This window comes from Pelophylax lessonae (assembly GCF_965119305.1).
Source record: "Pelophylax lessonae genome assembly, chromosome: 11".
NCBI lineage: Eukaryota > Metazoa > Chordata > Amphibia > Anura > Ranidae > Pelophylax > Pelophylax lessonae.
The window spans coordinates 142,888,400-142,960,488 of NC_138778.1; positions in this window are offsets into that span (position 1 = coordinate 142,888,400).

The window sequence follows — 72,089 nt, forward strand, 5'->3', positions numbered from 1 at the left end:
CTGACTTCCTGTCACATACCCCCCCCTCTTGTTTCAACCCTAGGGTTGGGACACAGATTTCCAGGCACGCATGTGTCAAGCACTGCTGACTCACTGATAAGCCTCCTATTATCCTCAAGCTTCCGGATGAAACTGTTTTGTCATCTTCATTGACGGATTTCTCATAAATGCCACACAGTTTGTCTCTCATCTCATATACACATTCTTCAACTGCATTTTTGGCATCATTTTGCTCCTTCTCGTTTCTGTCATCTTCATTGACAGCTTTCTCATAAATGTCAGACAGCTTGTCCCTCATAACCGTCTGTCCAATCCACCATGGAGGACCGTGATCCATAGGCAACTCAATTGGGCTAGTCTTAATGTCTTCAACATTCTTAAGACGCCTCTCTCTGCAATCCATAAATGTTTTCCACAAAACTTTGAGAACCTTTGCTTCACTAAGCTTTGTTCCAAGTAGGGACTCTTGACATCCCTCTGTGACTTGAGTTGCCTCTCCATACAGCTGTACACAATCATTGACTTTTTGTTGTAAAAGGGAATGATCTTCCTTCTTGAGCTTTGCTTGCTCTAAGATGCTGTGCAGAGGATTTTCCAATTGAGACAACAGGCTGTCACACATTTCTTCAAAGTGACCCCTGTTCCTTTTCCCAGAGATATCAATATCATTCACCAAACATTTCATATTCATAGGCAGATCTGAAGCATTTGCACTCATCAACTTCTTAAACTTTTCGCCCTCCTGAGCGAGTCGCAGTAAAGGCCTACTATTTGATTTGATATTGAGTTTATATTTCTTGCCAAACTCTTCACAGAAGAAGCCAACCAGAACATCATCAACTTTCCTTCCACCAACATAGGGGTCAAAGGCAACAACATAGTTGAACCCAGCGATCTGGGTGGTATCCATTATAGACCTCCTCTCTGCATCAGTGAAGAAGCATGGAACTGCAACACATTCTTTTACAGGTTTCTTCAATGCACTTTCTGCTGAACTATTTGACCGCTCAAGGTCATCTAGTTCTTTTTCTCTATCTGAATTCCACATGGAATGCATCTCAAGATCACGATCAAACTTCTGCCACCCGTCTTTCACCAGTTCCATTTTGGAAACACTCCCTGAAAGGCACTTATTCATTTGCTTCACGTTTTCACCAACAGCCTTAGTTTTCCCCACTAGGTTTTCAGCCTGAACTGAGAAATCATCACATTTCTTACTCAGCTCCTTTGTTTGCTGAAGTTCTAATGATACATTTTCCAATGCTTGAAGTTTTTGAAGGAACGGTTTATTCCAAAGGGGTGATTCAAGCCACATGTCATCACATTTCTGAGGCTCACTCAGGACAGACCCCAAAACACTGATCCTTTTAAAAACTGCATCAGGCACACTATCCCCTCTTTGGGACAGATCCTCTGTTGCCTGGAATTCCTCTTCCAGTTCCTGCAACGGAATCTTCATCTCTTCTACTTGCTGTTCTAAGGCTCGCTTAGACTTTTCTAGCTCCTGAACGCTTTTCACAACATCATCCTTGGAGCTGACCAATTCTTCCATTTCTGTACGCAGCTGTTTAACACTTTCTAGTTCAGCCTTACACTCTAGAGCTTCCTCCAAAGAGCGAGCCAAGAACAGGGCTTTGCTCTCGTTATCACGCACCTCCGTTTCTGCACGTGCGCGTTCTTCTGCATATTTTGCAGACACAGTCTTCTCTTCACCAAGCATCTGATCAAACTTCTTTTTCACATCTTCAACACACTGTAATGAACCAACGCTTTCTTCCATGCGTTTTTTCATATCCGCTATCTGAGCTTGCAATGTTGCGACTTGCTCTGATAGGTTTTTCTTTGCTTCCGCCTCCTCTTTTAATTGTTCCAGGAAGCCATTTTTCTCATCTTCCATTTGTTTGAGCTTTGTGCTAAAACTCAGCCTTTGACACCTCTCTTCCTGTAAGAGTTCCTGCGTGTCTTGCAGCTGCGATTCCAAGATAGAAAAATCTTCCGCAATTTCTCTAGATTTGCTGTCTGCTTGAGAAAGCCGATTTGTGACACTGTCCAACTCAACCTGCAATCGGTTTGCCTTCTCTAACAGCTTAGCACACAATCGGTCACCTTCTGACACCTTGACTTGCGATTCCAGAAGCTGTGCCTCTACTTTTTCCCTCTTATGTTCACAATCTCCTTTTCCCTGCATAAGAGCCTTCACCTCATTGGCTAGTTTCTGGGAATGAGACTGTAATTCTGCCACACAGGCTTCTTTCTCCTTTAACTGCTGCTGGAAACGTTGGGCTTCACCTTTCCAACTTTCACAGTCTGCACGTAATTCATCTACCACATTGCTCAAAGTGGTGTGCTCATACACAGTACTCAGTAATTTAGCCTCTCTTTCACTTTTCTCTTTGTCGCTGAGAGACAATGTCGCTTTCAGAGCAACATTCTGTTCCTGCGACTCCTGCAGGTCTATTTTTGTAGCTCCCAAAGACTGAAGACTTTTTTCCAGCTGATTACGCAACTCCAACATTTCACACATGCTTTGCTTCTGCAAAGTCTGAATTTCAATTTCCTTTTCCATGAGGATGGTATCTTTCTCCTTTATAGTGTCTTGACATTTTTGCAACTCGACCAAAAGAAGAGCAGTGGTTTCTTCCCACTGTAACACATGAGACTTGAGTAGTTCATTCGTTTCCTGCAAGTTTCTATGCTCCATCTTAAGCAATTCCACGGCTTGTTCCTTTTCTTCCATTTTCCGTTGCAAGGCATCCAACTCAGCCCTGCACATATACTCGGTTTCTTCCAAACCGATGGCCTCCATTGGCTGCTGGCGTCTCTGTTTCCAGCCTGCCATGCTCTCTTGGTGATCCTTTTGTTGAGCTGCAAAGCTCCGTTGTTTCAGCATCTCCCCCATTTTGGGTTTACTTTTCATCTGAGAACCCTGCGTCTCCAAAGCAGTTTCATTTGCCCCAGTGTTGCTAGGGACAACAACTTTTCTCTTTAGCCGATTCCGTTCAGGCATGGATGGGGCTGGTTCAAATGGTAGCATCCCCTCCATCCATAGAATTCGGTCTCTCATTTCATCTATCTTTGCATTTTTCAGGCGTTTGGATCGCCCCATCTTCAATAACTCCACAAATTTTTCACAGTCCAGCAAAAAGAAATTTCAGACCACTGTCTCTTTAACACATGTAGTTTTTCTCTCTCTTGCAAGATCTCTTTTCCTGCGCACACAGTTTGTGCAGTCACTTGCACCAGACACAACAAAGTTCATCAAAAAATTTTGAGACCCCTGTCTCTTTAAAACACGTTTTTTTTTTTTTTTTCTGTCAGGATCTTCTCTCCTGCACACATAGATTGTGCAATCCCATGCACCAGACAAAGTTCATCAAACATTTGCACTTCCTTGCAGGGATCTTCACTTCTGCCCACTGCATACCTCCACCATATGTAAGGGATTAGCTCGGTGGTAGGTGTAGATGACTCCTTGGGGGGTGCGTTTTCACAGAGAAATAGCCCAAAAGTGCTTGCAAACAACAGGTTTATGGTTTATTCTTCCAATTTCTTCAAACAAGTGCATGCAGCAAAACAACAAAATAAAATAAAACACAAAATAAATCCTGGCCGCTGTGGGCGTCTACTTTCTCACAGCTGGAACCTACCTAAGAAGTCTTCCCAACCTACTGTTGGGCCGACACTGCTGATCCTACAGCAGACACTCAAATGTCCATTTGTTTGCTTTTCACACAGCACAAACATTGTCCATTGAACATGTCCCTTTGTTTTCTTTCACACAGAAACACTTCGTCTTCTCACCTTTGAGACGTCTTCACTCGTTTTTACCCTCCTGAGCGCACACCGCTTCAGGAGGTCTTCCCCATGCTCACAGCTTTCAGGGGGCACACAGGACTGTCCTCTACCCACATGGCGTCAGGATGCAGCACTCAATAGATTTTCTCTGGACAAATTATAGAGGCCTTGATCTCCTCATTCTGAACAGGTGAAGGCCTTTCAACTTCCTGCTGGCTCTCTCTGCAGCCAACACCCTATAGTATCAGTGAACTTTCTAAATCAGGTGGAAATGTATCTCCTTCCTGTGACTACATTCCCAGACTTACCTGACTTCCTGTCACACAGTATAGATCCTAACACATTACCCAGTTCATACCAGTATAGACCCTAACACATTACCCAGTCCATACCAGTATAGATCCTAACACATTACCCAGTCCATATCAGTATAGATCCTAACACATTACGCAGTCCATACCAGTATAGATCCTAACACATTACCCAGTCCATATCAGTATAGATCCTAACACATTACCCAGACCATACCAGTATAGATCCTAACACATTACCCAGTCAATACCAGTATAGATCCTAACACATTATCGAGTCCATACCAGTATAGATCCTAACACATTACCCAGTCCATATCAGTATAGAACCCAACACATTACCCAGTTCATACCAGTATAGATTCTAACACATTACCCAGTCCATACCAGTATAGATTCTAACACATTATCCAGTCCATATCAGTATAGATCCTAACACATTACCCAGTCCATACCAGTATAGATCCTAACACATTACCCAGTCCATACCAGTATAGATCCTAACACATTACCCAGTCCATACCAGTATAGATCCTAACATCCTAACACATTACCTATTCCATACCAGTATAGATCCTAACACATTACCCAGTCCATACCAGTATAGACCCTAACACATTACCCAGTCCATACCAGTATAGATCCTAACACATTACCACATTACCCAGTCCATATCAGTATAGATCCTAACACATTACCCAGTCCATACCAGTATAGATATCTAACACATTACCCAGTCCATACCAGTATAGATCCTAACACATTACCCAGTCCATACCAGTATAGATCCTAACACATTACCCAGTCCATATCAGTATAGATCCTAACACATTACCCAGTCCATACCAGTATAGATCCTAACACATTACCCAGTCCATACCAGTATAGATCCTAACACATTACCCGGTCCATACCAGTATAGATCCTAACACATTGCCCGGTCCATACCAGTATAGATCCTAACACATTACCCGGTCCATACCAGTATAGATCCTAACACATTACCCAGTCCATAACAGTATAGATCCTAACACATTGCCCAGTCCATAGCAGTATAGATCCTAACACATTACCCAGTCCATACCAGTATAGATCCTAACACATTACCCAGTCCATACCAGTATAGATCCTAACACATTACCCAGTCCATATCAGTATAGATCCTAACACATTACCCAGTCCATACCAGTATAGATCCTAACATATTACCCAGTCCATACCAGTATAGATCCTAACACATTACCCAGTCCATACCAGTATAGATCCTAACACATTACCCAGTCCATACCAGTATAGATCCTAACACATTACCCAGTCCATACCAGTATAGATCCTAACACATTACCCAGTCCATACCAATATAGATCCTAACACATTACCCAGTCCATACCAGTATAGATCCTAACACATTACCCAGTCCATACCAATATAGATCCTAACACATTACCCAGTCCATACCAGTATAGATCCTAACACATTACCCAGGCCATACCAGTATAGATCCTAACACATTACCCAGTCCATACCAGTATAGATCCTAACACATTACCCAGTCCATACCAATATAGATCCTAACACATTACCCAGTCCATACCAGTATAGATCCTAACACATTACCCAGTCCATACCAGTATAGATCCTAACACATTGCCTAGTCCATACCAGTATAGATCCTAACACATTACCCGGTCCATACCAGTATAGATCCTAACACATTACCCAGTCCATACCAGTATAGATCCTAACACATTACCCAGGCCATACCAGTATAGATCCTAACACATTACCCAGTCCATACCAGTATAGATCCTAACACATTACCCAGTCCATACCAGTATAGATCCTAACACATTACCCAGGCCATACCAGTATAGATCCTAACACATTACCCAGTCCATACCAGTATAGATCCTAACACATTACCCAGTCCATACCAGTATAGATCCTAACACATTACCCAGACCATACCAGTATAGATCCTAACACATTACCCAGTCCATACCAGAATAGACCCCAACACATTACCCAGTCTATACCAGTATAGATCCTAACACATTGCCCAGTCCATACCAGTATAGATCCTAACACATTACCCGGTCCATACCAGTATAGATCCTAACACATTACCCAGTCCATACCAGTATAGATCCTAACACATTACCTATTCCTTACCAGTATAGATCCTAAACACATTACCCAGTCCATACCAGTATGGATCCTAACACATTACCCAGTCCATACCAGTATAGATCCTAACACATTGCCCAGTCCATACCAGTATAGATCCTAACACATTACCCAGTCCATACCAGTATAGATCCTAACACATTACCCAGTCCATACCAATATAGATCCTAACACATTACCCAGTCCATACCAGTATAGATCCTAACACATTGCCCAGTCCATACCAGTATAGATCCTAACACATTACCCGGTCCATACCAGTATAGATCCTAACACATTACCCAGTCCATACCAGTATAGATCCTAACACATTACCCAGTCCATACCAGTATAGATCCTAACACATTACCCAGACCATACCAGTATAGATCCTAACACATTACCCAGACCATACCAGTATAGATCCGTACACATTACCCAGTCCATACCAGTATAGATCCTAACACATTACCCAGTCCATACCAGTATAGATCCTAACACATTACCCAGTCCATACCAGTATAGATCCTAACACATTACCCAGTCCATATCAGTATAGATCCTAACACATTACCCAGTGCATACCAGTATAGATCCTAACACATTACCCAGACCATACCAGTATAGATCCTAACACATTACCCAGTCCATACCAGAATAGATCCTAACACATTACCCAGTTCATACCAGTATAGACCCTAACACATTACCCAGTCCATACCAGTATAGATCCTAACACATTACCCAGTCCATATCAGTATAGATCCTAACACATTACGCAGTCCATACCAGTATAGATCCTAACACATTACCCAGTCCATATCAGTATAGATCCTAACACATTACCCAGACCATACCAGTATAGATCCTAACACATTACCCAGTCAATACCAGTATAGATCCTAACACATTACCGAGTCCATACCAGTATAGATCCTAACACATTACCCAGTCCATATCAGTATAGAACCCAACACATTACCCAGTTCATACCAGTATAGATTCTAACACATTACCCAGTCCATACCAGTATAGATTCTAACACATTATCCAGTCCATATCAGTATAGATCCTAACACATTACCTATTCCATACCAGTATAGATCCTAACACATTACCCAGTCCATACCAGTATAGATCCTAACACATTACCCAGTCCATACCAGTATAGATCCTAACACATTACCCAGTCCATACCAGTATAGATCCTAACACATTACCCAGTCCATACCAGTATAGATCCTAACACATTACCCAGTCCATATCAGTATAGATCCTAACACATTACCCAGTCCATACCAGTATAGATATCTAACACATTACCCAGTCCATACCAGTATAGATCCTAACACATTACCCAGTCCATACCAGTATAGATCCTAACACATTACCCAGTCCATATCAGTATAGATCCTAACACATTACCCAGTCCATACCAGTATAGATCCTAACACATTACCCGGTCCATACCAGTATAGATCCTAACACATTACCCAGTCCATAACAGTATAGAACCTAACACATTGCCCAGTCCATAGCAGTATAGATCCTTACACATTACCCAGTCCATACCAGTATAGATCCTAACACATTACCCAGTCCATACCAGTATAGATCCTAACACATTACCCAGTTCATACCAGTATAGACCCTAACACATTACCCAGTCCATACCAGTATAGATCCTAACACATTACCCAGTCCATATCAGTATAGATCCTAACACATTACGCAGTCCATACCAATATAGATCCTAACACATTACCCAGTCCATATCAGTATACATCCTAACACATTACCCAGACCATACCAGTATAGATCCTAACACATTACCCAGTCAATACCAGTATAGATCCTAACACATTATCGAGTCCATACCAGTATAGATCCTAACACATTACCCAGTCCATATCAGTATAGAACCCAACACATTACCCAGTTCATACCAGTATAGATTCTAACACATTACCCAGTCCATACCAGTATAGATTCTAACACATTATCCAGTCCATATCAGTATAGATCCTAACACATTACCCAGTCCATACCAGTATAGATCCTAACACATTACCCAGTCCATACCAGTATAGATCCTAACACATTACCCAGTCCATACCAGTATAGATCCTAACATCCTAACACATTACCTATTCCATACCAGTATAGATCCTAACACATTACCCAGTCCATACCAGTATAGACCCTAACACATTACCCAGTCCATACCAGTATAGATCCTAACACATTACCACATTACCCAGTCCATATCAGTATAGATCCTAACACATTACCCAGTCCATACCAGTATAGATATCTAACACATTACCCAGTCCATACCAGTATAGATCCTAACACATTACCCAGTCCATACCAGTATAGATCCTAACACATTACCCAGTCCATATCAGTATAGATCCTAACACATTACCCAGTCCATACCAGTATAGATATCTAACACATTACCCAGTCCATACCAGTATAGATCCTAACACATTACCCGGTCCATACCAGTATAGATCCTAACACATTGCCCGGTCCATACCAGTATAGATCCTAACACATTACCCGGTCCATACCAGTATAGATCCTAACACATTACCCAGTCCATAACAGTATAGATCCTAACACATTGCCCAGTCCATAGCAGTATAGATCCTTACACATTACCCAGTCCATACCAGTATAGATCCTAACACATTACCCAGTCCATACCAGTATAGATCCTAACACATTACCCAGTTCATACCAGTATAGACCCTAACACATTACCCAGTCCATACCAGTATAGATCCTAACACATTACCCAGTCCATATCAGTATAGATCCTAACACATTACGCAGTCCATACCAGTATAGATCCTAACACATTACCCAGTCCATATCAGTATAGATCCTAACACATTACCCAGACCATACCAGTATAGATCCTAACACATTACCCAGTCAATACCAGTATAGATCCTAACACATTACCGAGTCCATACCAGTATAGATCCTAACACATTACCCAGTCCATATCAGTATAGAACCCAACACATTACCCAGTTCATACCAGTATAGATTCTAACACATTACCCAGTCCATACCAGTATAGATTCTAACACATTATCCAGTCCATATCAGTATAGATCCTAACACATTACCCAGTCCATACCAGTATAGATCCTAACACATTACCCAGTCCATACCAGTATAGATCCTAACACATTACCCAGTCCATACCAGTATAGATCCTAACATCCTAACACATTACCTATTCCATACCAGTATAGATCCTAACACATTACCCAGTCCATACCAGTATAGACCCTAACACATTACCCAGTCCATACCAGTAAAGATCCTAACACATTACCACATTACCCAGTCCATATCAGTATAGATCCTAACACATTACCCAGTCCATACCAGTATAGATCCTAACACATTACCCAGTCCATACCAGTATAGATCCTAACACATTACCCAGTCCATATCAGTATAGATCCTAACACATTACCCAGTCCATACCAGTATAGATCCTAACACATTACCCAGTCCATACCAGTATAGATCCTAACACATTACCCAGTCCATACCAGTATAGATCCTAACACATTACCCAGTCCATACCAGTATAGATCCTAACACATTACCCAGTCCATACCAGTATAGATCCTAACACATTACCCAGTCCATACCAATATAGATCCTAACACATTACCCAGTCCATACCAGTATAGATCCTAACACATTACCCAGTCCATACCAATATAGATCCTAACACATTACCCAGTCCATACCAGTATAGATCCTAACACATTACCCAGGCCATACCAGTATAGATCCTAACACATTACCCAGTCCATACCAGTATAGATCCTAACACATTACCCAGTCCATACCAATATAGATCCTAACACATTACCCAGTCCATACCAGTATAGATCCTAACACATTACCCAGTCCATACCAGTATAGATCCTAACACATTGCCTAGTCCATACCAGTATAGATCCTAACACATTACCCGGTCCATACCAGTATAGATCCTAACACATTACCCAGTCCATACCAGTATAGATCCTAACACATTACCCAGGCCATACCAGTATAGATCCTAACACATTACCCAGTCCATACCAGTATAGATCCTAACACATTACCCAGTCCATACCAGTATAGATCCTAACACATTACCCAGGCCATACCAGTATAGATCCTAACACATTACCCAGTCCATACCAGTATAGATCCTAACACATTACCCAGTCCATACCAATATAGATCCTAACACATTACCCAGTCCATACCAATATAGACCCTAACACATTACCCAGTCCATACCAGTATAGATCCTAACACATTACCCAGTCCATACCAGTATAGATCCTAACACATTACCCAGTCCATACCAATATAGATCCTAACACATTACCCAATCCATACCAGTATAGATCCTAACACATTACCCAGTCCATACCAGTATAGATCCTAACACATTGCCCGGTCCATACCAGTATATATCCTAACACATTGCCCGGTCCATACCAGTATAGATCCTAACACATTGCCCGGTCCATACCAGTATAGATCCTAACACATTACCCAGTCCATACCAGTATAGATCCTAACACATTACCCAGTCCATACCAGTATAGATCCTAACACATTACCCAGGCCATACCAGTATAGATCCTAACACATTACCCAGTCCATACCAGTATAGATCCTAACACATTGCCCAGTCCATACCAGTATAGATCCTAACACATTACCCGGTCCATACCAGTATAGATCCTAACACATTACCCAGTCCATACCAGTATAGATCCTAACACATTGCCCAGTCCATACCAGTATAGATCCTAACACATTACCCGGTCCATACCAGTATAGATCCTAACACATTACCCAGTCCATACCAGTATAGATCCTAACACATTACCCAGGCCATACCAGTATAGATCCTAACACATTACCCAGTCCATACCAGTATAGATCCTAACACATTACCCAGTCCATACCAGTATAGATCCTAACACATTACCCAGGCCATACCAGTATAGATCCTAACACATTACCCAGTCCATACCAGTATAGATCCTAACACATTGCCCAGTCCATACCAGTATAGATCCTAACACATTACCCGGTCCATACCAGTATAGATCCTAACACATTACCCAGTCCATACCAGTATAGATCCTAACACATTACCCAGGCCATACCAGTATAGATCCTAACACATTACCCAGTCCATACCAGTATAGATCCTAACACATTACCCAGTCCATACCAGTATAGATCCTAACACATTACCCAGGCCATACCAGTATAGATCCTAACACATTACCCAGTCCATACCAGTATAGATCCTAACACATTGCCCAGTCCATACCAGTATAGATCCTAACACATTACCCGGTCCATACCAGTATAGATCCTAACACATTACCCAGTCCATACCAGTATAGATCCTAACACATTGCCCAGTCCATACCAGTATAGATCCTAACACATTACCCGGTCCATACCAGTATAGATCCTAACACATTACCCAGTCCATACCAGTATAGATCCTAACACATTACCCAGGCCATACCAGTATAGATCCTAACACATTACCCAGTCCATACCAGTATAGATCCTAACACATTGCCCAGTCCATACCAGTATAGATCCTAACACATTACCCGGTCCATACCAGTATAGATCCTAACACATTACCCAGTCCATACCAGTATAGATCCTAACACATTACCCAGGCCATACCAGTATAGATCCTAACACATTACCCAGTCCATACCAGTATAGATCCTAACACATTACCCAGTCCATACCAGTATAGATCCTAACACATTACCCAGGCCATACCAGTATAGATCCTAACACATTACCCAGTCCATACCAGTATAGATCCTAACACATTACCCAGTCCATACCAATATAGATCCTAACACATTACCCAGTCCATACCAGTATAGATCCTAACACATTACCCAGGCCATACCAGTATAGATCCTAACACATTACCCAGTCCATACCAGTATAGATCCTAACACATTACCCAGTCCATACCAATATAGATCCTAACACATTACCCAGTCCATACCAGTATAGATCCTAACACATTACCCAGTCCATACCAGTATAGATCCTAACACATTGCCTAGTCCATACCAGTATAGATCCTAACACATTACCCGGTCCATACCAGTATAGATCCTAACACATTACCCAGTCCATACCAGTATAGATCCTAACACATTACCCAGTCCATATCAGTATAGATCCTAACACATTACCCAGACCATACCAGTATAGATCCTAACACATTACCCAGTCCATACCAGTATAGATCCTAACACATTACCCAGTCCATATCAGTATAGATCCTAACACATTACGCAGTCCATACCAGTATAGATCCTAACACATTACCCAGTCCATATCAGTATAGATCCTAACACATTACCCAGACCATACCAGTATAGATCCTAACACATTACCCAGTCAATACCAGTATAGATCCTAACACATTACCGAGTCCATACCAGTATAGATCCTAACACATTACCCAGTCCATATCAGTATAGAACCCAACACATTACCCAGTTCATACCAGTATAGATTCTAACACATTACCCAGTCCATACCAGTATAGATTCTAACACATTATCCAGTCCATATCAGTATAGATCCTAACACATTACCCAGTCCATACCAGTATAGATCCTAACACATTACCCAGTCCATACCAGTATAGATCCTAACACATTACCCAGTCCATACCAGTATAGATCCTAACATCCTAACACATTACCTATTCCATACCAGTATAGATCCTAACACATTACCCAGTCCATACCAGTATAGACCCTAACACATTACCCAGTCCATACCAGTATAGATCCTAACACATTACCACATTACCCAGTCCATATCAGTATAGATCCTAACACATTACCCAGTCCATACCAGTATAGATATCTAACACATTACCCAGTCCATACCAGTATAGATCCTAACACATTACCCAGTCCATACCAGTATAGATCCTAACACATTACCCAGTCCATATCAGTATAGATCCTAACACATTACCCAGTCCATACCAGTATAGATCCTAACACATTACCCAGTCCATACCAGTATAGATCCTAACACATTACCCGGTCCATACCAGTATAGATCCTAACACATTGCCCGGTCCATACCAGTATAGATCCCAACACATTACCCGGTCCATACCAGTATAGATCCTAACACATTACCCAGTCCATAACAGTATAGATCCTAACACATTGCCCAGTCCATAGCAGTATAGATCCTTACACATTACCCAGTCCATACCAGTATAGATCCTAACACATTACCACATTACCCAGTCCATATCAGTATAGATCCTAACACATTACCCAGTCCATACCAGTATAGATATCTAACACATTACCCAGTCCATACCAGTATAGATCCTAACATCCTAACACATTACCTATTCCATACCAGTATAGATCCTAACACATTACCCAGTCCATACCAGTATAGACCCTAACACATTACCCAGTCCATACCAGTATAGATCCTAACACATTACCACATTACCCAGTCCATATCAGTATAGATCCTAACACATTACCCAGTCCATACCAGTATAGATATCTAACACATTACCCAGTCCATACCAGTATAGATCCTAACACATTACCCAGTCCATATCAGTATAGATCCTAACACATTACCCAGTCCATACCAGTATAGATCCTAACACATTACCCAGTCCATACCAGTATAGATCCTAACACATTACCCGGTCCATACCAGTATAGATCCTAACACATTGCCTGGTCCATACCAGTATAGATCCTAACACATTACCCGGTCCATACCAGTATAGATCCTAACACATTACCCAGTCCATAACAGTATAGATCCTAACACATTGCCCAGTCCATAGCAGTATAGATCCTTACACATTACCCAGTCCATACCAGTATAGATCCTAACACATTACCCAGTCCATACCAGTATAGATCCTAACACATTACCCAGTTCATACCAGTATAGACCCTAACACATTACCCAGTCCATACCAGTATAGATCCTAACACATTACCCAGTCCATATCAGTATAGATCCTAACACATTACGCAGTCCATACCAGTATAGATCCTAACACATTACCCAGTCCATATCAGTATAGATCCTAACACATTACCCAGACCATACCAGTATAGATCCTAACACATTACCCAGTCAATACCAGTATAGATCCTAACACATTACCGAGTCCATACCAGTATAGATCCTAACACATTACCCAGTCCATATCAGTATAGAACCCAACACATTACCCAGTTCATACCAGTATAGATTCTAACACATTACCCAGTCCATACCAGTATAGATTCTAACACATTATCCAGTCCATATCAGTATAGATCCTAACACATTACCCAGTCCATACCAGTATAGATCCTAACACATTACCCAGTCCATACCAGTATAGATCCTAACACATTACCCAGTCCATACCAGTATAGATCCTAACATCCTAACACATTACCTATTCCATACCAGTATAGATCCTAACACATTACCCAGTCCATACCAGTATAGATCCTAACACATTACCCAGTCCATACCAGTATAGATCCTAACACATTGCCCAGTCCATACCAGTATAGATCCTAACACATTACCCGGTCCATACCAGTATAGATCCTAACACATTACCCAGTCCATACCAGTATAGATCCTAACACATTACCCAGGCCATACCAGTATAGATCCTAACACATTACCCAGTCCATACCAGTATAGATCCTAACACATTGCCCAGTCCATACCAGTATAGATCCTAACACATTACCCGGTCCATACCAGTATAGATCCTAACACATTACCCAGTCCATACCAGTATAGATCCTAACACATTACCCAGGCCATACCAGTATAGATCCTAACACATTACCCAGTCCATACCAGTATAGATCCTAACACATTACCCAGTCCATACCAGTATAGATCCTAACACATTACCCAGGCCATACCAGTATAGATCCTAACACATTACCCAGTCCATACCAGTATAGATCCTAACACATTACCCAGTCCATACCAATATAGATCCTAACACATTACCCAGTCCATACCAGTATAGATCCTAACACATTACCCAGGCCATACCAGTATAGATCCTAACACATTACCCAGTCCATACCAGTATAGATCCTAACACATTACCCAGTCCATACCAATATAGATCCTAACACATTACCCAGTCCATACCAGTATAGATCCTAACACATTACCCAGTCCATACCAGTATAGATCCTAACACATTGCCTAGTCCATACCAGTATAGATCCTAACACATTATCCGGTCCATACCAGTATAGATCCTAACACATTACCCAGTCCATACCAGTATAGATCCTAACACATTACCCAGTCCATATCAGTATAGATCCTAACACATTACCCAGACCATACCAGTATAGATCCTAACACATTACCCAGTCCATACCAGTATAGATCCTAACACATTACCCAGTCCATATCAGTATAGATCCTAACACATTACGCAGTCCATACCAGTATAGATCCTAACACATTACCCAGTCCATATCAGTATAGATCCTAACACATTACCCAGACCATACCAGTATAGATCCTAACACATTACCCAGTCAATACCAGTATAGATCCTAACACATTACCGAGTCCATACCAGTATAGATCCTAACACATTACCCAGTCCATATCAGTATAGAACCCAACACATTACCCAGTTCATACCAGTATAGATTCTAACACATTACCCAGTCCATACCAGTATAGATTCTAACACATTATCCAGTCCATATCAGTATAGATCCTAACACATTACCCAGTCCATACCAGTATAGATCCTAACACATTACCCAGTCCATACCAGTATAGATCCTAACACATTACCCAGTCCATACCAGTATAGATCCTAACATCCTAACACATTACCTATTCCATACCAGTATAGATCCTAACACATTACCCAGTCCATACCAGTATAGACCCTAATACATTACCCAGTCCATACCAGTATAGATCCTAACACATTACCACATTACCCAGTCCATATCAGTATAGATCCTAACACATTACCCAGTCCATACCAGTATAGATATCTAACACATTACCCAGTCCATACCAGTATAGATCCTAACACATTACCCAGTCCATACCAGTATAGATCCTAACACATTACCCAGTCCATATCAGTATAGATCCTAACACATTACCCAGTCCATACCAGTATAGATCCTAACACATTACCCAGTCCATACCAGTATAGATCCTAACACATTACCCGGTCCATACCAGTATAGATCCTAACACATTGCCCGGTCCATACCAGTATAGATCCCAACACATTACCCGGTCCATACCAGTATAGATCCTAACACATTACCCAGTCCATAACAGTATAGATCCTAACACATTGCCCAGTCCATAGCAGTATAGATCCTTACACATTACCCAGTCCATACCAGTATAGATCCTAACACATTACCACATTACCCAGTCCATATCAGTATAGATCCTAACACATTACCCAGTCCATACCAGTATAGATATCTAACACATTACCCAGTCCATACCAGTATAGATCCTAACATCCTAACACATTACCTATTCCATACCAGTATAGATCCTAACACATTACCCAGTCCATACCAGTATAGACCCTAACACATTACCCAGTCCATACCAGTATAGATCCTAACACATTACCACATTACCCAGTCCATATCAGTATAGATCCTAACACATTACCCAGTCCATACCAGTATAGATATCTAACACATTACCCAGTCCATACCAGTATAGATCCTAACACATTACCCAGTCCATATCAGTATAGATCCTAACACATTACCCAGTCCATACCAGTATAGATCCTAACACATTACCCAGTCCATACCAGTATAGATCCTAACACATTACCCGGTCCATACCAGTATAGATCCTAACACATTGCCCGGTCCATACCAGTATAGATCCTAACACATTACCCGGTCCATACCAGTATAGATCCTAACACATTACCCAGTCCATAACAGTATAGATCCTAACACATTGCCCAGTCCATAGCAGTATAGATCCTTACACATTACCCAGTCCATACCAGTATAGATCCTAACACATTACCCAGTCCATACCAGTATAGATCCTAACACATTACCCAGTTCATACCAGTATAGACCCTAACACATTACCCAGTCCATACCAGTATAGATCCTAACACATTACCCAGTCCATATCAGTATAGATCCTAACACATTACGCAGTCCATACCAGTATAGATCCTAACACATTACCCAGTCCATATCAGTATAGATCCTAACACATTACCCAGACCATACCAGTATAGATCCTAACACATTACCCAGTCAATACCAGTATAGATCCTAACACATTACCGAGTCCATACCAGTATAGATCCTAACACATTACCCAGTCCATATCAGTATAGAACCCAACACATTACACAGTTCATACCAGTATAGATTCTAACACATTACCCAGTCCATACCAGTATAGATTCTAACACATTATCCAGTCCATATCAGTATAGATCCTAACACATTACCCAGTCCATACCAGTATAGATCCTAACACATTACCCAGTCCATACCAGTATAGATCCTAACACATTACCCAGTCCATACCAGTATAGATCCTAACATCCTAACACATTACCTATTCCATACCAGTATAGATCCTAACACATTACCCAGTCCATACCAGTATAGACCCTAACACATTACCCAGTCCATACCAGTATAGATCCTAACACATTACCACATTACCCAGTCCATATCAGTATAGATCCTAACACATTACCCAGTCCATACCAGTATAGATCCTAACACATTACCCAGTCCATACCAGTATAGATCCTAGCACATTACCCAGTCCATATCAGTATAGATCCTAACACATTACCCAGTCCATACCAGTATAGATCCTAACACATTACCCAGTCCATACCAGTATAGATCCTAACACATTACCCAGTCCATACCAGTATAGATCCTAACACATTACCCAGTCCATACCAGTATAGATCCTAACACATTACCCAGTCCATACCAGTATAGATCCTAACACATTACCCAGTCCATACCAATATAGATCCTAACACATTACCCAGTCCATACCAGTATAGATCCTAACACATTACCCAGTCCATACCAATATAGATCCAAACACATTACCCAGTCCATACCAGTATAGATCCTAACACATTACCCAGGCCATACCAGTATAGATCCTAACACATTACCCAGTCCATACCAGTATAGATCCTAACACATTACCCAGTCCATACCAATATAGATCCTAACACATTACCCAGTCCATACCAGTATAGATCCTAACACATTACCCAGTCCATACCAGTATAGATCCTAACACATTGCCTAGTCCATACCAGTATAGATCCTAACACATTACCCGGTCCATACCAGTATAGATCCTAACACATTACCCAGTCCATACCAGTATAGATCCTAACACATTACCCAGGCCATACCAGTATAGATCCTAACACATTACCCAGTCCATACCAGTATAGATCCTAACACATTACCCAGTCCATACCAGTATAGATCCTAACACATTACCCAGGCCATACCAGTATAGATCCTAACACATTACCCAGTCCATACCAGTATAGATCCTAACACATTACCCAGTCCATACCAATATAGATCCTAACACATTACCCAGTCCATACCAATATAGACCCTAACACATTACCCAGTCCATACCAGTATAGATCCTAACACATTACCCAGTCCATACCAGTATAGATCCTAACACATTACCCAGTCCATACCAATATAGATCCTAACACATTACCCAATCCATACCAGTATAGATCCTAACACATTACCCAGTCCATACCAGTATAGATCCTAACACATTGCCCGGTCCATACCAGTATATATCCTAACACATTGCCCGGTCCATACCAGTATAGATCCTAACACATTGCCCGGTCCATACCAGTATAGATCCTAACACATTACCCAGTCCATACCAGTATAGATCCTAACACATTACCCAGTCCATACCAGTATAGATCCTAACACATTACCCAGGCCATACCAGTATAGATCCTAACACATTACCCAGTCCATACCAGTATAGATCCTAACACATTGCCCAGTCCATACCAGTATAGATCCTAACACATTACCCGGTCCATACCAGTATAGATCCTAACACATTACCCAGTCCATACCAGTATAGATCCTAACACATTAACCAGTCCATACCAGTATAGATCCTAACACATTACCCGGTCCATACCAGTATAGATCCTAACACATTACCCAGTCCATACCAGTATAGATCCTAACACATTACCCAGGCCATACCAGTATAGATCCTAACACATTACCCAGTCCATACCAGTATAGATCCTAACACATTACCCAGTCCATACCAGTATAGATCCTAACACATTACCCAGGCCATACCAGTATAGATCCTAACACATTACCCAGTCCATACCAGTATAGATCCTAACACATTGCCCAGTCCATACCAGTATAGATCCTAACACATTACCCGGTCCATACCAGTATAGATCCTAACACATTACCTAGTCCATACCAGTATAGATCCTAACACATTACCCAGGCCATACCAGTATAGATCCTAACACATTACCCAGTCCATACCAGTATAGATCCTAACACATTACCCAGTCCATACCAGTATAGATCCTAACACATTACCCAGGCCATACCAGTATAGATCCTAACACATTACCCAGTCCATACCAGTATAGATCCTAACACATTGCCCAGTCCATACCAGTATAGATCCTAACACATTACCCGGTCCATACCAGTATAGATCCTAACACATTACCCAGTCCATACCAGTATAGATCCTAACACATTGCCCAGTCCATACCAGTATAGATCCTAACACATTACCCGGTCCATACCAGTATAGATCCTAACACATTACCCAGTCCATACCAGTATAGATCCTAACACATTACCCAGGCCATACCAGTATAGATCCTAACACATTACCCAGTCCATACCAGTATAGATCCTAACACATTACCCAGTCCATACCAGTATAGATCCTAACACATTGCCCAGTCCATACCAGTATAGATCCTAACACATTACCCGGTCCATACCAGTATAGATCCTAACACATTACCCAGTCCATACCAGTATAGATCCTAACACATTACCCAGGCCATACCAGTATAGATCCTAACACATTACCCAGTCCATACCAGTATAGATCCTAACACATTACCCAGTCCATACCAGTATAGATCCTAACACATTACCCAGGCCATACCAGTATAGATCCTAACACATTACCCAGTCCATACCAGTATAGATCCTAACACATTACCCAGTCCATACCAATATAGATCCTAACACATTACCCAGTCCATACCAGTATAGATCCTAACACATTACCCAGTCCATACCAGTATAGATCCTAACACATTGCCTAGTCCATACCAGTATAGATCCTAACACATTACCCGGTCCATACCAGTATAGATCCTAACACATTACCCAGTCCATACCAGTATAGATCCTAACACATTACCCAGTCCATATCAGTATAGATCCTAACACATTACCCAGACCATACCAGTATAGATCCTAACACATTACCCAGTCCATACCAGTATAGATCCTAACACATTACCCAGTCCATATCAGTATAGATCCTAACACATTACGCAGTCCATACCAGTATAGATCCTAACACATTACCCAGTCCATACCAGTATAGATCCTAACACATTACCCAGTCCATACCAGTATAGATCCTAACACATTACCCAGTCCATACCAGTATAGATCCTAACATCCTAACACATTACCTATTCCATACCAGTATAGATCCTAACACATTACCCAGTCCATACCAGTATAGATCCTAACACATTACCCAGTCCATACCAGTATAGATCCTAACACATTGCCCAGTCCATACCAGTATAGATCCTAACACATTACCCGGTCCATACCAGTATAGATCCTAACACATTACCCAGTCCATACCAGTATAGATCCTAACACATTACCCAGGCCATACCAGTATAGATCCTAACACATTACCCAGTCCATACCAGTATAGATCCTAACACATTGCCCAGTCCATACCAGTATAGATCCTAACACATTACCCGGTCCATACCAGTATAGATCCTAACACATTACCCAGTCCATACCAGTATAGATCCTAACACATTACCCAGGCCATACCAGTATAGATCCTAACACATTACCCAGTCCATACCAGTATAGATCCTAACACATTACCCAGTCCATACCAGTATAGATCCTAACACATTACCCAGGCCATACCAGTATAGATCCTAACACATTACCCAGTCCATACCAGTATAGATCCTAACACATTACCCAGTCCATACCAATATAGATCCTAACACATTACCCAGTCCATACCAGTATAGATCCTAACACATTACCCAGGCCATACCAGTATAGATCCTAACACATTACCCAGTCCATACCAGTATAGATCCTAACACATTACCCAGTCCATACCAATATAGATCCTAACACATTACCCAGTCCATACCAGTATAGATCCTAACACATTACCCAGTCCATACCAGTATAGATCCTAACACATTGCCTAGTCCATACCAGTATAGATCCTAACACATTACCCGGTCCATACCAGTATAGATCCTAACACATTACCCAGTCCATACCAGTATAGATCCTAACACATTACCCAGTCCATATCAGTATAGATCCTAACACATTACCCAGACCATACCAGTATAGATCCTAACACATTACCCAGTCCATACCAGTATAGATCCTAACACATTACCCAGTCCATATCAGTATAGATCCTAACACATTACGCAGTCCATACCAGTATAGATCCTAACACATTACCCAGTCCATATCAGTATAGATCCTAACACATTACCCAGACCATACCAGTATAGATCCTAACACATTACCCAGTCAATACCAGTATAGATCCTAACACATTACCGAGTCCATACCAGTATAGATCCTAACACATTACCCAGTCCATATCAGTATAGAACCCAACACATTACCCAGTTCATACCAGTATAGATTCTAACACATTACCCAGTCCATACCAGTATAGATTCTAACACATTATCCAGTCCATATCAGTATAGATCCTAACACATTACCCAGTCCATACCAGTATAGATCCTAACACATTACCCAGTCCATACCAGTATAGATCCTAACACATTACCCAGTCCATACCAGTATAGATCCTAACATCCTAACACATTACCTATTCCATACCAGTATAGATCCTAACACATTACCCAGTCCATACCAGTATAGACCCTAACACATTACCCAGTCCATACCAGTATAGATCCTAACACATTACCACATTACCCAGTCCATATCAGTATAGATCCTAACACATTACCCAGTCCATACCAGTATAGATATCTAACACATTACCCAGTCCATACCAGTATAGATCCTAACACATTACCCAGTCCATACCAGTATAGATCCTAACACATTACCCAGTCCATATCAGTATAGATCCTAACACATTACCCAGTCCATACCAGTATAGATCCTAACACATTACCCAGTCCATACCAGTATAGATCCTAACACATTACCCGGTCCATACCAGTATAGATCCTAACACATTGCCCGGTCCATACCAGTATAGATCCCAACACATTACCCGGTCCATACCAGTATAGATCCTAACACATTACCCAGTCCATAACAGTATAGATCCTAACACATTGCCCAGTCCATAGCAGTATAGATCCTTACACATTACCCAGTCCATACCAGTATAGATCCTAACACATTACCACATTACACAGTCCATATCAGTATAGATCCTAACACATTACCCAGTCCATACCAGTATAGATATCTAACACATTACCCAGTCCATACCAGTATAGATCCTAACATCCTAACACATTACCTATTCCATACCAGTATAGATCCTAACACATTACCCAGTCCATACCAGTATAGACCCTAACACATTACCCAGTCCATACCAGTATAGATCCTAACACATTACCACATTACCCAGTCCATATCAGTATAGATCCTAACACATTACCCAGTCCATACCAGTATAGATATCTAACACATTACCCAGTCCATACCAGTATAGATCCTAACACATTACCCAGTCCATATCAGTATAGATCCTAACACATTACCCAGTCCATACCAGTATAGATCCTAACACATTACCCAGTCCATACCAGTATAGATCCTAACACATTACCCGGTCCATACCAGTATAGATCCTAACACATTGCCCGGTCCATACCAGTATAGATCCTAACACATTACCCGGTCCATACCAGTATAGATCCTAACACATTACCCAGTCCATAACAGTATAGATCCTAACACATTGCCCAGTCCATAGCAGTATAGATCCTTACACATTACCCAGTCCATACCAGTATAGATCCTAACACATTACCCAGTCCATACCAGTATAGATCCTAACACATTACCCAGTTCATACCAGTATAGACCCTAACACATTACCCAGTCCATACCAGTATAGATCCTAACACATTACCCAGTCCATATCAGTATAGATCCTAACACATTACGCAGTCCATACCAGTATAGATCCTAACACATTACCCAGTCCATATCAGTATAGATCCTAACACATTACCCAGACCATACCAGTATAGATCCTAACACATTACCCAGTCAATACCAGTATAGATCCTAACACATTACCGAGTCCATACCAGTATAGATCCTAACACATTACCCAGTCCATATCAGTATAGAACCCAACACATTACCCAGTTCATACCAGTATAGATTCTAACACATTACCCAGTCCATACCAGTATAGATTCTAACACATTATCCAGTCCATATCAGTATAGATCCTAACACATTACCCAGTCCATACCAGTATAGATCCTAACACATTACCCAGTCCATACCAGTATAGATCCTAACACATTACCCAGTCCATACCAGTATAGATCCTAACACATTACCTATTCCATACCAGTATAGATCCTAACACATTACCCAGTCCATACCAGTATAGACCCTAACACATTACCCAGTCCATACCAGTATAGATCCTAACACATTACCACATTACCCAGTCCATATCAGTATAGATCCTAACACATTACCCAGTCCATACCAGTATAGATCCTAACACATTACCCAGTCCATACCAGTATAGATCCTAGCACATTACCCAGTCCATATCAGTATAGATCCTAACACATTACCCAGTCCATACCAGTATAGATCCTAACACATTACCCAGTCCATACCAGTATAGATCCTAACACATTACCCAGTCCATACCAGTATAGATCCTAACACATTACCCAGTCCATACCAGTATAGATCCTAACACATTACCCAGTCCATACCAGTATAGATCCTAACACATTACCCAGTCCATACCAATATAGATCCTAACACATTACCCAGTCCATACCAGTATAGATCCTAACACATTACCCAGTCCATACCAATATAGATCCTAACACATTACCCAGTCCATACCAGTATAGATCCTAACACATTACCCAGGCCATACCAGTATAGATCCTAACACATTACCCAGTCCATACCAGTATAGATCCTAACACATTACCCAGTCCATACCAATATAGATCCTAACACATTACCCAGTCCATACCAGTATAGATCCTAACACATTACCCAGTCCATACCAGTATAGATCCTAACACATTGCCTAGTCCATACCAGTATAGATCCTAACACATTACCCGGTCCATACCAGTATAGATCCTAACACATTACCCAGTCCATACCAGTATAGATCCTAACACATTACCCAGGCCATACCAGTATAGATCCTAACACATTACCCAGTCCATACCAGTATAGATCCTAACACATTACCCAGTCCATACCAGTATAGATCCTAACACATTACCCAGGCCATACCAGTATAGATCCTAACACATTACCCAGTCCATACCAGTATAGATCCTAACACATTACCCAGTCCATACCAATATAGATCCTAACACATTACCCAGTCCATACCAATATAGACCCTAACACATTACCCAGTCCATACCAGTATAGATCCTAACACATTACCCAGTCCATACCAGTATAGATCCTAACACATTACCCAGTCCATACCAATATAGATCCTAACACATTACCCAATCCATACCAGTATAGATCCTAACACATTACCCAGTCCATACCAGTATAGATCCTAACACATTGCCCGGTCCATACCAGTATATATCCTAACACATTGCCCGGTCCATACCAGTATAGATCCTAACACATTGCCCGGTCCATACCAGTATAGATCCTAACACATTACCCAGTCCATACCAGTATAGATCCTAACACATTACCCAGTCCATACCAGTATAGATCCTAACACATTACCCAGGCCATACCAGTATAGATCCTAACACATTACCCAGTCCATACCAGTATAGATCCTAACACATTGCCCAGTCCATACCAGTATAGATCCTAACACATTACCCGGTCCATACCAGTATAGATCCTAACACATTACCCAGTCCATACCAGTATAGATCCTAACACATTGCCCAGTCCATACCAGTATAGATCCTAACACATTACCCGGTCCATACCAGTATAGATCCTAACACATTACCCAGTCCATACCAGTATAGATCCTAACACATTACCCAGGCCATACCAGTATAGATCCTAACACATTACCCAGTCCATACCAGTATAGATCCTAACACATTACCCAGTCCATACCAGTATAGATCCTAACACATTACCCAGGCCATACCAGTATAGATCCTAACACATTACCCAGTCCATACCAGTATAGATCCTAACACATTGCCCAGTCCATACCAGTATAGATCCTAACACATTACCCGGTCCATACCAGTATAGATCCTAACACATTACCTAGTCCATACCAGTATAGATCCTAACACATTACCCAGGCCATACCAGTATAGATCCTAACACATTACCCAGTCCATACCAGTATAGATCCTAACACATTACCCAGTCCATACCAGTATAGATCCTAACACATTACCCAGGCCATACCAGTATAGATCCTAACACATTACCCAGTCCATACCAGTATAGATCCTAACACATTGCCCAGTCCATACCAGTATAGATCCTAACACATTACCCGGTCCATACCAGTATAGATCCTAACACATTACCCAGTCCATACCAGTATAGATCCTAACACATTGCCCAGTCCATACCAGTATAGATCCTAACACATTACCCGGTCCATACCAGTATAGATCCTAACACATTACCCAGTCCATACCAGTATAGATCCTAACACATTACCCAGGCCATACCAGTATAGATCCTAACACATTACCCAGTCCATACCAGTATAGATCCTAACACATTACCCAGTCCATACCAGTATAGATCCTAACACATTGCCCAGTCCATACCAGTATAGATCCTAACACATTACCCGGTCCATACCAGTATAGATCCTAACACATTACCCAGTCCATACCAGTATAGATCCTAACACATTACCCAGGCCATACCAGTATAGATCCTAACACATTACCCAGTCCATACCAGTATAGATCCTAACACATTACCCAGTCCATACCAGTATAGATCCTAACACATTACCCAGGCCATACCAGTATAGATCCTAACACATTACCCAGTCCATACCAGTATAGATCCTAACACATTACCCAGTCCATACCAATATAGATCCTAACACATTACCCAGTCCATACCAGTATAGATCCTAACACATTACCCAGTCCATACCAGTATAGATCCTAACACATTGCCTAGTCCATACCAGTATAGATCCTAACACATTACCCGGTCCATACCAGTATAGATCCTAACACATTACCCAGTCCATACCAGTATAGATCCTAACACATTACCCAGTCCATATCAGTATAGATCCTAACACATTACCCAGACCATACCAGTATAGATCCTAACACATTACCCAGTCCATACCAGTATAGATCCTAACACATTACCCAGTCCATATCAGTATAGATCCTAACACATTACGCAGTCCATACCAGTATAGATCCTAACACATTACCCAGTCCATATCAGTATAGATCCTAACACATTACCCAGACCATACCAGTATAGATCCTAACACATTACCCAGTCAATACCAGTATAGATCCTAACACATTACCGAGTCCATACCAGTATAGATCCTAACACATTACCCAGTCCATATCAGTATAGAACAAAACACATTACCCAGTTCATACCAGTATAGATTCTAACACATTACCCAGTCCATACCAGTATAGATTCTAACACATTATCCAGTCCATATCAGTATAGATCCTAACACATTACCCAGTCCATACCAGTATAGATCCTAACACATTACCCAGTCCATACCAGTATAGATCCTAACACATTACCCAGTCCATACCAGTATAGATCCTAACATCCTAACACATTACCTATTCCATACCAGTATAGATCCTAACACATTACCCAGTCCATACCAGTATAGACCCTAACACATTACCCAGTCCATACCAGTATAGATCCTAACACATTACCACATTACCCAGTCCATATCAGTATAGATCCTAACACATTACCCAGTCCATACCAGTATAGATATCTAACACATTACCCAGTCCATACCAGTATAGATCCTAACACATTACCCAGTCCATACCAGTATAGATCCTAACACATTACCCAGTCCATATCAGTATAGATCCTAACACATTACCCAGTCCATACCAGTATAGATCCTAACACATTACCCAGTCCATACCAGTATAGATCCTAACACATTACCCGGTCCATACCAGTATAGATCCTAACACATTGCCCGGTCCATACCAGTATAGATCCTAACACATTACCCGGTCCATACCAGTATAGATCCTAACACATTACCCAGTCCATAACAGTATAGATCCTAACACATTGCCCAGTCCATAGCAGTATAGATCCTTACACATTACCCAGTCCATACCAGTATAGATCCTAACACATTACCCAGTCCATACCAGTATAGATCCTAACACATTACCCAGTTCATACCAGTATAGACCCTAACACATTACCCAGTCCATACCAGTATAGATCCTAACACATTACCCAGTCCATATCAGTATAGATCCTAACACATTACGCAGTCCATACCAGTATAGATCCTAACACATTACCCAGTCCATATCAGTATAGATCCTAACACATTACCCAGACCATACCAGTATAGATCCTAACACATTACCCAGTCAATACCAGTATAGATCCTAACACATTACCCAGTCCATACCAGTATAGATCCTAACACATTACCCAGTCCATACCAATATAGATCCTAACACATTACCCAGTCCATACCAGTATAGATCCTAACACATTACCCAGTCCATACCAGTATAGATCCTAACACATTGCCTAGTCCATACCAGTATAGATCCTAACACATTACCCGGTCCATACCAGTATAGATCCTAACACATTACCCAGTCCATACCAGTATAGATCCTAACACATTACCCAGGCCATACCAGTATAGATCCTAACACATTACCCAGGCCATACCAGTATAGATCCTAACACATTACCCAGTCCATACCAGTATAGATCCTAACACATTACCCAGGCCATACCAGTATAGATCCTAACACATTACCCAGTCCATACCAGTATAGATCCTAACACATTACCCAGTCCATACCAATATAGATCCTAACACATTACCCAGTCCATACCAATATAGACCCTAACACATTACCCAGTCCATACCAGTATAGATCCTAACACATTACCCAGTCCATACCAGTATAGATCCTAACACATTACCCAGTCCATACCAGTATAGATCCTAACACATTACCCAGTCCATACCAATATAGATCCTAACACATTACCCAATCCATACCAGTATAGATCCTAACACATTACCCGGTCCATACCAGTATAGATCCTAACACATTGCCCGGTCCATACCAGTATAGATCCTAACACATTGCCCGGTCCATACCAGTATAGATCCTAACACATTACCCAGTCCATACCAGTATAGATCCTAACACATTACCCAGTCCATACCAGTATAGATCCTAACACATTACCCAGGCCATACCAGTATAGATCCTAACACATTACCCAGTCCATACCAGTATAGATCCTAACACATTGCCCAGTCCATACCAGTATAGATCCTAACACATTACCCGGTCCATACCAGTATAGATCCTAACACATTACCCAGTCCATACCAGTATAGATCCTAACACATTGCCCAGTCCATACCAGTATAGATCCTAACACATTACCCGGTCCATACCAGTATAGATCCTAACACATTACCCAGTCCATACCAGTATAGATCCTAACACATTACCCAGGCCATACCAGTATAGATCCTAACACATTACCCAGTCCATACCAGTATAGATCCTAACACATTACCCAGTCCATACCAGTATAGATCCTAACACATTACCCAGGCCATACCAGTATAGATCCTAACACATTACCCAGTCCATACCAGTATAGATCCTAACACATTGCCCAGTCCATACCAGTATAGATCCTAACACATTACCCGGTCCATACCAGTATAGATCCTAACACATTACCTAGTCCATACCAGTATAGATCCTAACACATTACCCAGGCCATACCAGTATAGATCCTAACACATTACCCAGTCCATACCAGTATAGATCCTAACACATTACCCAGTCCATACCAGTATAGATCCTAACACATTACCCAGGCCATACCAGTATAGATCCTAACACATTACCCAGTCCATACCAGTATAGATCCTAACACATTGCCCAGTCCATACCAGTATAGATCCTAACACATTACCCGGTCCATACCAGTATAGATCCTAACACATTACCCAGTCCATACCAGTATAGATCCTAACACATTGCCCAGTCCATACCAGTATAGATCCTAACACATTACCCGGTCCATACCAGTATAGATCCTAACACATTACCCAGTCCATACCAGTATAGATCCTAACACATTACCCAGGCCATACCAGTATAGATCCTAACACATTACCCAGTCCATACCAGTATAGATCCTAACACATTACCCAGTCCATACCAGTATAGATCCTAACACATTGCCCAGTCCATACCAGTATAGATCCTAACACATTACCCGGTCCATACCAGTATAGATCCTAACACATTACCCGGTCCATACCAGTATAGATCCTAACACATTACCCAGGCCCTACCAGTATAGATCCTAACACATTACCCAGTCCATACCAGTATAGATCCTAACACATTACCCAGTCCATACCAGTATAGATCCTAACACATTACCCAGGCCATACCCGTATAGATCCTAACACATTACCCAGTCCATACCAGTATAGATCCTAACACATTACCCAGTCCATACCAATATAGATCCTAACACATTACCCAGTCCATACCAGTATAGATCCTAACACATTACCCAGTCCATACCAGTATAGATCCTAACACATTGCCTAGTCCATACCAGTATAGATCCTAACACATTACCCGGTCCATACCAGTATAGATCCTAACACATTACCCAGTCCATACCAGTATAGATCCTAACACATTACCCAGTCCATATCAGTATAGATCCTAACACATTACCCAGACCATACCAGTATAGATCCTAACACATTACCCAGTCCATACCAGTATAGATCCTAACACATTACCCAGTCCATATCAGTATAGATCCTAACACATTACGCAGTCCATACCAGTATAGATCCTAACACATTACCCAGTCCATATCAGTATAGATCCTAACACATTACCCAGACCATACCAGTATAGATCCTAACACATTACCCAGTCAATACCAGTATAGATCCTAACACATTACCGAGTCCATACCAGTATAGATCCTAACACATTACCCAGTCCATATCAGTATAGAACCCAACACATTACCCAGTTCATACCAGTATAGATTCTAACACATTACCCAGTCCATACCAGTATAGATTCTAACACATTATCCAGTCCATATCAGTATAGATCCTAACACATTACCCAGTCCATACCAGTATAGATCCTAACACATTACCCAGTCCATACCAGTATAGATCCTAACACATTACCCAGTCCATACCAGTATAGATCCTAACATCCTAACACATTACCTATTCCATACCAGTATAGATCCTAACACATTACCCAGTCCATACCAGTATAGACCCTAACACATTACCCAGTCCATACCAGTATAGATCCTAACACATTACCACATTACCCAGTCCATATCAGTATAGATCCTAACACATTACCCAGTCCATACCAGTATAGATATCTAACACATTACCCAGTCCATACCAGTATAGATCCTAACACATTACCCAGTCCATACCAGTATAGATCCTAACACATTACCCAGTCCATACCAGTATAGATCCTAACACATTACCCAGGCCATACCAGTATAGATCCTAACACATTACCCAGTCCATACCAGTATAGATCCTAACACATTACCCAGTCCATACCAGTATAGATCCTAACACATTGCCCAGTCCATACCAGTATAGATCCTAACACATTACCCGGTCCATACCAGTATAGATCCTAACACATTACCCAGTCCATACCAGTATAGATCCTAACACATTACCCAGGCCATACCAGTATAGATCCTAACACATTACCCAGTCCATACCAGTATAGATCCTAACACATTACCCAGTCCATACCAGTATAGATCCTAACACATTACCCAGGCCATACCAGTATAGATCCTAACACATTACCCAGTCCATACCAGTATAGATCCTAACACATTACCCAGTCCATACCAATATAGATCCTAACACATTACCCAGTCCATACCAGTATAGATCCTAACACATTACCCAGTCCATACCAGTATAGATCCTAACACATTGCCTAGTCCATACCAGTATAGATCCTAACACATTACCCGGTCCATACCAGTATAGATCCTAACACATTACCCAGTCCATACCAGTATAGATCCTAACACATTACCCAGTCCATATCAGTATAGATCCTAACACATTACCCAGACCATACCAGTATAGATCCTAACACATTACCCAGTCCATACCAGTATAGATCCTAACACATTACCCAGTCCATATCAGTATAGATCCTAACACATTACGCAGTCCATACCAGTATAGATCCTAACACATTACCCAGTCCATATCAGTATAGATCCTAACACATTACCCAGACCATACCAGTATAGATCCTAACACATTACCCAGTCAATACCAGTATAGATCCTAACACATTACCGAGTCCATACCAGTAGAGATTCTAACACATTACCTAGTCCATATCAGTATAGAACCCAACACATTACCCAGTTCATACCAGTATAGATTCTAACACATTACCCAGTCCATACCAGTATAGATTCTAACACATTATCCAGTCCATATCAGTATAGATCCTAACACATTACCCAGTCCATACCAGTATAGATCCTAACACATTACCCAGTCCATACCAGTATAGATCCTAACACATTACCCAGTCCATACCAGTATAGATCCTAACATCCTAACACATTACCTATTCCATACCAGTATAGATCCTAACACATTACCCAGTCCATACCAGTATAGACCCTAACACATTACCCAGTCCATACCAGTATAGATCCTAACACATTACCACATTACCCAGTCCATATCAGTATAGATCCTAACACATTACCCAGTCCATACCAGTATAGATATCTAACACATTACCCAGTCCATACCAGTATAGATCCTAACACATTACCCAGTCCATACCAGTATAGATCCTAACACATTACCCAGTCCATATCAGTATAGATCCTAACACATTACCCAGTCCATACCAGTATAGATCCTAACACATTACCCAGTCCATACCAGTATAGATCCTAACACATTACCCGGTCCATACCAGTATAGATCCTAACACATTGCCCGGTCCATACCAGTATAGATCCTAACACATTACCCGGTCCATACCAGTATAGATCCTAACACATTACCCAGTCCATAACAGTATAGATCCTAACACATTGCCCAGTCCATAGCAGTATAGATCCTTACACATTACCCAGTCCATACCAGTATAGATCCTAACACATTACCCAGTCCATACCAGTATAGATCCTAACACATTACCCAGTTCATACCAGTATAGACCCTAACACATTACCCAGTCCATACCAGTATAGATCCTAACACATTACCCAGTCCATATCAGTATAGATCCTAACACATTACGCAGTCCATACCAGTATAGATCCTAACACATTACCCAGTCCATATCAGTATAGATCCTAACACATTACCCAGACCATACCAGTATAGATCCTAACACATTACCCAGTCAATACCAGTATAGATCCTAACACATTACCGAGTCCATACCAGTATAGATCCTAACACATTACCCAGTCCATATCAGTATAGAACCCAACACATTACCCAGTTCATACCAGTATAGATTCTAACACATTACCCAGTCCATACCAGTATAGATTCTAACACATTATCCAGTCCATATCAGTATAGATCCTAACACATTACCCAGTCCATACCAGTATAGATCCTAACACATTACCCAGTCCATACCAGTATAGATCCTAACACATTACCCAGTCCATACCAGTATAGATCCTAACATCCTAACACATTACCTATTCCATACCAGTATAGATCCTAACACATTACCCAGTCCATACCAGTATAGACCCTAACACATTACCCAGTCCATACCAGTATAGATCCTAACACATTACCACATTACCCAGTCCATATCAGTATAGATCCTAACACATTACCCAGTCCATACCAGTATAGATCCTAACACATTACCCAGTCCATACCAGTATAGATCCTAACACATTACCCAGTCCATATCAGTATAGATCCTAACACATTACCCAGTCCATACCAGTATAGATCCTAACATATTACCCAGTCCATACCAGTATAGATCCTAACACATTACCCAGTCCATACCAGTATAGATCCTAACACATTACCCAGTCCATACCAGTATAGATCCTAACACATTACCCAGTCCATACCAGTATAGATCCTAACACATTACCCAGTCCATACCAATATAGATCCTAACACATTACCCAGTCCATACCAGTATAGATCCTAACACATTACCCAGTCCATACCAATATAGATCCTAACACATTACCCAGTCCATACCAGTATAGATCCTAACACATTACCCAGGCCATACCAGTATAGATCCTAACACATTACCCAGTCCATACCAGTATAGATCCTAACACATTACCCAGTCCATACCAATATAGATCCTAACACATTACCCAGTCCATACCAGTATAGATCCTAACACATTACCCAGTCCATACCAGTATAGATCCTAACACATTGCCTAGTCCATACCAGTATAGATCCTAACACATTACCCGGTCCATACCAGTATAGATCCTAACACATTACCCAGTCCATACCAGTATAGATCCTAACACATTACCCAGGCCATACCAGTATAGATCCTAACACATTACCCAGTCCATACCAGTATAGATCCTAACACATTACCCAGTCCATACCAGTATAGATCCTAACACATTACCCAGGCCATACCAGTATAGATCCTAACACATTACCCAGTCCATACCAGTATAGATCCTAACACATTACCCAGTCCATACCAGTATAGATCCTAACACATTACCCAGACCATACCAGTATAGATCCTAACACATTACCCAGTCCATACCAGAATAGACCCCAACACATTACCCAGTCTATACCAGTATAGATCCTAACACATTGCCCAGTCCATACCAGTATAGATCCTAACACATTACCCGGTCCATACCAGTATAGATCCTAACACATTACCCAGTCCATACCAGTATAGATCCTAACACATTACCTATTCCTTACCAGTATAGATCCTAAACACATTACCCAGTCCATACCAGTATGGATCCTAACACATTACCCAGTCCATACCAGTATAGATCCTAACACATTGCCCAGTCCATACCAGTATAGATCCTAACACATTACCCAGTCCATACCAGTATAGATCCTAACACATTACCCAGTCCATACCAATATAGATCCTAACACATTACCCAGTCCATACCAGTATAGATCCTAACACATTGCCCAGTCCATACCAGTATAGATCCTAACACATTACCCGGTCCATACCAGTATAGATCCTAACACATTACCCAGTCCATACCAGTATAGATCCTAACACATTACCCAGTCCATACCAGTATAGATCCTAACACATTACCCAGACCATACCAGTATAGATCCTAACACATTACCCAGACCATACCAGTATAGATCCGTACACATTACCCAGTCCATACCAGTATAGATCCTAACACATTACCCAGTCCATACCAGTATAGATCCTAACACATTACCCAGTCCATACCAGTATAGATCCTAACACATTACCCAGTCCATATCAGTATAGATCCTAACACATTACCCAGTGCATACCAGTATAGATCCTAACACATTACCCAGACCATACCAGTATAGATCCTAACACATTACCCAGTCCATACCAGAATAGATCCTAACACATTACCCAGTTCATACCAGTATAGACCCTAACACATTACCCAGTCCATACCAGTATAGATCCTAACACATTACCCAGTCCATATCAGTATAGATCCTAACACATTACGCAGTCCATACCAGTATAGATCCTAACACATTTCCCAGTCCATATCAGTATAGATCCTAACACATTACCCAGACCATACCAGTATAGATCCTAACACATTACCCAGTCAATACCAGTATAGATCCTAACACATTACCGAGTCCATACCAGTATAGATCCTAACACATTACCCAGTCCATATCAGTATAGAACCCAACACATTACCCAGTTCATACCAGTATAGATTCTAACACATTACCCAGTCCATACCAGTATAGATTCTAACACATTATCCAGTCCATATCAGTATAGATCCTAACACATTACCTATTCCATACCAGTATAGATCCTAACACATTACCCAGTCCATACCAGTATAGATCCTAACACATTACCCAGTCCATACCAGTATAGATCCTAACACATTACCACATTACCCAGTCCATATCAGTATAGATCCTAACACATTACCCAGTCCATACCAGTATAGATATCTAACACATTACCCAGTCCATACCAGTATAGATCCTAACACATTACCCAGTCCATACCAGTATAGATCCTAACACATTACCCAGTCCATATCAGTATAGATCCTAACACATTACCCAGTCCATACCAGTATAGATCCTAACACATTACCCGGTCCATACCAGTATAGATCCTAACACATTACCCAGTCCATAACAGTATAGAACCTAACACATTGCCCAGTCCATAGCAGTATAGATCCTTACACATTACCCAGTCCATACTAGTATAGATCCTAACACATTACCCAGTCCATACCAGTATAGATCCTAACACATTACCCAGTTCATACCAGTATAGACCCTAACACATTACCCAGTCCATACCAGTATAGATCCTAACACATTACCCAGTCCATATCAGTATAGATCCTAACACATTACGCAGTCCATACCAGTATAGATCCTAACACATTACCCAGTCCATATCAGTATAGATCCTAACACATTACCCAGACCATACCAGTATAGATCCTAACACATTACCCAGTCAATACCAGTATAGATCCTAACACATTATCGAGTCCATACCAGTATAGATCCTAACACATTACCCAGTCCATATCAGTATAGAACCCAACACATTACCCAGTTCATACCAGTATAGATTCTAACACATTACCCAGTCCATACCAGTATAGATTCTAACACATTATCCAGTCCATATCAGTATAGATCCTAACACATTACCCAGTCCATACCAGTATAGATCCTAACACATTACCCAGTCCATACCAGTATAGATCCTAACACATTACCCAGTCCATACCAGTATAGATCCTAACATCCTAACACATTACCTATTCCATACCAGTATAGATCCTAACACATTACCCAGTCCATACCAGTATAGACCCTAACACATTACCCAGTCCATACCAGTATAGATCCTAACACATTACCACATTACCCAGTCCATATCAGTATAGATCCTAACACATTACCCAGTCCATACCAGTATAGATATCTAACACATTACCCAGTCCATACCAGTATAGATCCTAACACATTACCCAGTCCATACCAGTATAGATCCTAACATATTACCCAGTCCATATCAGTATAGATCCTAACACATTACCCAGTCCATACCAGTATAGATCCTAACACATTACCCAGTCCATACCAGTATAGATCCTAACACATTACCCGGTCCATACCAGTATAGATCCTAACACATTGCCCGGTCCATACCAGTATAGATCCTAACACATTACCCGGTCCATACCAGTATAGATCCTAACACATTACCCAGTCCATAACAGTATAGATCCTAACACATTGCCCAGTCCATAGCAGTATAGATCCTTACACATTACCCAGTCCATACCAGTATAGATCCTAACACATTACCCAGTCCATACCAGTATAGATCCTAACACATTACCCAGTTCATACCAGTATAGACCCTAACACATTACCCAGTCCATACCAGTATAGATCCTAACACATTACCCAGTCCATATCAGTATAGATCCTAACACATTACGCAGTCCATACCAGTATAGATCCTAACACATTACCCAGTCCATATCAGTATAGATCCTAACACATTACCCAGACCATACCAGTATAGATCCTAACACATTACCCAGTCAATACCAGTATAGATCCTAACACATTACCGAGTCCATACCAGTATAGATCCTAACACATTACCCAGTCCATATCAGTATAGAACCCAACACATTACCCAGTTCATACCAGTATAGATTCTAACACATTACCCAGTCCATACCAGTATAGATTCTAACACATTATCCAGTCCATATCAGTATAGATCCTAACACATTACCCAGTCCATACCAGTATAGATCCTAACACATTACCCAGTCCATACCAGTATAGATCCTAACACATTACCCAGTCCATACCAGTATAGATCCTAACATCCTAACACATTACCTATTCCATACCAGTATAGATCCTAACACATTACCCAGTCCATACCAGTATAGACCCTAACACATTACCCAGTCCATACCAGTATAGATCCTAACACATTACCACATTACCCAGTCCATATCAGTATAGATCCTAACACATTACCCAGTCCATACCAGTATAGATCCTAACACATTACCCAGTCCATACCAGTATAGATCCTAACACATTACCCAGTCCATATCAGTATAGATCCTAACACATTACCCAGTCCATACCAGTATAGATCCTAACACATTACCCAGTCCATACCAGTATAGATCCTAACACATTACCCAGTCCATACCAGTATAGATCCTAACACATTACCCAGTCCATACCAGTATAGATCCTAACACATTACCCAGTCCATACCAGTATAGATCCTAACACATTACCCAGTCCATACCAATATAGATCCTAACACATTACCCAGTCCATACCAGTATAGATCCTAACACATTACCCAGTCCATACCAATATAGATCCTAACACATTACCCAGTCCATACCAGTATAGATCCTAACACATTACCCAGGCCATACCAGTATAGATCCTAACACATTACCCAGTCCATACCAGTATAGATCCTAACACATTACCCAGTCCATACCAATATAGATCCTAACACATTACCCAGTCCATACCAGTATAGATCCTAACACATTACCCAGTCCATACCAGTATAGATCCTAACACATTGCCTAGTCCATACCAGTATAGATCCTAACACATTACCCGGTCCATACCAGTATAGATCCTAACACATTACCCAGTCCATACCAGTATAGATCCTAACACATTACCCAGGCCATACCAGTATAGATCCTAACACATTACCCAGTCCATACCAGTATAGATCCTAACACATTACCCAGTCCATACCAGTATAGATCCTAACACATTACCCAACCCATACCAGTATAGATCCTAACACATTACCCAGTCCATACCAGTATAGATCCTAACACATTACCCAGTCCATACCAATATAGATCCTAACACATTGCCTAGTCCATACCAATATAGATCCTAACACATTACCCAATCCATACCAGTATAGATCCTAACACATTACCCAGTCCATACCAGTATAGATCCTAACACATTGCCCGGTCCATACCAGTATATATCCTAACACATTGCCCGGTCCATACCAGTATAGATCCTAACACATTGCCCGGTCCATACCAGTATAGATCCTAACACATTACCCAGTCCATACCAGTATAGATCCTAACACATTGCCCAGTCCATACCAGTATAGATCCTAACACATTACCCGGTCCATACCAGTATAGATCCTAACACATTACCCAGTCCATACCAGTATAGATCCTAACACATTACCCAGGCCATACCAGTATAGATCCTAACACATTACCCAGTCCATACCAGTATAGATCCTAACACATTACCCAGTCCATATCAGTATAGATCCTAACACATTACCCAGACCATACCAGTATAGATCCTAACACATTACCCAGTCAATACCAGTATAGATCCTAACACATTACCGAGTCCATACCAGTATAGATCCTAACACATTACCCGGTCCATACCAGTATAGATCCTAACACATTACCCAGTCCATATCAGTATAGATCCTAACACATTACCCAGTCCATACCAGTATAGATCCTAACACATTACCCAGTCCATACCAGTATAGATCCTAACACATTACCCAGTCCATACCAGTATAGATCCTAACATCCTAACACATTACCTATTCCATACCAGTATAGATCCTAACACATTACCCAGTCCATACCAGTATAGACCCTAACACATTACCCAGTCCATACCAGTATAGATCCTAACACATTACCACATTACCCAGTCCATATCAGTATAGATCCTAACACATTACCCAGTCCATACCAGTATAGATCCTAACACATTACCCAGTCCATACCAGTATAGATCCTAACACATTACCCAGTCCATATCAGTATAGATCCTAACACATTACCCAGTCCATACCAGTATAGATCCTAACACATTACCCAGTCCATACCAGTATAGATCCTAACACATTACCCAGTCCATACCAGTATAGATCCTAACACATTACCCAGTCCATACCAGTATAGATCCTAACACATTACCCAGTCCATACCAGTATAGATCCTAACACATTACCCAGGCCATACCAGTATAGATCCTAACACATTACCCAGTCCATACCAGTATAGATCCTAACACATTGCCCAGTCCATACCAGTATAGATCCTAACACATTACCCAGTCCATACCAGTATAGATCCTAACACATTACCCAGTCCATACCAGTATAGATCCTAACACATTACCCAGTCCATACCAGTATAGATCCTAACACATTACCCAGTCCATACCAGTATAGATCCTAACACATTACCCAGTCCATACCAATATAGATCCTAACACATTACCCAGTCCATACCAGTATAGATCCTAACACATTACCCAGTCCATACCAATATAGATCCTAACACATTACCCAGTCCATACCAGTATAGATCCTAACACATTACCCAGGCCATACCAGTATAGATCCTAACACATTACCCAGTCCATACCAGTATAGATCCTAACACATTACCCAGTCCATACCAATATAGATCCTAACACATTACCCAGTCCATACCAGTATAGATCCTAACACATTACCCAGTCCATACCAGTATAGATCCTAACACATTGCCTAGTCCATACCAGTATAGATCCTAACACATTACCCGGTCCATACCAGTATAGATCCTAACACATTACCCAGTCCATACCAGTATAGATCCTAACACATTACCCAGGCCATACCAGTATAGATCCTAACACATTACCCAGTCCATACCAGTATAGATCCTAACACATTACCCAGTCCATACCAGTATAGATCCTAACACATTACCCAGGCCATACCAGTATAGATCCTAACACATTACCCAGTCCATACCAGTATAGATCCTAACACATTACCCAGTCCATACCAATATAGATCCTAACACATTACCCAGTCCATACCAATATAGACCCTAACACATTACCCAGTCCATACCAGTATAGATCCTAACACATTACCCAGTCCATACCAGTATAGATCCTAACACATTACCCAGTCCATACCAATATAGATCCTAACACATTACCCAATCCATACCAGTATAGATCCTAACACATTACCCAGTCCATACCAGTATAGATCCTAACACATTGCCCGGTCCATACCAGTATATATCCTAACACATTGCCCGGTCCATACCAGTATAGATCCTAACACATTGCCCGGTCCATACCAGTATAGATCCTAACACATTACCCAGTCCATACCAGTATAGATCCTAACACATTACCCAGTCCATACCAGTATAGATCCTAACACATTACCCAGGCCATACCAGTATAGATCCTAACACATTACCCAGTCCATACCAGTATAGATCCTAACACATTGCCCAGTCCATACCAGTATAGATCCTAACACATTACCCGGTCCATACCAGTATAGATCCTAACACATTACCCAGTCCATACCAGTATAGATCCTAACACATTGCCCAGTCCATACCAGTATAGATCCTAACACATTACCCGGTCCATACCAGTATAGATCCTAACACATTACCCAGTCCATACCAGTATAGATCCTAACACATTACCCAGGCCATACCAGTATAGATCCTAACACATTACCCGGTCCATACCAGTATAGATCCTAACACATTACCCAGTCCATACCAGTATAGATCCTAACACATTACCCAGGCCATACCAGTATAGATCCTAACACATTACCCAGTCCATACCAGTATAGATCCTAACACATTGCCCAGTCCATACCAGTATAGATCCTAACACATTACCCGGTCCATACCAGTATAGATCCTAACACATTACCTAGTCCATACCAGTATAGATCCTAACACATTACCCAGGCCATACCAGTATAGATCCTAACACATTACCCAGTCCATACCAGTATAGATCCTAACACATTACCCAGTCCATACCAGTATAGATCCTAACACATTACCCAGGCCATACCAGTATAGATCCTAACACATTACCCAGTCCATACCAGTATAGATCCTAACACATTGCCCAGTCCATACCAGTATAGATCCTAACACATTACCCGGTCCATACCAGTATAGATCCTAACACATTACCCAGTCCATACCAGTATAGATCCTAACACATTGCCCAGTCCATACCAGTATAGATCCTAACACATTACCCGGTCCATACCAGTATAGATCCTAACACATTACCCAGTCCATACCAGTATAGATCCTAACACATTACCCAGGCCATACCAGTATAGATCCTAACACATTACCCAGTCCATACCAGTATAGATCCTAACACATTACCCAGTCCATACCAGTATAGATCCTAACACATTGCCCAGTCCATACCAGTATAGATCCTAACACATTACCCGGTCCATACCAGTATAGATCCTAACACATTACCCAGTCCATACCAGTATAGATCCTAACACATTACCCAGGCCATACCAGTATAGATCCTAACACATTACCCAGTCCATACCAGTATAGATCCTAACACATTACCCAGTCCATACCAGTATAGATCCTAACACATTACCCAGGCCATACCAGTATAGATCCTAACACATTACCCAGTCCATACCAGTATAGATCCTAACACATTACCCAGTCCATACCAATATAGATCCTAACACATTACCCGGTCCATACCAGTATAGATCCTAACACATTACCCAGTCCATACCAGTATAGATCCTAACACATTGCCTAGTCCATACCAGTATAGATCCTAACACATTACCCGGTCCATACCAGTATAGATCCTAACACATTACCCAGTCCATACCAGTATAGATCCTAACACATTACCCAGTCCATATCAGTATAGATCCTAACACATTACCCAGACCATACCAGTATAGATCCTAACACATTACCCAGTCCATACCAGTATAGATCCTAACACATTACCCAGTCCATATCAGTATAGATCCTAACACATTACGCAGTCCATACCAGTATAGATCCTAACACATTACCCAGTCCATATCAGTATAGATCCTAACACATTACCCAGACCATACCAGTATAGATCCTAACACATTACCCAGTCAATACCAGTATAGATCCTAACACATTACCGAGTCCATACCAGTATAGATCCTAACACATTACCCAGTCCATATCAGTATAGAACCCAACACATTACCCAGTTCATACCAGTATAGATTCTAACACATTACCCAGTCCATACCAGTATAGATTCTAACACATTATCCAGTCCATATCAGTATAGATCCTAACACATTACCCAGTCCATACCAGTATAGATCCTAACACATTACCCAGTCCATACCAGTATAGATCCTAACACATTACCCAGTCCATACCAGTATAGATCCTAACATCCTAACACATTACCTATTCCATACCAGTATAGATCCTAACACATTACCCAGTCCATACCAGTATAGACCCTAACACATTACCCAGTCCATACCAGTATAGATCCTAACACATTACCACATTACCCAGTCCATATCAGTATAGATCCTAACACATTACCCAGTCCATACCAGTATAGATATCTAACACATTACCCAGTCCATACCAGTATAGATCCTAACACATTACCCAGTCCATACCAGTATAGATCCTAACACATTACCCAGTCCATATCAGTATAGATCCTAACACATTACCCAGTCCATACCAGTATAGATCCTAACACATTACCCAGTCCATACCAGTATAGATCCTAACACATTACCCGGTCCATACCAGTATAGATCCTAACACATTGCCCGGTCCATACCAGTATAGATCCTAACACATTACCCGGTCCATACCAGTATAGATCCTAACACATTACCCAGTCCATAACAGTATAGATCCTAACACATTGCCCAGTCCATAGCAGTATAGATCCTTACACATTACCCAGTCCATACCAGTATAGATCCTAACACATTACCCAGTCCATACCAGTATAGATCCTAACACATTACCCAGTTCATACCAGTATAGACCCTAACACATTACCCAGTCCATACCAGTATAGATCCTAACACATTACCCAGTCCATATCAGTATAGATCCTAACACATTACGCAGTCCATACCAGTATAGATCCTAACACATTACCCAGTCCATATCAGTATAGATCCTAACACATTACCCAGACCATACCAGTATAGATCCTAACACATTACCCAGTCAATACCAGTATAGATCCTAACACATTACCCAGTCCATACCAGTATAGATCCTAACACATTACCCAGTCCATACCAATATAGATCCTAACACATTACCCAGTCCATACCAGTATAGATCCTAACACATTACCCAGTCCATACCAGTATAGATCCTAACACATTGCCTAGTCCATACCAGTATAGATCCTAACACATTACCCGGTCCATACCAGTATAGATCCTAACACATTACCCAGTCCATACCAGTATAGATCCTAACACATTACCCAGGCCATACCAGTATAGATCCTAACACATTACCCAGGCCATACCAGTATAGATCCTAACACATTACCCAGTCCATACCAGTATAGATCCTAACACATTACCCAGGCCATACCAGTATAGATCCTAACACATTACCCAGTCCATACCAGTATAGATCCTAACACATTACCCAGTCCATACCAATATAGATCCTAACACATTACCCAGTCCATACCAATATAGACCCTAACACATTACCCAGTCCATACCAGTATAGATCCTAACACATTACCCAGTCCATACCAGTATAGATCCTAACACATTACCCAGTCCATACCAGTATAGATCCTAACACATTACCCAGTCCATACCAATATAGATCCTAACACATTACCCAATCCATACCAGTATAGATCCTAACACATTACCCGGTCCATACCAGTATAGATCCTAACACATTGCCCGGTCCATACCAGTATAGATCCTAACACATTGCCCGGTCCATACCAGTATAGATCCTAACACATTACCCAGTCCATACCAGTATAGATCCTAACACATTACCCAGTCCATACCAGTATAGATCCTAACACATTACCCAGGCCATACCAGTATAGATCCTAACACATTACCCAGTCCATACCAGTATAGATCCTAACACATTGCCCAGTCCATACCAGTATAGATCCTAACACATTACCCGGTCCATACCAGTATAGATCCTAACACATTACCCAGTCCATACCAGTATAGATCCTAACACATTGCCCAGTCCATACCAGTATAGATCCTAACACATTACCCGGTCCATACCAGTATAGATCCTAACACATTACCCAGTCCATACCAGTATAGATCCTAACACATTACCCAGGCCATACCAGTATAGATCCTAACACATTACCCAGTCCATACCAGTATAGATCCTAACACATTACCCAGTCCATACCAGTATAGATCCTAACACATTACCCAGGCCATACCAGTATAGATCCTAACACATTACCCAGTCCATACCAGTATAGATCCTAACACATTGCCCAGTCCATACCAGTATAGATCCTAACACATTACCCGGTCCATACCAGTATAGATCCTAACACATTACCTAGTCCATACCAGTATAGATCCTAACACATTACCCAGGCCATACCAGTATAGATCCTAACACATTACCCAGTCCATACCAGTATAGATCCTAACACATTACCCAGTCCATACCAGTATAGATCCTAACACATTACCCAGGCCATACCAGTATAGATCCTAACACATTACCCAGTCCATACCAGTATAGATCCTAACACATTGCCCAGTCCATACCAGTATAGATCCTAACACATTACCCGGTCCATACCAGTATAGATCCTAACACATTACCCAGTCCATACCAGTATAGATCCTAACACATTGCCCAGTCCATACCAGTATAGATCCTAACACATTACCCGGTCCATACCAGTATAGATCCTAACACATTACCCAGTCCATACCAGTATAGATCCTAACACATTACCCAGGCCATACCAGTATAGATCCTAACACATTACCCAGTCCATACCAGTATAGATCCTAACACATTACCCAGTCCATACCAGTATAGATCCTAACACATTGCCCAGTCCATACCAGTATAGATCCTAACACATTACCCGGTCCATACCAGTATAGATCCTAACACATTACCCGGTCCATACCAGTATAGATCCTAACACATTACCCAGGCCATACCAGTATAGATCCTAACACATTACCCAGTCCATACCAGTATAGATCCTAACACATTACCCAGTCCATACCAGTATAGATCCTAACACATTACCCAGGCCATACCAGTATAGATCCTAACACATTACCCAGTCCATACCAGTATAGATCCTAACACATTACCCAGTCCATACCAATATAGATCCTAACACATTACCCAGTCCATACCAGTATAGATCCTAACACATTACCCAGTCCATACCAGTATAGATCCTAACACATTGCCTAGTCCATACCAGTATAGATCCTAACACATTACCCGGTCCATACCAGTATAGATCCTAACACATTACCCAGTCCATACCAGTATAGATCCTAACACATTACCCAGTCCATATCAGTATAGATCCTAACACATTACCCAGACCATACCAGTATAGATCCTAACACATTACCCAGTCCATACCAGTATAGATCCTAACACATTACCCAGTCCATATCAGTATAGATCCTAACACATTACCCAGTCCATACCAATATAGACCCTAACACATTACCCAGTCCATACCAGTATAGATCCTAACACATTACCCAGTCCATACCAGTATAGATCCTAACACATTACCCAGTCCATACCAGTATAGATCCTAACACATTACCCAGTCCATACCAATATAGATCCTAACACATTACCCAATCCATACCAGTATAGATCCTAACACATTACCCGGTCCATACCAGTATAGATCCTAACACATTGCCCGGTCCATACCAGTATAGATCCTAACACATTGCCCGGTCCATACCAGTATAGATCCTAACACATTACCCAGTCCATACCAGTATAGATCCTAACACATTACCCAGTCCATACCAGTATAGATCCTAACACATTACCCAGGCCATACCAGTATAGATCCTAACACATTACCCAGTCCATACCAGTATAGATCCTAACACATTGCCCAGTCCATACCAGTATAGATCCTAACACATTACCCGGTCCATACCAGTATAGATCCTAACACATTACCCAGTCCATACCAGTATAGATCCTAACACATTACCCAGGCCATACCAGTATAGATCCTAACACATTACCCAGTCCATACCAGTATAGATCCTAACACATTACCCAGTCCATACCAGTATAGATCCTAACACATTGCCCAGTCCATACCAGTATAGATCCTAACACATTACCCGGTCCATACCAGTATAGATCCTAACACATTACCCGGTCCATACCAGTATAGATCCTAACACATTACCCAGGCCATACCAGTATAGATCCTAACACATTACCCAGTCCATACCAGTATAGATCCTAACACATTACCCAGTCCATACCAGTATAGATCCTAACACATTACCCAGGCCATACCAGTATAGATCCTAACACATTACCCAGTCCATACCAGTATAGATCCTAACACATTACCCAGTCCATACCAATATAGATCCTAACACATTACCCAGTCCATACCAGTATAGATCCTAACACATTACCCAGTCCATACCAGTATAGATCCTAACACATTGCCTAGTCCATACCAGTATAGATCCTAACACATTACCCGGTCCATACCAGTATAGATCCTAACACATTACCCAGTCCATACCAGTATAGATCCTAACACATTACCCAGTCCATATCAGTATAGATCCTAACACATTACCCAGACCATACCAGTATAGATCCTAACACATTACCCAGTCCATACCAGTATAGATCCTAACACATTACCCAGTCCATATCAGTATAGATCCTAACACATTACCCAGTCCATACCAATATAGACCCTAACACATTACCCAGTCCATACCAGTATAGATCCTAACACATTACCCAGTCCATACCAGTATAGATCCTAACACATTACCCAGTCCATACCAGTATAGATCCTAACACATTACCCAGTCCATACCAATATAGATCCTAACACATTACCCAATCCATACCAGTATAGATCCTAACACATTACCCGGTCCATACCAGTATAGATCCTAACACATTGCCCGGTCCATACCAGTATAGATCCTAACACATTGCCCGGTCCATACCAGTATAGATCCTAACACATTACCCAGTCCATACCAGTATAGATCCTAACACATTACCCAGTCCATACCAGTATAGATCCTAACACATTACCCAGGCCATACCAGTATAGATCCTAACACATTACCCAGTCCATACCAGTATAGATCCTAACACATTGCCCAGTCCATACCAGTATAGATCCTAACACATTACCCGGTCCATACCAGTATAGATCCTAACACATTACCCAGTCCATACCAGTATAGATCCTAACACATTGCCCAGTCCATACCAGTATAGATCCTAACACATTACCCGGTCCATACCAGTATAGATCCTAACACATTACCCAGTCCATACCAGTATAGATCCTAACACATTACCCAGGCCATACCAGTATAGATCCTAACACATTACCCAGTCCATACCAGTATAGATCCTAACACATTACCCAGTCCATACCAGTATAGATCCTAACACATTACCCAGGCCATACCAGTATAGATCCTAACACATTACCCAGTCCATACCAGTATAGATCCTAACACATTGCCCAGTCCATACCAGTATAGATCCTAACACATTACCCGGTCCATACCAGTATAGATCCTAACACATTACCTAGTCCATACCAGTATAGATCCTAACACATTACCCAGGCCATACCAGTATAGATCCTAACACATTACCCAGTCCATACCAGTATAGATCCTAACACATTACCCAGTCCATACCAGTATAGATCCTAACACATTACCCAGGCCATACCAGTATAGATCCTAACACATTACCCAGTCCATACCAGTATAGATCCTAACACATTGCCCAGTCCATACCAGTATAGATCCTAACACATTACCCGGTCCATACCAGTATAGATCCTAACACATTACCCAGTCCATACCAGTATAGATCCTAACACATTGCCCAGTCCATACCAGTATAGATCCTAACACATTACCCGGTCCATACCAGTATAGATCCTAACACATTACCCAGTCCATACCAGTATAGATCCTAACACATTACCCAGGCCATACCAGTATAGATCCTAACACATTACCCAGTCCATACCAGTATAGATCCTAACACATTACCCAGTCCATACCAGTATAGATCCTAACACATTGCCCAGTCCATACCAGTATAGATCCTAACACATTACCCGGTCCATACCAGTATAGATCCTAACACATTACCCGGTCCATACCAGTATAGATCCTAACACATTACCCAGGCCATACCAGTATAGATCCTAACACATTACCCAGTCCATACCAGTATAGATCCTAACACATTACCCAGTCCATACCAGTATAGATCCTAACACATTACCCAGGCCATACCAGTATAGATCCTAACACATTACCCAGTCCATACCAGTATAGATCCTAACACATTACCCAGTCCATACCAATATAGATCCTAACACATTACCCAGTCCATACCAGTATAGATCCTAACACATTACCCAGTCCATACCAGTATAGATCCTAACACATTGCCTAGTCCATACCAGTATAGATCCTAACACATTACCCGGTCCATACCAGTATAGATCCTAACACATTACCCAGTCCATACCAGTATAGATCCTAACACATTACCCAGTCCATATCAGTATAGATCCTAACACATTACCCAGACCATACCAGTATAGATCCTAACACATTACCCAGTCCATACCAGTATAGATCCTAACACATTACCCAGTCCATATCAGTATAGATCCTAACACATTACGCAGTCCATACCAGTATAGATCCTAACACATTACCCAGTCCATATCAGTATAGATCCTAACACATTACCCAGACCATACCAGTATAGATCCTAACACATTACCCAGTCAATACCAGTATAGATCCTAACACATTACCGAGTCCATACCAGTATAGATCCTAACACATTACCCAGTCCATATCAGTATAGAACCCAACACATTACCCAGTTCATACCAGTATAGATTCTAACACATTACCCAGTCCATACCAGTATAGATTCTAACACATTATCCAGTCCATATCAGTATAGATCCTAACACATTACCCAGTCCATACCAGTATAGATCCTAACACATTACCCAGTCCATACCAGTATAGATCCTAACACATTACCCAGTCCATACCAGTATAGATCCTAACATCCTAACACATTACCTATTCCATACCAGTATAGATCCTAACACATTACCCAGTCCATACCAGTATAGACCCTAACACATTACCCAGTCCACACCAGTATAGATCCTAACACATTACCACATTACCCAGTCCATATCAGTATAGATCCTAACACATTACCCAGTCCATACCAGTATAGATATCTAACACATTACCCAGTCCATACCAGTATAGATCCTAACACATTACCCAGTCCATACCAGTATAGATCCTAACACATTACCCAGTCCATACCAGTATAGATCCTAACACATTACCCAGTCCATATCAGTATAGATCCTAACACATTACCCAGTCCATACCAGTATAGATCCTAACACATTACCCAGTCCATACCAGTATAGATCCTAACACATTACCCGGTCCATACCAGTATAGATCCTAACACATTGCCCGGTCCATACCAGTATAGATCCTAACACATTACCCGGTCCATACCAGTATAGATCCTAACACATTACCCAGTCCATAACAGTATAGATCCTAACACATTGCCCAGTCCATAGCAGTATAGATCCTTACACATTACCCAGTCCATACCAGTATAGATCCTAACACATTACCCAGTCCATACCAGTATAGATCCTAACACATTACCCAGTTCATACCAGTATAGACCCTAACACATTACCCAGTCCATACCAGTATAGATCCTAACACATTACCCAGTCCATATCAGTATAGATCCTAACACATTACGCAGTCCATACCAGTATAGATCCTAACACATTACCCAGTCCATATCAGTATAGATCCTAACACATTACCCAGACCATACCAGTATAGATCCTAACACATTACCCAGTCAATACCAGTATAGATCCTAACACATTACCCAGTCCATACCAGTATAGATCCTAACACATTACCCAGTCCATACCAATATAGATCCTAACACATTACCCAGTCCATACCAGTATAGATCCTAACACATTACCCAGTCCATACCAGTATAGATCCTAACACATTGCCTAGTCCATACCAGTATAGATCCTAACACATTACCCGGTCCATACCAGTATAGATCCTAACACATTACCCAGTCCATACCAGTATAGATCCTAACACATTACCCAGGCCATACCAGTATAGATCCTAACACATTACCCAGGCCATACCAGTATAGATCCTAACACATTACCCAGTCCATACCAGTATAGATCCTAACACATTACCCAGGCCATACCAGTATAGATCCTAACACATTACCCAGTCCATACCAGTATAGATCCTAACACATTACCCAGTCCATACCAATATAGATCCTAACACATTACCCAGTCCATACCAATATAGACCCTAACACATTACCCAGTCCATACCAGTATAGATCCTAACACATTACCCAGTCCATACCAGTATAGATCCTAACACATTACCCAGTCCATACCAGTATAGATCCTAACACATTACCCAGTCCATACCAATATAGATCCTAACACATTACCCAATCCATACCAGTATAGATCCTAACACATTACCCGGTCCATACCAGTATAGATCCTAACACATTGCCCGGTCCATACCAGTATAGATCCTAACACATTGCCCGGTCCATACCAGTATAGATCCTAACACATTACCCAGTCCATACCAGTATAGATCCTAACACATTACCCAGTCCATACCAGTATAGATCCTAACACATTACCCAGGCCATACCAGTATAGATCCTAACACATTACCCAGTCCATACCAGTATAGATCCTAACACATTGCCCAGTCCATACCAGTATAGATCCTAACACATTACCCGGTCCATACCAGTATAGATCCTAACACATTACCCAGTCCATACCAGTATAGATCCTAACACATTGCCCAGTCCATACCAGTATAGATCCTAACACATTACCCGGTCCATACCAGTATAGATCCTAACACATTACCCAGTCCATACCAGTATAGATCCTAACACATTACCCAGGCCATACCAGTATAGATCCTAACACATTACCCAGTCCATACCAGTATAGATCCTAACACATTACCCAGTCCATACCAGTATAGATCCTAACACATTACCCAGGCCATACCAGTATAGATCCTAACACATTACCCAATCCATACCAGTATAGATCCTAACACATTGCCCAGTCCATACCAGTATAGATCCTAACACATTACCCGGTCCATACCAGTATAGATCCTAACACATTACCTAGTCCATACCAGTATAGATCCTAACACATTACCCAGGCCATACCAGTATAGATCCTAACACATTACCCAGTCCATACCAGTATAGATCCTAACACATTACCCAGTCCATACCAGTATAGATCCTAACACATTACCCAGGCCATACCAGTATAGATCCTAACACATTACCCAGTCCATACCAGTATAGATCCTAACACATTGCCCAGTCCATACCAGTATAGATCCTAACACATTACCCGGTCCATACCAGTATAGATCCTAACACATTACCCAGTCCATACCAGTATAGATCCTAACACATTGCCCAGTCCATACCAGTATAGATCCTAACACATTACCCGGTCCATACCAGTATAGATCCTAACACATTACCCAGTCCATACCAGTATAGATCCTAACACATTACCCAGGCCATACCAGTATAGATCCTAACACATTACCCAGTCCATACCAGTATAGATCCTAACACATTACCCAGTCCATACCAGTATAGATCCTAACACATTGCCCAGTCCATACCAGTATAGATCCTAACACATTACCCGGTCCATACCAGTATAGATCCTAACACATTACCCGGTCCATACCAGTATAGATCCTAACACATTACCCAGGCCATACCAGTATAGATCCTAACACATTACCCAGTCCATACCAGTATAGATCCTAACACATTACCCAGTCCATACCAGTATAGATCCTAACACATTACCCAGGCCATACCAGTATAGATCCTAACACATTACCCAGTCCATACCAGTATAGATCCTAACACATTACCCAGTCCATACCAATATAGATCCTAACACATTACCCAGTCCATACCAGTATAGATCCTAACACATTACCCAGTCCATACCAGTATAGATCCTAACACATTGCCTAGTCCATACCAGTATAGATCCTAACACATTACCCGGTCCATACCAGTATAGATCCTAACACATTACCCAGTCCATACCAGTATAGATCCTAACACATTACCCAGTCCATATCAGTATAGATCCTAACACATTACCCAGACCATACCAGTATAGATCCTAACACATTACCCAGTCCATACCAGTATAGATCCTAACACATTACCCAGTCCATATCAGTATAGATCCTAACACATTACGCAGTCCATACCAGTATAGATCCTAACACATTACCCAGTCCATATCAGTATAGATCCTAACACATTACCCAGACCATACCAGTATAGATCCTAACACATTACCCAGTCAATACCAGTATAGATCCTAACACATTACCGAGTCCATACCAGTATAGATCCTAACACATTACCCAGTCCATATCAGTATAGAACCCAACACATTACCCAGTTCATACCAGTATAGATTCTAACACATTACCCAGTCCATACCAGTATAGATTCTAACACATTATCCAGTCCATATCAGTATAGATCCTAACACATTACCCAGTCCATACCAGTATAGATCCTAACACATTACCCAGTCCATACCAGTATAGATCCTAACACATTACCCAGTCCATACCAGTATAGATCCTAACATCCTAACACATTACCTATTCCATACCAGTATAGATCCTAACACATTACCCAGTCCATACCAGTATAGACCCTAACACATTACCCAGTCCATACCAGTATAGATCCTAACACATTACCACATTACCCAGTCCATATCAGTATAGATCCTAACACATTACCCAGTCCATACCAGTATAGATATCTAACACATTACCCAGTCCATACCAGTATAGATCCTAACACATTACCCAGTCCATACCAGTATAGATCCTAACACATTACCCAGTCCATACCAGTATAGATCCTAACACATTACCCAGGCCATACCAGTATAGATCCTAACACATTACCCAGTCCATACCAGTATAGATCCTAACACATTACCCAGTCCATACCAGTATAGATCCTAACACATTGCCCAGTCCATACCAGTATAGATCCTAACACATTACCCGGTCCATACCAGTATAGATCCTAACACATTACCCAGTCCATACCAGTATAGATCCTAACACATTACCCAGGCCATACCAGTATAGATCCTAACACATTACCCAGTCCATACCAGTATAGATCCTAACACATTACCCAGTCCATACCAGTATAGATCCTAACACATTACCCAGGCCATACCAGTATAGATCCTAACACATTACCCAGTCCATACCAGTATAGATCCTAACACATTACCCAGTCCATACCAATATAGATCCTAACACATTACCCAGTCCATACCAGTATAGATCCTAACACATTACCCAGTCCATACCAGTATAGATCCTAACACATTGCCTAGTCCATACCAGTATAGATCCTAACACATTACCCGGTCCATACCAGTATAGATCCTAACACATTACCCAGTCCATACCAGTATAGATCCTAACACATTACCCAGTCCATATCAGTATAGATCCTAACACATTACCCAGACCATACCAGTATAGATCCTAACACATTACCCAGTCCATACCAGTATAGATCCTAACACATTACCCAGTCCATATCAGTATAGATCCTAACACATTACGCAGTCCATACCAGTATAGATCCTAACACATTACCCAGTCCATATCAGTATAGATCCTAACACATTACCCAGACCATACCAGTATAGATCCTAACACATTACCCAGTCAATACCAGTATAGATCCTAACACATTACCGAGTCCATACCAGTATAGATCCTAACACATTACCTAGTCCATATCAGTATAGAACCCAACACATTACCCAGTTCATACCAGTATAGATTCTAACACATTACCCAGTCCATACCAGTATAGATTCTAACACATTATCCAGTCCATATCAGTATAGATCCTAACACATTACCCAGTCCATACCAGTATAGATCCTAACACATTACCCAGTCCATACCAGTATAGATCCTAACACATTACCCAGTCCATACCAGTATAGATCCTAACATCCTAACACATTACCTATTCCATACCAGTATAGATCCTAACACATTACCCAGTCCATACCAGTATAGACCCTAACACATTACCCAGTCCATACCAGTATAGATCCTAACACATTACCACATTACCCAGTCCATATCAGTATAGATCCTAACACATTACCCAGTCCATACCAGTATAGATATCTAACACATTACCCAGTCCATACCAGTATAGATCCTAACACATTACCCAGTCCATACCAGTATAGATCCTAACACATTACCCAGTCCATATCAGTATAGATCCTAACACATTACCCAGTCCATACCAGTATAGATCCTAACACATTACCCAGTCCATACCAGTATAGATCCTAACACATTACCCGGTCCATACCAGTATAGATCCTAACACATTGCCCGGTCCATACCAGTATAGATCCTAACACATTACCCGGTCCATACCAGTATAGATCCTAACACATTACCCAGTCCATAACAGTATAGATCCTAACACATTGCCCAGTCCATAGCAGTATAGATCCTTACACATTACCCAGTCCATACCAGTATAGATCCTAACACATTACCCAGTCCATACCAGTATAGATCCTAACACATTACCACATTACCCAGTCCATATCAGTATAGATCCTAACACATTACCCAGTCCATACCAGTATAGATATCTAACACATTACCCAGTCCATACCAGTATAGATCCTAACACATTACCCAGTCCATACCAGTATAGATCCTAACACATTACCCAGTCCATATCAGTATAGATCCTAACACATTACCCAGTCCATACCAGTATAGATCCTAACACATTACCCAGTCCATACCAGTATAGTTCCTAACACATTACCCGGTCCATACCAGTATAGATCCTAACACATTGCCCGGTCCATACCAGTATAGATCCTAACACATTACCCGGTCCATACCAGTATAGATCCTAACACATTACCCAGTCCATAACAGTATAGATCCTAACACATTGCCCAGTCCATAGCAGTATAGATCCTTACACATTACCCAGTCCATACCAGTATAGATCCTAACACATTACCCAGTCCATACCAGTATAGATCCTAACACATTACCCAGTTCATACCAGTATAGACCCTAACACATTACCCAGTCCATACCAGTATAGATCCTAACACATTACCCAGTCCATATCAGTATAGATCCTAACACATTACGCAGTCCATACCAGTATAGATCCTAACACATTACCCAGTCCATATCAGTATAGATCCTAACACATTACCCAGACCATACCAGTATAGATCCTAACACATTACCCAGTCAATACCAGTATAGATCCTAACACATTACCGAGTCCATACCAGTATAGATCCTAACACATTACCCAGTCCATATCAGTATAGAACCCAACACATTACCCAGTTCATACCAGTATAGATTCTAACACATTACCCAGTCCATACCAGTATAGATTCTAACACATTATCCAGTCCATATCAGTATAGATCCTAACACATTACCCAGTCCATACCAGTATAGATCCTAACACATTACCCAGTCCATACCAGTATAGATCCTAACACATTACCCAGTCCATACCAGTATAGATCCTAACATCCTAACACATTACCTATTCCATACCAGTATAGATCCTAACACATTACCCAGTCCATACCAGTATAGACCCTAACACATTACCCAGTCCATACCAGTATAGATCCTAACACATTACCACATTACCCAGTCCATATCAGTATAGATCCTAACACATTACCCAGTCCATACCAGTATAGATCCTAACACATTACCCAGTCCATACCAGTATAGATCCTAACACATTACCCAGTCCATATCAGTATAGATCCTAACACATTACCCAGTCCATACCAGTATAGATCCTAACACATTACCCAGTCCATACCAGTATAGATCCTAACACATTACCCAGTCCATACCAGTATAGATCCTAACACATTACCCAGTCCATACCAGTATAGATCCTAACACATTACCCAGTCCATACCAGTATAGATCCTAACACATTACCCAGGCCATACCAGTATAGATCCTAACACATTACCCAGTCCATACCAGTATAGATCCTAACACATTACCCAGTCCATACCAGTATAGATCCTAACACATTACCCAGGCCATACCAGTATAGATCCTAACACATTACCCAGTCCATACCAGTATAGATCCTAACACATTACCCAGTCCATACCAGTATAGATCCTAACACATTACCCAGGCCATACCAGTATAGATCCTAACACATTACCCAGTCCATACCAGTATAGATCCTAACACATTGCCCAGTCCATACCAGTATAGATCCTAACACATTACCCGGTCCATACCAGTATAGATCCTAACACATTACCCAGTCCATACCAGTATAGATCCTAACACATTACCCAGGCCATACCAGTATAGATCCTAACACATTACCCAGTCCATACCAGTATAGATCCTAACACATTACCCAGTCCATACCAGTATAGATCCTAACACATTACCCAGGCCATACCAGTATAGATCCTAACACATTACCCAGTCCATACCAGTATAGATCCTAACACATTGCCCAGTCCATACCAGTATAGATCCTAACACATTACCCGGTCCATACCAGTATAGATCCTAACACATTACCCAGTCCATACCAGTATAGATCCTAACACATTGCCCAGTCCATACCAGTATAGATCCTAACACATTACCCGGTCCATACCAGTATAGATCCTAACACATTACCCAGTCCATACCAGTATAGATCCTAACACATTACCCAGTCCATACCAGTATAGATCCTAACACATTACCCAGGCCATACCAGTATAGATCCTAACACATTACCCAGTCCATACCGGTATAGATATCCAGCATGCGATTTTTTCCCCATTGAGATCTGATGTGTTTTCAAATTGTTCCTTTAATTCTTTTCAGCAGTGTACATAAATTGCGTCCTCACACCACAACATATACACCAAAGCAAAGCTCAGGAGACAGAGGATGAAGAGAGCGGGTGGAGGAGATCATCAGAGGGAGGTGTACTAGACATAAATCAATCACGACTAATACATGTCACAGGACTCCAGTCTCCAACAACATGGCGGCAATAAGTGTCTGAGAGTTCTCTTCATCCTCTGTGTCCTGAGCTTTCCCTTGGTGCATACGTTGTGGTGTGAGGATGAAATTCATGTATATGACCCCATGGTGCCATTTTCCGGTTTGAGGAGAGGATATCCCAGTGATCTGGATTAATCCATTTAACCACTTGCCGACCGCCGCACGACTATCTACGTCGGCGGTCAGCCCCTCACAGGCAAAGTGACGTAGGTCTACGTCGCTCGCCTGTGAGGGTTTAGGGAGCGAGCGCGCGCCGCCGGAGGCGCGCTCCCGCTCCCCCGTGGTCACGGACCCCCCCGCGCGTGTGACCGGCGGACCCGATCGCCGCCGGCCACTCTGCGATCGGCGAGGGAGAGGGAGAAAGTCAGGCAGCTTGTGTAAACAAGCTGCCTGTCATTCACCTCTCTGTATGAGAGATGATCACATGGATCTACTATGTAGATCCATTGATCACTCTGCATACAGTTGAAGCCACAGCCAATCACAGTTAGAATCACGCCCCTAGGGACACACACAGCCCCTCCCTCTCAAATAAAGTTAACCCCTTCACTACCAGTGTATTTTTACAGTAACAGTGCATATATATAGCACTGATTACTGTAGAAATGTCACTGGTAACCCCAAAAGTGTCAAAAATGTCAGTCAAGGGTCCGATCTGTCCGCCGCAATGTCGCAGTACCGCAAAAAAAAATCGCAGATCGCCGCCATTACACGTTAAAAAAAAAACAACAAAAATGACAAAAATCTTTCCCTTTGTTAGTAAACGCAATAACTTTTGCGCAAACCAATCAAAATACGCTTTTTGTGATTTTTTTTACCAAACATAGGTAGCATAAAACAAATTGGCCGAAAATATTAAAACATTTTGATTTTTACATTTTTTTTGGGGGAATTTCATATAAAAAAAAGGGAAAAGTATTGCTATTTTTGCAAAATTTACGCTCTTTTTTTGTTTATAGCGCGTGATCAAAAAATCGCACAGGTGATCAAATACCACCAAAAGAAAGCTCTGTTTGTGGGAAAAAAAGGACGCCAAATTCGTTTAGGTACAGCGTCGCACGACCGCGCAATTGTCCGTTAAAGTCACGCAGTGCCGAATCGCAAAATACCCTCTGGTCGTTTAGCAGCCAAATCCTCCGGGGCTTAAGTGGTTAAATAAAACGTTAAATGCGGTAAGCGCATTGTAAGATCATGAGCTGGTGACACCTCCAATATCGTTCATCACTATTCACGGAGTGTGGGGTCTTTTTCATCACTTTGACACTCTTCAATGGGATTTCACTTATATGGACTTTCAAATGTTCACAATATCATTTACTTCTAGTGCTGCACTTTTGTTTTATATTTGTATTGGTCTAGTGTCTGGATTGTGTACAGCTGCTGCTGTTTATATTCTGTTTTACTGGTTGCGCAGATTTATTTTATTATTCACAACTCAATTACCTTGTAACTGAGGACAAAGTTCAGGTTTATAAGCTTCCTGCTTGTAATAAAAGCAGCTCTACCTTTGTACTATATAAACCATGGTATCACTGAAAGTAAAACTTCCTTTTATTTTTGTGGAGAGAGGGATTAGAACCCCTGTCAGGTTGGATTGCTGTCCGTGTCCCCATTAGAGAGATTCACCCTATCTATTTCTTCTTCTTATCACCAAAAATCTCAAATTTCAGGTTGTCACCAGAACAGGAAAAGAGGAAATCTTCCAGTGGGGACATTAGTTCTGGTGATAACCAGGGATCCCCTCTCTGAGGGGGGATTTCCTGTCATTTCCAGCTGTGGCTATTGGACAGGAAGTGAAGGGAGATCTCCCTGATAGGAGATGACAAAAAAAAAAAGACATGGGCTATGAGATGAAAAAAAAGAGGAGCTTCACCCTCCCAATTAACATTTTAGTCCCTCCCACCTTTGGTGGTCTGTTCATGCCATAGTAATATACTTACAGGCCCAGCATTTTCAAAGAAGCCAAACATGCCACATAGCGTCAAACTATTCAAGGTAAGTGTAGCACCCTCTAGTGTGCTAGGGTGATTAGTGCAGGTTTGTTAGTGTAGAATGGTATTGTAGGTACATTATGGCTCATTTCCACTGAGCTTTCTGGTACGGTTCGATACGCTATTTATGCTGTTTCCATTGTGAATGGTACCCTAATTCCGAACCGTACCGTACCACTTTTTTGGTACCCTTTCGTTGGGGTACCAAGCACATTAGTACCGTACCAACAGGGTGGAGCTACACTCTGCAGAACTTTGATTGGTTGACAGAGAATCGTCTATCACAGCTTTCCTGCTACACCACGCCTATCATGAAAGGGTACTATTGGTAGTGGAAACGCAAGGTGTACCGTTCCTAACCGTACCGCACTGAACCGTACCGTACCGTACCACTCAGTGGAAACGAGGCATAAGTTCAGGGCTGGGCCTGAGCTGGGAATCTGGGTCAGGGTTCAGTGAGTTAGGGCTGGATGACTCATCCTAGCAGCCTCTCTGGTGCCTCCCACTGTTTTCTGGGACACTGGAGAACGTTCTAGACAGTGGCGGCTGGTGCTCAAAATTTTTTTGGGGGGGAGGGGGCGCAAAAAAAAAAAATGTAATAGGCATTGCTTTGCGGCAAAAAACGCAGTAAAAAATTGCGTGACTTTGAGGTCACACAAGTGTGAAAGGGGCCTTCAGTAATCAAGGAACAGTGCCTTGAAAAAGTATTCATAGTCACCCCTTGAAATAATTCACATTTTGTCATGTTATTTACAACCAAAAATGTAAATGTATTTTATTTGATAGACCAGCACAAAATTGTGAAGTGGAAGGAAGTGGCTGGAGTCTGGACCAATCACAGGACTTCACGTGTAGTGTCGGGGCACATTGCTCTGCACCCCAATGACACCCAGAAGGCCGCCAATCGGCGCCACTGCTCTGAGCACGTGGGATGCCAAACCCCACCCCCCGCCCCATAGCCAGCAATAAGTCTGGCGTCCCTAGCGGGCTTTAAAAGGTAATTTTTTTTTTTTATAAAGATGTTGATTGGGAAGATGCTGATTAGGGGGGGTGGCACCCCTGCGCCCCCTATTGACCGGCCGCCACTGGTTCTAGACATAGTGGGTGGAGGCTAGGAGGAGCTGCTTGTATTATTTATGAGGACCTCAGCCAATCCCCAGTAACAGGGGGCAGGTAACCTCATATATCGGCATAAGTCATGCCAGCAGGGGCAGTCAGGTTGGAGATGGAGTGCTGAGTAGGCCCTCTGGTGTACCCCCCTAGTCTGGGGGGGGGGAGGGGGGGTGACTTCGGGCTGGGGCTCAGGTGCTGGAAAGATCCTGACAAAACACATGGAGGAAGCCTGTCCTGGAGGCATGGGAGAAAGGAGAGAGGACATTAGGAGCAAGTTAACACTAATGCAAGATCTCCTGAGAGTCAGCCGGGTGGGCTGGTGAGTGTCAATCTGGAGGACTGTGGGGAAAAAGTTAGCCTGGTGGGTTGGCAGTACATGAAGGGGTGGTGCTGGGATCAGCAGCCACAGGAGTGATACAAGCTGGACACTGTTTCTTTGCTACACATACAAGGGGCCTCGGGTTCCTGCCTGTAATGGGCCAATTCTGACTGAGAGCCTGTCAGATCTTCACAGTGATCCAGCTGAGTTCTACAAGCAAGTGAGTGCCGGAGGAAGAGGAGCTTTATATAGAGACTGTATATAAGAAGTTGTCCCTGAAATTTGTTGTTGAAGTCAATGGGTGTCACGTACCTGATCCGAGGCCGAGATGCAGAGAGGGCTCCCCTTGCGGCTGAGTGCGGCACACCCCTGGGGTTGAGACAGAGGGTGTAGCGCCCACAGAACCAGAAGCAGACAAGTCCGTGGGAAAGCCAAGATCAGGTACTGGAGGGCAGGTAGACAGAAAGCAAGTCCGTGAGCCAAGCCGAGATCAGATAACGGGAGAGCCAAACTGGAGCAGGGATGGTCAGACGAAGCCGAGGGTCAAAGCCAGGAGAGAGAGCAGACAGGTCAGGAACAAGCCGGGTCAAACTGGAATCCAGGAAGTAGCGATGCTCAGTAAACAGGAAGAGCTGAAGACAATCCAGCAATCTGATGTGCTGAGCAGAGTCCTTTTATAGGCCAGTGAATTAGTCTATGGCCTGAGTCCATTGCAGCCATTGGAAGTACTGGCCGAGTTGCCAGTTGCAGCATGGCCGTTTCTCTGACAGTGCCCCCCTCCAAGGGGCAGCCTCCAGATGCCCAACCGGGCCAAGCTTCCCGGGAATCTCCTGTGGAATTCCTGTACCAGCCTAGGGGCATGCAGGTTACTAGCGGGTTCCCAGGAATTGTCTTCAGGGGGGTAACCTTTCCATTTAATAAGATACTGAGTTTGCCTCCCTTTCTTTCTGCAATCCAGTATGGACTCAACTTCAAATTCCGTCTCCCCTTCGATCGAGACAGGAGGTGGAGGTAGCTCGTCTCTCCCAGGAAATGGACTGGGGACAACTGGTTTGAGCAAGGAGATGTGGAAAACTGGGTGTACCTTAAAGGAGTCGGGAAGTGCCAGCTCAAAAGCCACAGGATTGATCACCCTCTTGACTTCAAATGGACCAATGAACCTTGGCCCGAGCTTCCTGGATGGGCATGAGAGTTTAAGGTTCAAGGCTGACAGCCAGACTTTGTCTCCAGTCTTGAGATTCGGACCCTTCTTTCTTTTACAGTCATGAAACCGTTTATAGTCCTCCTGGGCCTTACGCATGGCTTCCTGTAGGGTTTGATAGTTGGTTTGAATGAAGCTGATCCGATCTTGGACAGCAGGAACTGATGCTTCCGGAAGGGTGTTAGGCAGAAAGGAGGGATGAAATCCATAATTTGCCCAAAACGGGGACTGGTTGGTGGATGCATGAAGAGAATTGTTGTAAGCAAATTCCGCACAGGGGAGGAGCGAGACCCTTCTTGGGAACAGGTGCAAAAACATCGTAAGTATTGTTCTAGAGTTTGATTAGTCCTCTCTGTTTGCCCATTGCTCTGAGGATGGTATGCAGAAGAAAGAGAAACTTCAATGGACAGGGATTTACAGAGATCCCTCCAGAACCTGGAGGTAAATTGCACTCCTCTATCTGAGATGATGTTGTCTGGAAGACCATGTAGCCTGACTATCTCCCTTATGAATATGTTGGCTGTGTCCAGGGCTGAAGGTGTGCCAACCATGGGTAGAAAATGGGCCATTTTGGAAAGGCGATCCACTACCACCAAGATGGTGGAAAATCCTTCTGAAGGGGGTAGTTCAACAATAAAGTCCATAGATATCTTTTTCCAGGGTTGCTCAGGAATGGGAAGTGGTCTTATCAAACCCCAAGTCTTGGTACTTGACTCCTTGTTACGTTGGCAGATGGTACAAGAGCCGATGTAATCCTGCCCAAGGTTGGGCTACCAAAAAGAGCAATGGATAAGCTCTGAGGTCTTCCGCACCCCAAAATGCCCAGCAAGTTTACTGTCATGAAATATTTTAAGAACTTGAGGTCTTACTTGGGGAGGGACAAAGATTTTATCCTGATGCCACAGCAAGCCTTCCTGTTTTTTCAGGGAGGGTACTTCAGGATCCAAGCAAAGGGCTGAGGCCTGTCGGATTGCCGTCATCAGGTCAGGCTGGATAAGGAGAAAATTATGGGCAGAAAGGATGGTATCAGGTTCTGCTGTTTCTGGGGTATCTGGAAACATCCGGGAGAGAGCATCTGCTTTCCCATTCTTGGAGCCAGGTCGATAAGAAATATGGAAGTTAAACCTGGAGAAAAACAGCGCCCATCTGGCTTGTCTGGGTCTCAAATGTTTGGCAGTCCTGAGGTACTCCAAGTTTTTGTGGTCCGTGAAGATCATAATAGGATGGGTGGCTCCTTCCAATAGATATCTCCACTCTTCTAGTGCAAATTTAATGGCCAACAGTTCTCGGTCGCCAACGTCATAATTTTTCTCTGGAGATTACATTTTCCTAGAAAAGAAGGCCACAGGATGGAGGAGAGATTTGGGCCCTTGACGTTGTGACAGGATTGCCCCGGTGGCCACTTCCGAGGCATCGACCTCCAACACATAGGGCAGAGCCGGATCAGGGTGTTGTAGGACAGGTGCAGAAATAAATAGCTGTTTAAGTTTGTCAAATGCCAATTGGGCCTCCTGAGACCACAGAAAGCGGGACTGATGGCGGGTTAACTGGGTGATGGGGGAAGATGATGGAAGAAAATTTTTTCACAAAACGCCTGTAAAAATTAGCAAAGCCCACGAATCTCTGAACACCTTTCTTGTCACAAGGAGCAGGCCAATCTAGGATTGCTTTCACTTTTTGTGGGTCCATAGCGATCCCATCGGTGAAAATAGTGAGTCCCAAAAACTGAATGGACCCCTTTTCAAAGTCACACTTCTCTGCCTTGCCATAGAGTCCGTGTTTTCTCAAGGTAGAAAGGACTTTTTTAACGTGAACCCGATGGAGTTCCAGTGAGGCAGAAAAAATGAGGATATCGTCAAGGTATACGATGACGAAGTGGTCAAGAAACTCCCGAAAGATATCATTTGCCAGGTGCTGGAATGTGGCTGGGGCATTACACAGGCCGAAGGGCATGACAAGGTATTCATAATGTCCAAAACGAGTTCTGAATGCGGTCTTCCACTCATCTCCCTCCTGTATCCAGACAAGGTTATAAGCTCCCCGCAGGTCTAACTTGGTAAAGAGATGGGCGGTCTGGAACGTCTGGAAGAGTTCGGGGACAAGGGGGAGCGGATACCGGTTTTTGATAGTGACCTTATTCAGCTCTCTATAGTCCACACAGGGTCTCTAGGTGCCATCTTTCTTTTCCACAAGAATATACCAGCACCTGCAGGAGAAGAAGATGGGCGAATAAACCCCCTTTTCAAATTTTCATCGATATAGACCCGTAGGGCCTCCAGTTCCTTTTTAGAAAGGGGGAATATCCTTCCAAACGGGATCTCGGTTCCGGGAAGCATAGGGCAATCGTAAGGCTGATGGGGAGGAAGGACCTCGGCTTTTTTCTTGTCAAAGACGTCCCTGAAGTCCTGGTAAGCAGGTGGGATATCCAGGAGTGGCTCAGGTGTTGGTTGAACAGACAAGCAACTAGCAGGCCCACTAGGTCTTTGAGGGAAGCAATGCTGCTGACAGTAGGCAGAAGAAAAGGTGAGTTCCTTCTTGGCCCAATCAATTTGGGGGTTATGGGCTTGCAGCCAAGGAAGTCCCAGGATGACAGGAAACATGGGGGAACAAAGGGCATCAAAACGGATGAACTCCTGATGACCGGAGTCTGCTGTGGTGAGGATGGGTCCAGTCTCTAGGATAACTGGTCCGGAACTGGGTAGGGACCCATCGGTGAGATGGACCTCGAGCCTTTGTGTCTTAGGGATAAGAGGAATATGGAGTCTCTTGGCCAAAGAAATGTCCAGAAAACAGCTGCAGGCCCCAGAGTCAACGATGGCTCGAAGTTGGACCTCCCCTTCCGCCACCTGTAAGGAGACCGGGAGAATAAGGTGAGAGAGCGAAAGTCCAGAAACTCAGCAGTTAAATGGGGACTGAGAATAAGGCTTACTGGGTCTCACGGGCAGTTCCACAGCAAATGTCCAGCCCCGCCGCAGTAGAGGCATAGGTTGGCCTGCCGACATCTTAGTCTCTCATCAGGAGTCAGGGAGGAGCAGACCAGGCCCAGCTGCATAGGTTCCCCTACAGATGCTGCCATGGGGGAAGTGACCGGAGGTGCAGTTGGAGCAGAAGAGATCTTGGGAAGCATCCAGGCAGGCCGGAATGTTTGGAGACGCTCCGAGCGTCGCTCCCGCAGACGTCTATCAAGTTGAATGGCGAGTTGTATGAGACCCTCAAGGGTAGCGGGGGTCTCCACTCGAGCCAGCTCATCTTTTAATGTCTCAGAAAGTCCTTGGCGAAACTGATACTTGAGGGCAGCCTCGTTCCAATCAGTGTCAGCAGACCATTTACGGAATTCAACCGTGTAGTCCTCCACTGGGCGCTTGCCCTGTAGCAGGGTGTGTAGGGCGACCTCTGCGGTGGGCCGTGCGCTGGGGGTCGTCGTAAAGCTGAGCCATAGCCTCAAAGAATGTGTCCACAGAGTCCAGAACAGGGCTCTTCTGTTCCATTAAGTTATGAGCCCAGGTTTAGGGTTCTTCAGACAGCAAAGAGATGATGAACCCCACTTTCACAGAGTCCAGAGAAAAGGTCTGGGGTTGCAAGGCCAAGTATAGCAAGCAGGCATTCTTAAAGGCCCTGAACTTCTTTAGATATCCAGAAAATCGCTCAGGCGTGGGTACTCGTGGTTCAGGAGGCGGGACTAGCATGGAGTGGGCGGAGCTAGCGTGTCCTTGTGGTAACGGGGATGAAGAGGTGCTGGCAGGCGATTGATTGGGGTCTGTAGAAGGCGAAACAGCCAGGTGTTGCAGGCGACCTTCCAACTGGAAATAACCCTTTCTGGAGTCTTTGCACTGCCTGAGTGAGGGCGGTGACTTGCTGGCACAAAGCCTCAATTAGGGAAGCACCTCTGTTGGCCTCTGACATGGCTGGATTGTACTGTCACGTACCTGATCCGAGGCCGAGATGCAGAGAGGGCTCCCCTTGCGGCTGAGTGTGGCACACCCCTGGGGTTGAGACAGAGGGTGTAGCGCCCACAGAAGCACTGGTTGCTGGCAGGGCCCTGATGGTAGACAGGCGGTCTCTAGCAGAGTGCTGGGCAGGAATACACCGGACAGTCCAAGGAGGAACCAGGAACAACCAGGCAGTAGGTGTAAGACCAGCTGGGGGTCAAACACAGGGCTCGGCAGGAAGCTGCAACAGGTGCAAGCCAAAGGTATAGCAGGAAGGCCAGAAGCAGACAAGTCCATGGGAAAGCCAAGATCAGGTACTGGAGGGCAGGTAGACAGAAAGCAAATCCGTGAGCCAAGCCGAGATCAGATAATGGGAGAGCCAAACTGGAGCAGGGATGGTCAGACGAAGCCGAGGGTCAAAGCCCGGAGAGAGAGCAGACAGGTCAGGAACAAGCCGGGTCAAACTGGAATCCAGGAAGTAGCGATGCTCAGTAAACAGGAAGAGCTGAAGACAATCCAGCAATCTGATGGGCTGAGCAGAGTCCTTTTATAGGCCAGTGAATTAGTCTATGGCCTGAGTCCATTGCGGACATGGGAAGTACTGGCAAAGTTGCCACTTGCAGCACAGCCATTTCACTGACAATGAGTCTATGGCCTGAGTCCATTGCGGCCATTGGAAGAACTGGCCGAGTTGCCAGTTGCAGCATGGCTGTTTCTCTGACAATGGGCATCCCATAACCTCCTATCCCTATCCAAGTTATTACCCTCAATAAATAACAAAAAACAAAGTCACGGACAGTTTTCTGACTCTGGAGTGCCAGTGAAAGTTCAGAGTGCTTGGCTGTGCAGGTTGGGGCATCCCAGTTCATCTGTGGCTCTTAGGGGGTGCACTACATAAGTGTATTAAAATTGTGCTAAATACTCACAAAGGCTAAAAAGTATAATAGCGCTGTATAGAAAGTATCAATTTAGAGATGGCGCAAGCCGCTTCCAGGTACTCGATGTGTGGCGACGTCACGTAATCCGCTCCACCCTATGTGATTTGTCGACACTTTTTTTTTTTTTACAGCATTGTTGTACTTTGTGAGTATTTGGCACAATACCTTGAATGATTTTACACTATGTGGCATATTGGTTTCTAAAAGGAAGATGACAGCTATACCACCAGATGGAGGTGTTGATACATCTTAAAGGCATTACTGGGCTCCTATTTCTCACAATTAAAGTGGTTGTAAACCCACCTTTATAACTTTTACCAATAGGTAAGCCTTTAATAAGGCTTACCTATAGATACTGTAAATATCTCCTAACCACTTTTACCGCATACTGACGCATATTTACGTCGGCAGACTTTGTGGTAGTATACCGGCAGGGCTGTCTTTACCGCAGGGCAAAAGGGGCATTTGCCCAGGGCCCCGTCATTGTTGGGGGCCCAAAAAGCTGCTGCCCCTGGAGCCTTGAATAGTTCTGTAGCGGTCAATTCAGCTCTCCCGTCCTCCCCCGTTTGCTGTTGCACAAGACAGACACTGAGAGAGGAGGACAGTTGCGGGCTCTATGTGTAAGCTGGCTCGGCTGACAGGGAGTGAGGCAGAACGTCTCTCTGTGCTGAGTTCAATAGCACAGAACAGAGTGAAGTGTTCTGGCTGGTCTGATAGGCGGAGACTGCACTGTGTGTGTGTTGGGAAAAGAGCGCGCGCACACACATAACAGAACTGTGCAGGGCTGAACAAGATTGAAGAACACAACATTCCTTCTCAACTGTGAGTCAGACAGTGCAGTGCCTCAGCTGCCGGCAGATTTCTTTACAGACTCGATGTAATGGGGACAAGGAGAGAGCAGAGTGAGTCAGACTCACTGACTGTCAGTACTATTTGTAGAGTCAGTGGGGAAGAAAAAGACAGATATTGGAGAAAATGAGGGGATGCCGGCCCTGGGATGCTAGAGAGGAGCAAAGTCCCAGCAGTGCCATAAAACAAAAATTCTGTCTGGAAGTGAGATAGGGAAGTAGCTGTCTCTGTATTCTCTCCCTGTTCCCTATCTTCCACTGCAGGCAGCATCACTGACTGTGAGGAGGAGAACTGTGAGTGGAATGGGGTGCATTTGTGAAAAGAGGTGAGAACTGTAAGGGGGGGGGGGGGATACAGAGGTGGCTGTAGACATGGGGGGGGGGGGGATACAGAGGTGGCCGATGACATTTGGGGTACTAACATTTTTTCCTGCTGTGAATATTTCCCCAGATCTAGCTGCCTGCATGACATGGGACATCCTTCAGAACAGACAGGTTAGCTAACTAAAGTGAGAGAGAGTTTTATAATGGTTAAACTTCAGCTTTAAAACCATGTTGCCTCATATTAAAGGTTTAAAACTGCCATTTATTTCCCTGTAATCATTTATTCTCCTGAATATTTCCACACAGAACTGTCTTGAGAAAGCCACACAATTTAGGAACCCATAAAAAACATGATTTGGCTTTGTAGCATTCTATGTAAACTGGATAAATGTGCGAGTGTATTTATTCAAAATAGATCTGTTTGATTTCCAATCCAATTCAACCTTGTGACACACTAAACTAGTTCAATGGTTTTCATTTTCAGTGGCTGTGGACATGGGGGGTACAGAGGTGGCTGTGGACGGGGGGGGGGGGGGATACAGTGGTGGCTGTGAACAAGGAGGGTACAGAGGTGGCTGTGAACAATGGGTGTACAGAGGTGTCCGTGGACAGGGGAGGGATACAGAGGTGGCTGTAGACAGGGGAGTACAGAGGTGGCTGTGGATGGGGGGGGGGGGGGGGAGTACAGTCGTGGTGGCTGTGGAAAGCGAGGGTGGCAGTGGTGGCTGTGGACAGGAGGGATGGCTGTGGATGGGGGGGTACAGAGGTGGCTGTGGATAGGGGGGGGGTACAGAGGTGGCTGTGAACAAGTGGGGTACAGAGGTGGCTGTGGACAGGAGAGAGGCAGTTGTGGCTGTGGAAAGAGGGGGTGGCAGTGGTGGCTGTGGAAAGGGGGGGGGGTGGCAGTGGTGGCTGTGAACAGGAGGGGTGGCTGTGAATGGGGGGGGTACAGAGGTGGTTGTGGATGGGGGGGTACAGTGGTGGCTGTGAACAAGGAGGGTACAGAGGTGGCTGTGAACAATGGGGGTACAGAGGTGTCCGTGGACAGGGGAGGGATACAGAGGTGGCTGTGGACAGGGGAGTACAATTTTAAACTGTAACATGTTGGGTATCTATTTACTTGGCGTGACATCATCTTTCACATTATACAAAAAAAAAAATGGGCTAACTTTACTGTTTAGTATTTTTTAAATGCAGTGAAATGTGATTTTTCAAAATGTTTCCAAAAAAATGGCGTTTTAAAGACCACTGCGCAAATACCGCGTGACAAAAAATATTGCAATGACCGACATTTTATTCTCCAGAGTCTTTGCTAAAAAAATATATATAATGTTTGGGGGTCCTAAGTAGTTTTCTAGGAAAAAATACTGATTTTAACTTGTAAACAAAAAGTGTCCGAAATAGGGCTGGGGCTTAAGTGGTTAAACTTTTATCATTTTACCACCGTTTAGGAGATATTTCATTGCATGCAGCCAGTGACGTCATCGACGCATGCGCTCTGAAGAAACGGCTGCCCATGCCGTTTCTTCAGAGCCCTATGCCGTGACTGGCCGCTCCCACGGGCATGCGCGGGAGTGACGTCACCCGGCTCCAGCCAGTAATACAGCCGGAGTCCGCAGACCCAGAAGGAAGAGGAGCGAAGATGTATGCGGCCACCAGCGGAGACAACACAGGCTTTGTTTGCAGTTAAGTGTCACATAATGTGCTAGTATGAGATGCATACTAGCATTTACTTTGCAGGAAAGAAAAAAAACAAAACAAACAAACAAACAAAAAAAAAACGGAAGACTTTACTTCCTCTTTAAGTGCTACATGATTAATCTAAATAGGGGGTCAATTTGTACCGGTTAGCCTTTTTGGTGTTGCACTGGTGGAGGAACACATTTGCAGTGTCTCTCAACTGTTTGAAGAGCTTCTTGTTTACACGTTCCCACACAAGAAGGATATTTAGGAGACGACCCACATTTTTTATCTTTGGATTGTACGGCTATATGGACATTATCACATTTCTGTGTATAGTTGCTATTAGGGTTGTACTAATACCGAAATCGGTATTGGTTGTGATACTAATGAGTTTAGCTTGGAGTTCGTTTTGGAGAAGTGAGCAGCTCTAGTCCAAACTTTTAGTGAATTAGGCCCAACATATTTGCACAGGTAATCGCGAAAAGGCTCTGATACCCGAAACCAATACCTTTCTGGTGTGATATGAGCCCATAATAAATGAATGGGCTCAAATCGCACTGCAAAGAATCTCATGCAATTTGAACAGGAATGTGATGTGCTTCCTGTCTGAATCACACCCGGTTTCCCACACCGCTCCTGTATGAAGCCAGGCATGTCATAGTGATTTCAGCATGGGTTCACACAGAAGCGG